Below are 72,089 nucleotides of genomic sequence, written 5' to 3'. Positions count from 1 at the left end.
CACTTTTAAAAATTCCATTCATTCTTTCACAGATATTTGAATAGTTTCCTTTTGGCTACTGTGAATCAAACTGCTATGAACATATGTGTACATGTATTTACTGAGTATCTCTTTTCAATTCTTTTGGATATGGACATGGGTGTGGAATTTCTGGGTCCTATGATAATGTTCTATTTAACTTTTTGAGCAACCACTATACTATTTTTTACAGTGGCTTTACCATTTTATATTCTCAGCAGTAACTTACAAGGTTATTTTTTTAAATTTAAAGCTGTGCTAGTAGGTGTGAAATGGTACCTCGTTATGTTGATTTGAATTTCCCTGAAAGCTAACGTTATTCAATGTTTCCTTTAGTTTAGTACTTCTTGGCTACTTGCACACCTTCTTTGGAGAAATGTCTCTTTTTGTTCTTTGTGCATTTTCTAAGTGGGTTGTTTGTCTTTTTGTTATTGAATTCTAAGAGCTCTCTATATATTCTAAAGTTGACCTTTATTACATATATGGTTTGGGAATATTTTCTCCCATTCTGTATACTCTCTTCCACTCTCTTGATAATGTCCTTTGACTCACCAATATTTTTAATTTAATTAAGCCTGTTTTTCTTCTTATGTTGCTGGTACCTTTGATATCACATCTGAGAATCCATTACCAAATTCAAGATCATGAAGACTCACCCTATGTTTTATTCTAAGGGCTATAAAGTTTCAGTCCTCACATTTAAGGTATTGGTTTCCTCTGGTTAATTTCTGTGTATGGTGTGAGGTAACAGTCCAATGTCAATCTCATCCAGTGGATATTCAGTTGTCTGGGGACCCTTTGTTGAAAAGGCTCTTCTTTTCATGACTATTCTTTGAATGAACTTGGCACTTTATTATTTATTTATTTATTTATATGCGATATCGGAATGCATTATAATTCTTATTACACATATAGAGCACATTTTTTTCATATCTCTGATTGTATACATAGTATATTCACATCAATTTGTGTCTTCATTCATGTACTTTGGATAATAATTATTATCACATTTCACCATCATTAATAACCCTGTGCCCCCTTCCTTCTCTTCTCACCCCTCTGCCCTATCTAGAGTTCGTCTATTCTTCCCATACTCCCTCTCCCTATCCCACTGTGAATAGCCTCCTTGTATCAAAGAAGATATTTGGCATTTGGTTTTTTGGGATTGGCTAACTTCACTTAGCATTATCTTCTCTAACTCTATCCATTTACCTGCAAATGCCATGATTTTATTCTCTTTTATTGCTGAGTAATATTCCATTGTGTATATATGCCATATTTTTTATCCATTCATCTATTTAAGGGAATCTATGCTGGTTCCACAGTTTAGCTATTGTGAATTGTGCTGCTATAAACTTTGATGTGGCTGTGTCCCTGTAGTATACTTTGGGTATAGACTGAGGAGAGAAACAGCTGGGTCAAATGGTGGTTCTATTTCCAATTTTCCAAGGAATCTCCATACTGCTTTCCATATTGGCTGCACCAATTTGCAGTCCCACCAGCAGTGTATGAGTGTACATTATTCCAACCCCTTTTTTATTTTGAGACAGGGTCTCGCTAAGTTGCGGAGGCTGGCCTGAAACTTGTGATCCTCTGGCCTCAGCCTCCTGAGTTGCTGGGCTTACCTGCGTGGGCCACTGTAGCTGGCCTAAAGCAGTGCTCTATGCCTTCCCTGTAGTGGTGTGCAATGAGTATGATCTTGTTTCCCTCAGTGCCATTGTTGTTTGTCAGTTAAGATTCTCAAAGTAGATTCTGGTTGGCATGATTTGCATCAGGTGCCCACCTCTCATCAAGTGGTCTACATCCAGAGTGGAGGCTGCACTGTTCCTGATTTCCTGTGTTTCTAGATCATAAAGGAGATCTTGAGTTCTGCATTTTTAATGAGCTCCCAAGGGATGCCACTGCTGCTGGTCCTTGGACTACACTTGGAGTAGCAAGGATGTGGCCATGGGGCTTTGAAGACGGAGCAGGGGAAGTGTTCTAAAAATGAGGGCCTAAGCAGTTATTCCAAGAGGCATCTACTACAGTTAGGAATGCCTATTGCGGTTTATATTAATATTATTTCTGTATTTTCTATGCTAAGATTACTGAAGTCCCCGTGAAAAGAGCTCTCTAATCATGATTGCAGCCCTGTTAAAACAACGATTCTCTTGTATGCTATGCAAAAAAAAAAAAGCAAAAATTTGGTAATATAATGTACTTGTGTCATGTTGCACATGATCTGAGCCATCAGTGTGCACAGTGTCTACTTGCTTCTGACCAGTTGAAAGCAAACAGGGCCAGACCTCAGCAATACAGCTGACTAAGATTTCCTCCATCTGGTCCAGCTTCTGCTTTTGGTCTATTTTGGTAACTGAAGGCCCCTCCCTGACCTCACAAGGCTTGGAAGCTCCTGGCTGCTCCTTTTTCAAACCAAGGCTGGATGTGTTGCCAATCGGTTGCTGTAGTTTTGATATTTACTTTCTTGCAGGATTTCCCAACCTGTGGCACACCCTGGCCAGTTTCAGGTGCACAGTTCCATGCTGGGCTTGTGATTCTGTGACCTAGTAAGTCAACAAAGGAATTATGGTGACAGTTGTGTGGCTGTCTTTTAAGAAGATCTGGACCCTTGATGACTCTACGGAGAGGGCAGATTAGTCTGCATGTGCTGAAGACCCTAGGCATGGAAAGAGGAGGGACACATGGGCCTTAGAGCCACCTCTGACCTGACACCTTCACCTCCTTTTTCTGGTCCCTCTCATTCCTGGCCAAACACTAATGAGTGCCATCTACCTTCACCCTGCCCTGGAATAATCTTTTCTTCCATTTCAGATGTAGCTCATGGTCCCCAAGAACTGCTTTTATATTACCTAGTATCTGAATAACATTTCTGTCACCTCCCTTATCTCAAATATATTCTTGGAAAAAGAATCCTATAACTAATTGCTCATATTTTTTTCTATCTTTTACAGAAAGATATAGACTAAAAATATTCAACTCCAGAATATGTCTGTCTCATGGAATTTAGTGTTCCTGGGATGACCCTCTGTCATGGGACAATGATCAGCAACCTTGAGATAGAAAATTAGAAAGTGGACAGGAATTTCACTGGAACCAGAACAGGAAGATCTGGGTCACCATTGCCTGGGTACATGAAAGTCGTGGCCTTAAAAAGTTCTGGGCTTGTGTGACCTTAAAGGAATTTTTGGAAAATGTCACATTACCTTTACTTTTTTTGAAGTTGGGACATGTAAAAACAATTATTCTACTTTCAGTAGTGGCAAAAGAATAATTTGTCTGTGTATTATAGATAGGCATATTTAAAAGTAAAGTTGTTACATTATCTTTTCAAAGTATTCAGTTAAATAGCAGAGTGAAGGCTACCGTCCATCATCCCCTTCAAAATATATGGACAAGCTTTTCTTAAAGGTCAGAAAATTTCATCCTAATGTCTATTTAGGCTTGCAAATCTCCTATTGATCATCTTATATTACTTTGCTGCAAAAATATGTATACAAATGAACTTTAAGCATGTCTAATTTTATATAATAATTTTAAACAAGAACCTTTAAATACAGTCTTTAAATAAGATTCTAAGTGTAAAAATTTAAGAGTTTTTTTATTTTCAGTATACTGTTGATCTAAAAATCTTAATTGTATTATTAAACTCCTAATCAAAATTTTATTATTAATGCAACTTTCAATTAAATGGGTGAGACATGAGTGCAGTTACTTACTGAACTATTATCACACATACCTATAAACTATTATTGCTAAACGGAGCTGGGTTTCAGTATCAATTTTATCCCAAAGTCTTATTTTTATAGATGTTAGTGCTAAGAAACCGTGTTCAAACAGATTAGTAGATAGGACTGGAAGTGGTAATCTCATATCAGTGTAACCTGATTTAAAATAGAACTCCTTCTGAGTTATATGCCAAAAATAATAAGATAACCTATCATCCAATATTATTTGATGAATGGACAACTGTCTAGTTCTTCCTTTCATTTTGTCGAAAACAAACTGGAAACCACTTGTTTGGTGAAAGAATTCATGACCTCGTCATTACAAGCGATACACTTCCTGAACCCATTTCCAAGGTTTTGAATTGTCCTTCTGTTTGTCACCCTGGGATGGTTTACACCTGAGGGCAATACACTGCCACCACGGGAGAAGAGTTTTGTGAAAGGAACCGACACCCGGGAGGGCTCCTTGACCCTATTCAACCCAGGGCAGGTCAGTTGTAAGAATGGACATGCCTTAGAGTTGAAAACTGGAAACCAGTGCCCACACATCAGTGGGTGCCCGACACACCCCATGGAATGTGCTCAGCACCTCCGCTGGTTTTCTCCCTCACCTGCAGAAAAGCGCAGCTTTGCCTCTCAGGTGATGCCCCAGACCCAGCTGAGAGTATTTCTCCTTCTCACAGCCTCCTGCCTCCTAACAACAAACCAAACAGACTCATGACGCCTCTCATCTTTGTGATCTTTTCTTGGTGACTCCACAGAAAGAGTGCAATCAGGAAATGACAATGATTGTTTTGAATAATATACTTTTAATTGACAAAGTAATTATATGTAGTAATGGGGTACATTGTATTATTTTTTTAATATTTATTTTTTAGGTAATATTGTGCTATTTTGATACATGTAGGCAATTCGTAATGATCAGACCAAGTTGATTGGCAACTTGACATCTACATTTCTTTGTGATGGGAACATTCAAAATTCTATTAGCTATTACTGTTTTGAAATATTCAGTTAATTGTTGCCCCCTATATTTATCCTGTTGCTGTTATTATTTTGTCTATCAAACTGTACCTCCATACCAATTCACTATCCTCTATCTCCACTCCCCTAAACCCTTCACAGGCTCTGGTAATTATTGTTCTGTCTACGTCTTTGAGATCAAAGTCATAATCTCAGAATGCGAGAACATATAGCATTAGTCTTTTTTGTGCCTGACTTAATTTACACTTACCAATGTCCTCCGATTTCATCTATGTTGTCACAAATGATAGAGTCCCATTCTTGTTAATGGTTAAATAACATTCCATTGTGTATATATGCTGCATTTTCTTCCACCATTCATTCACGGATGAGTAACTTGGTTGAATCTATACCTTGGGTATTGTGAAACCTGTTGAGAAACATCTGAGAGCAAATGTCTCTTAGACATACATATTTCATTTCCTTGGGTTTCGTACCCAGTAGTGGAAGTGCTGGATCACATGACAATTCTATTTGTAGTTATTGAGGAACCTCCATACTGATTTCTGCAATGATTGTACTAATATACATTACTGCCAACAGCATATGAGAGTTCTTCTTTTCTTACATCCTTTCCAACAGGAAAAAAAAATATTTAAACTTTCAGGGTATGTATGCCAGGAATCAAGTAATATGCTTTTATTTTTATCTCTAAAGCTGTGTGAATGGAAATGCATAGGCACCTTAGGAATACAAAACTGGAGAAAGAAAGATCAGCTACCTGAGTCATGATAGATCCTGATCTAAATTAGACCTTGGGCCAATCTGTCTTAAGCTGAGAGGAGAGAGAAAGGGACACACTTTAAAAAAAAATTGTCTAGCTATTTAAAAATAGTTTTCACCTTTCAAGAAGGCCTTGGTCATTTTCTGTAAGAACTGGTGATCTCATCCAATGTTGCGGCTACATGGCAGCCCTGTATAATTAAGCTCAGTCTTGCTGTGGTTCTGCTGCAAGTTAATACAGTGTTTCCCTTCCACCAGGAGAAGGTGGGAGGAGAAGACTGGGAGGAAATCGCTGCCATGTGTGGCTGAGAAGCTTCACAACCATTATCCCATTATTCCTCTCTTGTTCTGTGGGAATGGGAACATGCCCTACAGAGCAGAAGGGAGAAATGCATTGCATAGGCTCTTATTAAATTTGCATAACAACCCATGAAGTTTGCATTATTACCTTGATTTTATAGATAAGAAAACTGAGTCTTGGAGAGGTTAAAATGACTTGTCCAATGTCTCGTTCAAGTGCTGGCAAAACCAAGACTAGAAATCCAAGTGTGTCTCCTTACTGAGCCTGTGATCTTTCCAAAACGCAATGGGGGGCTGCTGTAGATAGAAAAATGTCTGCTGTCATTCTTTCCTTGGCTGGAGCATGAGGCTGCCTAGCTGTGGAGGGGACCCCAGATTGGGACCAAGGAAGCTGTTATAACAGGTGACTAGACTTAAGAAGTAGCTTAGTAAATGTGTATCTAGAGAAGCTCTTCTCAACCCTTTCCACACCACAGCACAAAAATAAAAGGAAGCATTGATTTGGCAGATGGGTTTATGCAAAAAAAGTTGTCCAAAGCCAGAAGCAAAGAACTCAACTGAAAAGCTGAGGAATCCATAAATTATTTACAACTCATTTAAGCATGGGTGCTGGGTGTTCTAACACATGGCAGTGCACATAGGCATTCAATGCTGTCTTACAGGAATGGTGACCATTTATATGGGCCTCTGCAGGCCTGGATTCCTACAGGGACTGAACGATAGTTTCATCCATTTTGAAATCTCAAAAATGACATGTTGACTGTCTTCAGAGCATTGGTGACTTCAAAGGGTGGGTGGAAGCAAGTAGAATAATGCTTCATTTATGGGCAGCTATGAGTAACATCTCTTGTCCCTTGGAGTAGAGAAATAGCATAGATCAGATTACCTATCAACCAAGATATTGCTCACTGTTTTCTCTTTCTTTTTGAACTGGATGAAAATCCAAAAGTTGCATTGGATGAAATAAAAAAAAATACAAAATGGAGTTCATGGTTCTCCCATTTAACTCAACTTGCTGGTAATTACAGAATATACAGGTATATATGAGTGTGTGTGTGTGTGTGTGTGTGTGTGTGTGTGTGTGTGTGTGTATAAAAGAAAACATATAGGTCTATTGTGTTAGTCAGCTTTTCATCACTGTGACAAAATACCTGCAATAATCAAATGAGAGGGAAGAAAGGTTTATTTTCCTTCATGGTTTCAGAGGTTCAGTTCATGGTCATTGGCCTTGCAGCTTTGGGTCTGTGGCAGCACAGTATGACTTATTGAAAGCATGTGGCAGAGAGGACTGTTTACCTTATGGCAGCCAGAAAGCACAGAAAGAGTTGGGGCCAGGGTTCCAATATACCCTTCAAGGGCCACTTCCAATGACCTAATTTTTCCCACTAGACCCCTCCTCCTAGAAGCTCTACCTTCTCCTACTGGTGCTAGAGGCCCGCAATTCAGCTTTTTACATATGGGCCCCTGGGAGTTCTTTTCAATCCATAGCATATATATTCTTAGAAAGTATGTGTAAGCAGGTCCAGGAGATTTAGGTAAATGAAATGACATTATGGTATTTTGAGGATGATAACAGTTACTTTTGGACAATTTTGGCTTTCTTGATTTTGCTTTCATATTTTGAAGGTTTTCCTTAGAGACGCTTCCAGGCAGTGATGGATGGATCCTTTATAGCTAGGGTCTGATTGAGCAGAGAGGAGATGGAGCTGCCTAAGTTGGGTGATTTCAGAGAGTGTAATGCCCACCTATGTCCATTTGGCTGGAACCCTTGTTTGCAGAACCATTCTAGAAATGAAGCTCCAGTGAGAACACTCAGGCCAGAACCCCTAGGTACAGGGAAGTCAAAAGGATGTTATGATAAGCTCGAGTTCAGGACCCCCAAAAGACCACCAGAGACCAGCAAAGAGGCGTTTATTGCGAGCTAGCTCGGTCCTCTGTGCACACAGCAACTGGTGACGCTGAGAGGCCCCAAGCCCAGGGTTTGCAGCACTTTTATACACTCTTTGGGGAATGCAGGGACTTTACATACATCATAGCGTCTCTTAGCAAATCATCACACACTGCGGGAAAATCAAACAACAACTCTTAACATTGATTAGCACATTCCCTGTGGGAACAAGTTGGGTAGGGGTGATTGGTTAGTACAAGAGGGGGATTCGTTTGAACTAATTGGTTTAATCCATGAGGGGTGTATGTGCTGAACTACATGGTTTCCCAACATGTTATCAACCACCATAAACTAGTGGGGGGTCATCTGGCATTCCAGGTATTTTCCCTGTCTCATGCTGATTGGTGGTTGCTAGGTGGGTATCTGCCTAGGAGTGCTCTGTGGGTTTTTCCAAGGACAAAGGTCATGCCCCCTTCCTTAGGACAGACTTTGTTCTGAGGTAGAGGCTGGTTTCTCAAAAATGGAGTTACATCAGTTTCTCAGTTACAGACAGTTGTTCCAAGTCCTGTGGATGACTTTGGGCAGATGATTAAACTTGTAGGCTTTACTTTCCTCATCTAATAAAGGGGGCTCTTAAGATCTTCTGGCTTTCACCTCCTGGGATTCTACTCAGTGCAGATCTGAAACCTCTTTCTAAAGACCGTGTGTGTTTCTTGGGGGTAGACAAGGGGTGAACAGGAGGGATTTCAATGTTTCTCCTGAACCCTCTAAAAGATTCCAACTTAAATTAGACCTATAAATAACTATGTGAAATACCTCCCTCATAAGTAAAATAATGGCAACTGCTTAGAATGTGGGTTATGGACATATGGAACTACCCACATGAGCGGAAATCAGTATACAGGTTAGTTGGTCCAGTCACTTTGCCTTTATAAATCAGCTTTTTCACTGCTGTGACTTAAAGACCCAACCAGCACAATTGTGTGGGGAGGAAAAGTTTGAGTAGGGACTCAGGATTTCATAGGTCTTAGTCCATAAGTGGCTTCCTGAATTCCCTGGGGTTCAAGGTAAGGCAGGACATCATGGTGGATGAGAATGGCAGAGAGAAGCAGCTCCCATGGTAATCAGATAGGGGAGAGAGAGAGAGAGAGAGAGAGAGAGAGAGAGAGAGAGAGAGAGAGAGAGAGAGAGATAGATAGATAGATATGGGGGAGGGGTCTACCCCCAATACAACATACATACCCATAGCCATGTCCCCAATGAGCCATTTCCTCCAGCCACCTGCTTCCAGTTACCACTCAGTTAATCCCATCAGGGATTGATTTACTGATTAGGTTAAGACTAGAATGTAATCATTTCTTTTCCAAACCTTCTTGCATTGACTCACACATTAGACTTTGGGGGGGGGCACCTCATATCCAAACTATAACAGTAAGGTTCATCAAAATAAAACATAAGCCTCAGTATCATTGCTGAAATCGAGTGAATTTTTCCTTTTCAATACAATTCACATGCATTCCCAGCTTCCCCACTGCCACCCCCATTTGGTTTACTGAATCAGATACTCCTGGGATGAGACACTGCAATCTGCATTTAAAAGGCTCTCTGGGCATTTCTGATGTGTCATATCCTGCACTTGGGAATGCTCTAAGAGGGCAGAAATGTCTGTATATTGTGACTCTGATGAGCTAATTATTGGCCTTAGAGAAGTATTTAGAATTTTTATAAACATTTTAGAGAAGGGTGGGCGTGTGCAACCTGGGAGGTAACAGTTGATCCTAGGCAAGCATGAATTGTATCTTTTTTTTTTTGCATTTTCTTGTTTCTGTGAATTGGTGGTTTTCCATTTTTAAGACAGAGAGTTGTAGCCTTAATACCTCTCTGCTTCACACCCTCTCTGGTCTGATACCTCAAAGAGTATTCAATCCATAAGAACAAAGATGCCTGCCCTGAGCTTTGGTCTCTGATTTGGTGCTAGTGAGCTGAGCTGGGTTGAGAGCTCCTCTTGAATGTAGATAGAGACCACTTTCTTGAGAAAAAGGTCATCCAAAGATTTAGAGCCAACTCTAAGCCAAAGGGCTTCATAGAACTGAAAAACCAGCCCCTACCTCAGAGCAAAGCCTGTCCAAGGAAGGGACATGACCTTTGTCCTTGGAAAGACTCACAGAGCACCCCTAGGCACATTCCCACCCTGCTAAGTGGTTTATTTACAAGTAACAGGAGAGATCTGCTGCGCCAGGTGTCCCTGACTCAGTCAGGCTAGGTGGGGACCCATAGCAGCCCCCTAGCAGCCACCAATCAGCATGAGACAGGGAAATGCCTGGGATGCCAGATGACCCCCCTCCCAGTAGTTTATGGTGTTGGGAAACCATGTAGTTCAGCATGAACACCCCTCTTGGCTTAAACCAATCAGTTCAAATGAATCCCCCTCTTGTAGTAACCAATCACCCCTACCCAACTTGTTCCCGCCAGTGAATGTGCTAATCATGTTTTAGAGTTGTTATTTGATTTTCCCGTGGTGTGTGATGATTTGCTAAGAGATGCTATGATGTATGTAGGGGTTCCTGCCTTCTCCAAAGAATGTATAAAACTGCTGCAAACCCTGAGCTCGGGCCTCTCAGCGTCACCAGTTGCTGTGTGTGTGCGCGGAGGACGGAGCTAGCTCGCAATAAACACCTCTTTGCTGCTTACATCAATCGATCTTGGTCTCTAGTGGTCTTTTGGGGGTCCCGAATTCTAGCATAACAGAACTATGATTCTATAGTTTCTTTAACACTTGGGTTCCAGCCTTTTCAATCTTGTCCTACTATCTCCTCTCCAATTTGTTAGCCTCATCTTGGCTGCTGTGAGGGGTTACGGAAGACAGAAAAGGATTAAACTGTTCTTTTCCCCCTATATTAAGCAGGAACACTAGTCTGATTTCTTTCAGCTTTTTCATGTCTCAAATTGCTTTCCTTCCATCCTCATTATCTAACCGATTGAATACGAATCTGCTACATGTTGTTCTACTTGAATCATTATGGCTTCCCTGATACTTACCATCATTCATTCCCTGAAGAATTTGACATTGAGTGGCCAGAAAATTGATTCCATCAATGAGGCAATTCCTAGCTTGTATTGTAGGCATTTTGAAAACCAGAGACATTTAATGGATATGAGTCATAAGGATTGCAGAAATAAAATACGTAGAATCAAGAAATCCAATGAAAACGAGGAGATGCTGGACTGGGAAGTCATTCAGGATGAAATAGGCCCCTCACATGGTTATCTCGTTACTCCCTGGCAGACCAATCTCAACTAGAGTTTCACAACACCAAATAGGATGACTTAATCACTCTCTGTGTGACTCAAGATCAGACGTCCCAAGAGAGAGAATCTGCCTGGTTTGGCTTTTGTGCTGTACCACCTCAGTCTTCTGGCCAGCCTCCAGATGGGCTCCTTTTGACCTGGGTGGACACAATCAGTTATGACTAAGGAGGTAGAGAACATGTCATATAAAACTTGGTCATTGTCTTAGGTTGTGTTCTCTATAAGCAGATTCTAAGGATTTGTGTGAAAATGATTTATCAAGAAATGTCCTCATAAAAACGGTAGAAAACTGGGGGAGTGGGATCCAGGGAGGAAGTCAGAGAAGGAGGAAGGTGACTTAGATTCAATCCCATAGGAGGATCTCTGGAGACAAGATAAGCCATATTTCTGAAGGGTGCCAATCAGAGGCAAAGGTACTGGGGTATTTATACTCTCAGACTCAGTAGTCTTTGGTTAAGGGTTGACCTAAAGTGCAAGTTCCCAGGAATGTCCAGTTTCTCTTGTACACACAGAGCAGATTCTGATGACCTGTGACAGTTCTTCTTTAAGGAGATATAGGAGTACATTGTTGGGAGTGAAAGTGCACTGGGAGGTTAAGCTCAAGAAAATAGGGCAAAGGGCTGGGCTAGGTGACACACACCTGTAAAAAGCCGAGGTAGGAGGATCACAAGTTTGAGGCCAGCCTGGGCAATTTAGTGAGACCCTGTCTCAAAATTTTAAAACAACAACTCAATAACAACAACCAAGAAACAGGGCTGGGGATGTAGCTCCTTGATGGAATGCTTGCCTAGCACACACAAGGTCCTGGGTTGCATCCCTGGTATTGCAAAGAAAAAAAAAATCCAAGGATTCAAGGGCACATGGGTTGGAGCACTGACAGCATCTGCTACAGCCACTTAAAGAATTAGCTAGAGAGATTTCCTTCACCAGAGGTCGTGGTCATCCTGACAGCATAAACCCAAGGGATTTCCCCATATAGCCTGCCTATGACAATAACAAAGTGGGTTCGGAGCCCAGGCTCAGGCTGTATAAGATGCAGTTTGTGGTTTACTATGGGCATCTGTACAACCAGGCAACCTTACAAATGGCCGACTGAAACAAATAAAGACCATCACAAATCTGACTCTAATTAACATGAGCCAGACTCCAGCTGATTCCAGTTTTTAAACAAAATATAAACCGTTTTCAACAATGTCAACCAAAATAAATAAATTTTCTTATTAAATCACTGAGAATTGTCATTACACATATTTTATAAAAATACAGCACATCTATTGCTATTCAACTCTACTTTTATTTCCACAAACTCTTGTCGGTTTAAAGTCCTTAGTTTCTCTATATAACCTATATTTTAACCTTTTAGGATTTCCTAGATGATGGGGCTTTTTCCTCTTCTGAACTCTCAAGAGACCTAAAATGTATGCATTTGTATGTACATAAATTTTAGATACATTTTAATAATATTGAAAGAAGTATAATATAATTTATAAATAAAAATAAAACACTGCATTATAAATTGTATATAAATTGTGTATAGCAGACTAATTTTCACAGAATGCTTTTATTTATTTCTGTTTGTGTCTCTAGCCAACCTGTGGTTGCCATTAAGGAACAAAAAGAATTCCAACATGAATGTTGGTTGGTATTTTCATTTATATTAACAAGAGACAAAAATGGAGATGTGTTTTGGAATGAGTGGATATATGTTGGAATGAAATGGATGAATGTTGGGATATCCATTGGAAAGACATGAGTAACTTCTTGGCTTAATCATTGTTTTCAAATACATGAGGAATATAGCTTTGTTTTTTTTTTTGTTGGTGCTTGTCATAATTTAATGGCTACAGATACTAGATGCTTTAAGTTTAATGTGTCTGATAGCATTGTCTCTATTACTTGGTTGATGGAGAAATTAACACAATCATCACCATCAACAAAACAATAAGACTTGAATTGTAGTTTTTGATGATCGCCATGGTGAAAATAGTCTCAGCATGATCAGTCTCAAGCTACGTATGGAATGTCGCTGAATTCAGAAATTGAAAGAGATGTTCAGTAGGACATTGTTATATAGATTTCCATCATGAAGACACAATGGATCACAATAAGTTCAAGGATAAAAGAAGTAAAATAATCAGAAAGTGAGGCTCCATCCATCGTTATATTTGATCAAACAGTAAGTTTACATAATTTAGTTTTTATTGATGTCTGGGCTTAAAAAAATCAACTTGCAAAAATTCCTAAAAATTTAAAAGCAGCCGCTTCTGAGCCAGTTTGAGTCATTTCTGACACCCCATTCCCAGTCACCTCTCATAATTCATTTTCTTATATGTTACTAAAAAACATTCAATGACTGAGTGAATGTGGGGTGGCTAGTTGGAGAGACTGACTCAGATTCTCTTTGACATGTTCTGCCTCCTTCTTGATAAAGCTCTGAGATAGTCCCAGAGGTACCTGAGTACAGAAGCTAATTTTTCTAAACTAATGAAGGTCTGATCGGCTTTTCTAGATGAAATTTAGTGTGTTTCTGATAAAAATCATCCTTCTCAGATCAGTTAGTGACCCTTTGTTTGTAGCTGCTATATTTCCTTAATAATATAGTGTCTACAGAATTTTAGGTACCATATTACAAAATGACCTTAGATCCTAAAATATTTTGTGTAGCCTTGATATAATTCCCTGTTTCTTTTTTAATCTATTGTACAAAATACAATCTGTAACCTCATACTATCCCAAATCAACATTTACCATTTTATGACTCTTAATGACATTAAACCAAATGGTTTCCCTTTGGTCTTCTAAATATCGTGTGTCTGTCTTTATCTCCTGTAGATTGTCAGGATCTCTGTACAGTGCTTTATATGAGTCATTTTTGAAGTTATCATCGATGATGATTAATTTATGACACAGGGTTATCGATGAGAATCAAGGCTTTCTATGTGGAACTTTTCATCAGTTGAATTGTAGTTTTTGATGATCACCATGGTGAAAATATTTTCAGCATGAGAACATATAATGGAGTAATCGGCAATTCCCCCAGCATCTGAGATGACTTAGGCGATCAATTGCTTGAAGACTTCTTTTAAAAGAAGTCATCTCAGATGCTGGGGGAATTGCCGATTACTCCACTATATACCTTACTTGATAATTCCAATCTTGATTTCTTTTCCCTTATACTTCTCCCAGAAAAAAAAGGAGAATTTGTCCCACTGCCAACCACTACAGAAGCTGATGCCATGCCCAATGCACCCTTCTAGAGCTATTCACACATAAGCATCTGAACGTCAACCAATTTTCTGGAAAGAATGTCATTAGAGCATCTGATTCATTCCATTTCTTCCAGGCAAATGAGACATAATGATTCCCACTTTATGGAGCATTCCAACTGACCTGGAGTGATTTGGGGATTTTTTCCAATATCATAGGACTAGCAAGTGCCAGGAGAGAAGCTACTCCTTCTTTCTAGAAGTTGATACCCATGTATCCATTCATTCAGTAAACGTGTGCAAGATGTACATGATAGGCCAAACTTGATGATAGGTGCTAATGACCAAAGAAGGACATGTAAAAAGGATGTAGAGTCCTTTGATATGGAGAAAAGATCACAGACTTCAAGGTCAGACAACCTTAGGCTGGATTCTGACTCTATTTACCTTCTGGATAATGTAATATTGGTGAAGTTACTTAACTTTTAAATCCCTCTAAATAAGGAGTGATATTGTCAGTCTTATGGGGTTACTATGAGAGGTATTGATGAGATGCTGTGTGTGAGGTTGACACAGAGCGGGTGCTTTAAACTGGTTCCTGTGACTAAGGCTGGAAAAAACACTGCCTTTGTCTCCATGGAACTCAATTTAAAAGGCAGGCAACATGTGGAAATATATGACAAAACAACAGTGGCTCTCGTGGAAACATAAAGAGAACACAATGAAAGCTCACCTGTATTCCATGTGGTCAGGAGATCACAAGCAAAAATGTGGACTGGGGTGTGCTATTTAATGTCTGAATCACAGCTCTCCCACGTGCTCAACAAGGGCTTAGATGATGATAGCTAACCTTGATAGAGTTTGCATACCTGGGTTCTCTGGACCAACTCCCAACAAGGTGTGCCCTGCAATTTCATGTTAGGAAAAAGTCTATCCAATAAAAAAAGCTGACTGCAATACACACCCTTTTAAACAGCCTGGTAACATAAACAAAACACAATAGTGACAACGGATATCGCCTTGCCATGGCTGTAAAAAAGATAAAAATTCTTAATGGCATGCATCATACATACAACTGAGTTTCCTAATCGATCCTCTACCAAGCTGTTTTCTACACAGTGTTATATTCTGAATGTTCAGTCCATTTGGATACCACACCCAGACTGATATTCAGAGATTGACATTTCTGTTTCCCAAGTACTGATTCCTCATGCAGAACACAAGGGATATAATAACCATGGATATTCGTGGTACAAATTTGATTAATGTGTCACAAATTTGTTTCTAAGCAATTTCTAAGAACAATGATAAAGAATACATTTCAATCAAGGGGAGGGAGGAAGGGGAAGAAGTACTGGGGATGAATCAGAGCAAATTATATTCTATGCTTTTAAAATTATTTCAAAATGAATCCTAATGTTATGTATAACTAGAAATAAAGAATAAAAAATGAAAAAGAATACATTTCAAGAACCTATATTACTGTAAAATGTATATGGTAAATATTTCTATTACCTCTCCCACAATGCAAATATTTACAATTTTCCTGTATAAATTGCTAGAAAAATGTAATTGTAGAATTAAGGAATAAGTATCTTAGAATTGTTTAGCTATAAATATAATATTTTCTATTTATTTTTTTCTAAACATTTTTCTAAACATTCCCTCCCTTCCAACACACTCATATCCACATATACTTCTTTTATTTCTCTTATTATTTTTCTCCTCCTTCCTTTATTTTTCCATGAGTCGCCCTTCAACATACACCCACTTTTAGACAAGATACTGAATAGGGGCACAGTCAAAAAACCACAATGAATCAGAAATTCTTTATTGAATACACAATCAATTATTCCCATATTACTTTGGAAAATATCTAGCAATTAGGGGACATGGGCATATATTTTCTCTTTTTTTAACTGAAGCATTTTTTTAGGACCCTTATCATATTTCACTACATAATTGTTTCTGTCATATAATATGTGTTCACAAATATACCACGCATCCTCATCTTGTACCAACGACATTTTGATGATTTTTAAGTAATACTGGCCCAATTTTAAAAAACAGTCATGTAATGGTCACACCTCACATATTTTGCAAAAAAAATTCTGGCATAAAAATCTACAATATTTATGTAGTGAAATATGGTAAGTTTGAACATTGGAACTGCTACATTATGCTGAAACAGGTTTCCCAAATTCAAGTTCCATGGAGTTATTAACAATTATTCTGAGTTTAAAAAATTCTTTATTTTTAGAATCCCAATGGGAAATACAAATTGACATGTTAAAGACTCAGGATTTCTGTCCTAGAGAAATCTAGTTAGCTCTCTTTGTGCGAGAAACTCATAACTTCATTTGATGCTAGAACGATTACTGATTGATCTAATGTTCCAGGGAACACATTTTGGGAGACATTGATCTAATGCAATAATAGTTCTCTTTTTCTTATTCTAAGGAGCTGAGGAAAGAAACTCGTTGACTCTATGTCTGCTTCCAAGGGCTGCCTCTCTCATGATAGGAACAGACTCCCTGCTTATGTTTCATCCTGAGGCATGTTTAACAAGCCCCCCCATTCACATTCTCCTGCTCTGTCTTCCAGGATGAGCAGAAGTTCATCCACCAACCGAGTATGACTTTGCAGATCTTTAAAGGGGTGCACAAAATAGCTGTGGGCTGACTTTAGCCATCCACGCCTGTTCTTGTGTAAGACTCATACCCTCACATTGCCTTGAAGAATTTTAAGCCCAGAACCCTGAGGCAGTTTTGTTTAAACTCTCTTGTACTAGTCATTGTACCCTGCAACGTTAGTCTGCTTTCCATTGCCATAACAAAACACCTGAGATAATCCAACTTAATAAGAGAAAACATTTATTTTGGTTTTACAGTTTGAGTTTTCAGTCCATTATCAGTCGACTCATTGCTTTGGGGGCTTATAACAAGGCATTAAATCATTGCAAGAGCACATGATGGTGGAGCAAAACTGCTACCAGGGTGCAAAGAGAGAGAAAAGCGAGAGAGAAGGAAGGAAGGAAGGAAGGAAGGAAGGAAGGAAGGAAGGAAGGAAGGAAGGAAGGAAGGAAGGAAGGAAGAAAGAAAGAGAGAGAGTCCCCAAATCCCTTTCAAAGGTATTCCCCAATGACCCAACTTCCTTCCATATGCTCCACATGTTAAAGGTTCTATCACCCCCCAGTAGTGCCACAGGCTGGGGACCACCACTGTAACACATGGGTCTTTGGGGAACATTCAGGGCTACACTATAGCACCTACTCTGTGTACTCTTCTCTCCCACCTAGAAAGCAAATTGTTTAGATTGCCTTATTAAAAGTGTTACTCCACATAAGAGTTGATCTTAAAACCTCTCCACAGGAGACCTTTGCCCCAATGTCAGCCTTATGTACTGTCATCAGACCCAGAGGGGTCAGCATGCTTGACCATGTGCTGGCACAGGAATTCCTTCCTCTCAGGCATGTAGAGGGAGTCAAAGAAGTTCATGGGCGAGAGGGAAGTGCTTCTAACCATTCTCCTTCGTGGCTGGAACTGTGTTCTCAATTTACCATTCATTTCCTGAGAAGGGCAGCCTTGGAGAAACGGCGGCGGGCTGATCCCTGTGCTCTTTCCAGAAGAGGATTCTTAAGACGATGGAGACACACTCCCCGCTGTCAGGGAATTTATGATAAAGAGCACAGGTACTAAAGCCAGACAGACCTAGATTCAAAGCAGGCTCTTCCTTTTGTCTAAATGACACTGGTTAAGACACCCAACCTCTAAACTTCCATTAGCTCATCTAGAAAATAGAAATAATAGTCTATCCTATAGTCCTATAGTAAATGAGATGCTCTCCGTCAAACCCTACCATCATGCATGATATATGGCACAGTGAGGATTCAATAAATATGAACTGCTATTTGCATTGTTGCAGTGCAATAAGGTGTGTGTGCGCGTGCACATGGGCACGTGTGCAATGTCAGGAGTGTTCAGACTGTGGAGACAGAGACATTAAATAAAGGTAAAGCCAATTGCATTGAGCTGCTGTAAACACTGATGTGGCTGTGTTACCATAGTGTGCCGATTTAACAGTAAGACTCATACCTGAGTGAACACCAGACCTTCACTCTCTTCCACACTCTTTGGTGGATATTCTCGTTCTGCCACTAGGTTCAGGGCTCCTGCTTTCATTTCTGGGATAGTGTTTGCCAAAGGAGCAGACCTTAGCAGAGCCATTAAATAAACATCCCTGGGTTTTATGGACCCTGGAGAAGTCATGCCAACGTCAAGGAACTTTCCTCTCACCATTCATGGAAGGATTCAGAACCAGAAAATGTGAGCTCAGTTGACCTTCAGAAGCTGACAGAGGCAGAGTGGCCGTCCTCCCCAGGGTCAGGCTCCAGGTGACCTGCTGAGGATTTAATGCCGAACCAAATCGATCTGGGTCCTACTCGACCTTCCCGTCCCGTCCATTCTGGAAGGGAATTCGGATGTTAATAAAAATAACAAAACAGATAAGTAACTGGAAATATGACAAATGTCATGAGGGAGCGGAGTATCACAGGGGGACCCCGTTGAGTTTGGGCAACAGGCATTAATCACTCTTCTTCTGAGGTAATTCCATTTTTAGGGGGAGAATGGTCCAGGCAGAGGGGAGAGCATGTGAAAATGCCCTGAGGTGGGAACAATTTGGAGCACTGAAAAATCTGGATAAAGACCAGTGAGTAAGGAAAGAGGCAGGGATGAAGTCAGGGGAATAGGAAGGACACGTCCATTCAAGACATGGTGAGCATTCTCTAAACTGTGGAAGCAGCAATAGATGAATGGATAAAGAAACTGTGGTATATACACAAAATGGAGTATTACTCAGCATTCAAACATAATAACATGATGGCATTTGCAGGTAAATGGATGGAGTTGGAGAATATCATGCTAAGTGAAATAAGCCAATTCCTCAAAACCAAAGGCCAGATGCTTTCTCTGAATGTGGATGCTGATCCATAATGGAGCGGGGAGCATGTGAAAAATGGAGGAACTTTGGGAAAAGGGGAGGGAGAGCATGGGGCATGGGGGCAGGAAAGATGGTGGAATGAGATAGACATCATTACCCTAGGTACATGTATGATTGCACATATGGTGTGACGCTACATCGTGTACAGCCAGAGTAATAAAAAGTTGTCCTGCAATTGTGTACAATGGTAAATATGTTAAGGAGGGTACGAGGGTGGATTATACAGACACACACACACACACACACACACATATTATATATATATATATATATATATATATATATATATATATATATATTTTTTTTTCATTTTTATTTTTTGGTGGCAATGCTGGGGATCAAACCTAAAACCTCATGCACACTAGGAAAGTGCTCTTCCACTGGGTTACATCTCTGGTCCTGTGACATAACCAATTTGCATTTTTGAAAGACTACTTCAGCTGCTGTTGTTGAGGAATACTAGAAGCCTGAACCTTGTCTGGAGGGTTATGCCCTCATCCAGATAGGAGTTGTGAGGGTTCCAACTATGATGGTGGCACTGGAGACAGAGAGAAATGGATGCATGAATACGTTTCAGCTAACCTTTCCAGAGGTGGTATCGTCAGGAATTGGTGCAGGAAAAAGTGTGGATAAAGGAAAAGGGCATTAATGAGGGCTCCAAAGTTCCTGTTGGAGAACCCAGGTTCTATTTCCTGAGAAGGGCAGCCCTAGAGGAAGGGCATGCTCATCATTGTGGTCTTCCCAGGACAGCAATCTTAAGAAGATGGAGACACATTCCCTAAAGTTAGGGCTGTCAGAGAATTTATCAGAGTTGAAGAGACAAAAAAATGCACCCAACCACCACAGACCTGTGAGGATATCTGGGGTAAGTCTGGTGAGGATGCAGAGAGAAGGGAGTCCTCGTACACTGGATTGGTGGGAATGTAAATTAGGAGAGGTATGATGGAAAACTGACGGGAGCTTCCTCAAAATTAAAATAGAACTTCCAGATGAATTTAAAATCCTGCTACTGTGTGTATCCTAAGGGACTGAAACCAGTATTTCAGAGACATCTGCACTTCCAGTTTATTGCTGCATTGTTCACAATAGACAAGTTTTGGGATCAATGTAAATGTCCACTGATGAATAAATGGATAAAGAAAATGTGATATATACATAATGGGATGCGATTCAGCCTTCAGAAACTAGGAAATGATGTAATTTGGCACCAGAAGGATGAACTTGAAGAACATTATGTTAAGTAAAATAAGCCAAGCACAGAGGAACTAGTACCACATGATCTCACTTACATCTGAAATCTGAAGAAGTTAAACTCATAGAAGTGGAGAGTAGAATGGTCATCAGCAGGGGTTAGAGAGGGATGGTGGGAAGATGTTGGCCATAGAATACAAAATTTCAATTAGGCAGGAGAAATAAGCCGAGAGAGCTATTGTGCATCATGGTGACTATAGTTAACAATAATGCACTGCATTATTGCAAATTGTCCAGAGAGTAGATTTTAAGTGTATTCCACAGCAAAAAGTAAGTATGTGAGGTAACACATCTGTTAATTAGCTCAAGTTAGCCATCACAATGTGTACACACTTCAAAACATCTTGTTGTACAACCCCCAAAATACAGATTATTTTGTCAATTAATAAAAACAAAGAAATTAAAAGCTAAACTTAGGGGTATTCAATATAATTAATGGTCAGATGAAAGAAAGATGGGAACTAAAATAGTCAAGAAGAGGTACTGGAAAAAAGAGGAAGGTCAGGCTTTGGAGGTAGAGAGGAGGAGAAAGAGCATGCCGGGTGTGGAGAATAACACAGACCACGTCTCAGAGAAGCATGAATGGGTAGCACCAGATATAGGAGCAGTAGAGAGGCTGGTCAGCCTTCTCAGCCACCTTCAATCTCTGAGCCTTTGCTTCTGTTGCTGTCATGAATATCCTTTCCCCACGATTTTTAAATTTTCCTGGCACAAATAAAGTTGACTTCATGGTGCACTCATTGTACTCTGACCTTAGTGCCATAGCACCAGAACAGTTAGGCTCACTCTGAGTTTACCCATTTGTCTACTTTTCCCAGCTTTGTAGCTCCTTTAGTGTAGGGAACATGTATTGTTTGTTGTCTTCTTCCCAATGCCTGACACTTAGTAGTTGGCACTTAACAAATGGTGGTTGAATGAATGAATGAATGAATGAGAAACCATAGTCTGTGGTTATGGACACAAGAGCTGGGCAGATGGACACAAGAGCTGTCGTGTTTTGCTTTGAACATTGATTCCCTACTACTTAGGAGAAGTTGTCCTAAACATGATGGGATTTAATTTGGATAGATGAGAGATGTTTGTCTAGCTCATGGAGCTTACAATTTAGGAAAATTTATTGGAGGGTGGCAGTAGAAATGTCACCTAGACCAGACGCTAGGCCAGAGACAGGGACATAGATGTGCCACTTGACTTCTTCAATCCAGGGGTAGTTAGGACACTATGTAATAATTCATGCTGAGGCTGTGAACATATTCCTCTTATTTAGAGATTTGACAGGGAAAGGAAGGGAATTGTAGGTGGATAACTTGAAGAAGCAGGAGAGCCTAGTGGTTTAATTCAATAACAAAAATTATTGGCTTATGCTTAACAATGGAAGGGAGATTTCCTAGGGAGAAAGAGAAATGGAAGTGGTTGTATGTGAAAGGGCTATTTAAAATATCTGGATGGTGGAATGCAATGCCATATGGTTCCGAGTGAATGTTCATGAGAAAAATCTTCCTTTCCTAAGGACAGGATCATGAGTAAGAGAAGAGACCTGGGGTTGGTAAAGTATGGAAGAGAAGAGGAGGACGTGGCAGTGATTTCATCTTCATGTAATCAGAGGCTAAGTTTCGCACTCACCACGAGTCTAGGTGGGAAAAGTGAGTTTTAGGAGAGATGGTTCTGTTGTACATTAGGAACATGCACAGAGCTGAATACACAGATTTCTGAAGGACAGCATTTAAGTGTAGACTGAACGTGAGTAGTAGTGATGTGTAGTGAGCAGCCATGTACTCAATTAGTAGCACAACTTCAGTCTGGGAGTGGGAATGGAGGAGGAAGGAGCTGTGGGCATGAGTCAGCCAGGAGGATGGAACCAGTGGGTGGAGTCTAGGAGTGAGGATAGACACACCCACCCTTGGTTTCTGGTGAGGAAATGGAGCTGTGAAGGAGCTGGTGCATTTGAATGAAGAGTAATGGCTGAGTGTCAGGAAGCCCCAGTGCCACTGCAGAGGAACTTTGGTGACTGCAGGGCAGAGGAAGGAAGTTATCAAGATGGCCTCAAGCTGTGTGTTCCTTAGGCCAAATTATAAAAATAAGCAAAATCTGCTTCATTGCCTTTACACTTCCATATCTTTGATATTCTTTGACTTCCATATACATCCCACATTCATGTTTTCATTCAATAAAAATTTATTGTGAACTTCCTTCAGGGCAGGTGGAAAGCCACATAGTGGGGGTGTAGTGAACAGAGACAGATACATTCTTAAACTTTGAGGGCTACCGAGGACGGTGAGTTTGAGTAGCTTAATGTAGGTTGGTTTGCTTTGTTCCTTTTATAAACAAGGCACATAAAAATTGCTGGAAATCTCCATTATAAAATAAGTTCGAAGGCTTATAATGACCCTCTTAATTCTGGTGAAGATTTGATAATAATGTAACAATCTTTAGATATCTAACCTTTTTTTTTAAAACCATTCAACTCTTTGAAAATCATTCGGTTCTTTCTGTGCAAACCCAAGTTGGCCAATTTAACTTGGAATTTTAATCAGGAGGTTTCTAAAATGCACTGACTCAATGTAACATTCAGTACACCAGATTCCTCTAGAATTCCACCTGTTGGTTTTAAATCAGTCATTGAATGAATTTGATATTCAGTTAGCAATCATACTGAGCGTTTTGTGTGCAAAACACAAGGACTGTGTATCATCAAGAAGTTTGCAGGAAATTAAGACTATTTTAGAATGTAAGGTTTGGATGTGATTTGTACCCCAAAACTCCAGTCTTAATGCAGGAGTGTGATTGAACTATAACCTTACTGCTCCATCCTAGTTTGAATGAATGGGTGGTAAGTGCAGGCAAGTGGGATGTAGCTAGAGAGGTGGGTCACTGGGGGTACCCTGGAAGGATATATCTTATCTGTAGCCCTACCCGCCTTTGCTTTCTTACTGCCATGAAGGAAAGAGCTTTTCTTCTTTGATCCCTCCCTCCATGACATAGTGCCTCACTTTGGGCCCTGGAATTGACCTTCTATGGGCCAAGACCTCTGAAACTATGAGCCACAATTAAAGTTTCCCTCCTCTAAGTCATTCTCATTGGGTGTTTTAGCCACCATGATGAAGGATCTGACTAAAACAGAATGGTTGCCATCCTCTGGCCCCTTAAAGAATCAAGGTGTTAGTATTTACTGTGTTGTCTCTCACCTGGTCCATCCTGAATCCAAGAGCTAACACAAAATGCAGTATATTATGGTTGAAAGAAAAAAGAATAATAAAGGTAGCTCAGTGTGAAAAAAATAATTAAGCCCAAAGTAGAAAGAGCTAATGACAAGGAACATAAGAAAGCCAAAGGACAGCCTTGGCAGTGTTCTGTTATGGTATATGGTAAACTTGGCTTGTTGAGTCTAATAAGGTGTTTCTCTTCCATCAGGTATTTCTCATAGTTTTCCTACTTGGGAAAATATTCTGGGCTTATCTCCATTGTTAGAGGGCCATGCTGTTTAAGTAAACTTTGGTGGTAGCATTCTAAATTTTCTATTTAAGATTCCTGTGAGTTTGGTTGGCATTAGCCTCTGATTAACCAGAGAAGTCCACAGCATCAAGTTTCTGAATGACTGAAGCTGAGGGCTACCCAAGCTGGAGTCTTCAGTAAGGTCCCTCTGGGGTTGCTTTATCCTGGCAAGTCTCCCAGCCTTGCACTTTGGTGCAGTGTCACACAAACAATACCAATAATGATTAACTGAGCACTTTATCTTCTCCGGTGTTAACAGTTACCCAAGTAACAGCACATTCTCCCCTTCGCTCATGCACAGTCTTGCATGGTACACTTGCTGCTTTGCAGAAAGCATTCTTGAACCTTGGCGGTCGGAGGTGAGCTTTAGTGTTAGTTCTGCTGCTGGGTGACTATGTTTAAGTCAATTAAAATCTCCTAGCTTTAGCTTCCACATTTGTAAAATATAGACTCCTATTAGAGGGTTGGAACAGGAGGAGTTTGTGGCCTAGTAACTGGATGAAACTTTGTTACTGAAAATTTTAGTAGAGAGGAAAAGTTCCCATTTTTTTCCCTTAAAGTCAGGAAGGAGGGGAAGATGATTAGATAACCCCATCTAGGGAGAGGTTCTGCTGGCAAGAAGACAAGCATAAAGGTGGGGGCTTGTCAACATTCCAGGACAGTGGCTTCCCTCCCTGTTGCTCTTCAGAATGGGCCACCAAGTTCTATGCATCTGGAAGAATTCAGAATGAGAAGGGGGTGGAGGAATCGCCGTGCCGGGTCAGGGTCCACTTGGGTTGCCCTCATCCCTTTCACTTGCGGGACCCAGCAGTTCTTCCCAGGGACCGCGGTTACTAAGCGCGAGAGCGTCCCTAGCAACCGCCTTCCGCGGGGTTTCCTTCCAGGCCTTGCAGCTCCTAGCTCCCGCCTCTCCCTTGACCGACCAATCGGCTCCCGGTGAGTCGCCCGGGGCAGCCGTTGAGTGGCCCGCGGGAGCTGAAGCCGCAGATGGGGAAAGGCGTGGCCAGAGGCCAGACCGCTCGGGGTCTGAGCCTCAGTGGGCGATGGTAGTGGGTCCTAGACCTTTGCTTTCAACGCCCCTTTCCCCGCCCCTCGCCGGCACACAATGACAGGTGAGTGGTCTCCGCGACCCGCTCCTGCGGCTGGGTGACCCCCGGCAGGGTCCCTCCTAGCCCGTCGGGGATCCAACGTCTGGCCCCCGAATCGCGGGAAGGTCGCGGAAACCCTGCATTCCTCCCCTGGGTTTCCACTTTTCTGTCTCAGCCTCACATAAAACCGGATAGACCCACCGACACCTCCTACCTGGTCTCCTGCGCTCGCGTGATTTATCTTTCTGATGCTTTTCAGGGATTGAGAAGTTATTTGTAAACCAGGAACCAAAAAAGGGCATCCGAGCCCCAGGGTCATGCAATTTCTTACACCTGTTAGCAGTTTAAGATAGCGGATAAAATATTCTTTTCCTTTTTTTTTTTTAAATGAAATACTCCACACAATAAATATAATAAACAAGCAACCATGTGCCTAATACTAATTTATTGTTTTCCACTGTGGTGCTTGCCACCCCAAACATGTCTCTCTTGTTCCTTCTGCTTCACTGGGCAGGGCTTTGCAGCCACTGGGGGGGTCTTACAATCACTTGGTGGTTCAAAGACAGAATTCCTTTTTTTTTTTTTTTTCTTATATTTATTTATTTATTTACATTTTTATTATTTATTTTTTAAATACATTACTATAGTGGAATGCATTACCCTCATATTACCCATATTCAGCACAATTTTTTGTAACTCTGTATATATATATATATATATATATATATATATATATGCCAAATTATGCCATTATACAGGTACTCTCTTTTTTGCATTACAATTCTTAATACACATATATACCACAGTTTTTCATATCTCTGTTTGTATATAAGATATGTTAACACCAAATTCAAATTCAAATTCTTCATACATGTATTTTTCAGACTAGTCAAGTGTTTTCTCTCTGTCCAAGGCCATTTCTGTTCATCTCTGTCTATGAAGCCCTCTCGTAGGTTTTGGCAGTTAAACCAAGCCCCTTAAGGTTTTCTTCTGGTTTGCTCATGGTGTTGTAAGAAACATTCTGGAATTGGGTAAAATTATTCACTTGGTCATTTTGAAAAAAGCAAGCAAAGAGTTATAATAATAAGTATTAGTGTTTTGCGGCATCTGATAAAATATTTTAGTCTTTTTTTTAAAAATGGAATACTTCACTCAATAAGCCCAGTAAGCAATTATCTATGTACCTAGCCCTAACATAGTTTTCCGCCCGTAATATAGTTTTTCCCCTCTAAACAGGTACAGCTGGGGCCTCTAGCTCATTCCCCTCTCTCCTTCCTTATTGTACTCACCTACCAAATTTAATGTTTACTTATATCCAATGTATTTTATATTATTACTACTTATTTATCCAAAGACCAATATATCGTGTTGTTTTAGTTTATGTAACAGTATTATACTGTATATGCTCTAGGTGATTCACTGGGTGATGTGTGCCAATTCTTACATGAAGTTACCAAAATTTACATATGTATCCTCCTGTTGATGGACTTTTGGGTTGCTCCCTTTAAAAAATATTAGAAAAATATTGTTGAACATTCTGATTTTATATATATTCGAGTTTCTCTAAGTATACATCAAAGAGCCAAAGGGAATATCCCCTTAAAGTTTTCTAGATACTGCACATGGCTGTCCAGTGTGTAGTACTTCATACATCATCAAAAACCAGAATTTCTTTCCATTTTGGGGGGAAGAGAGATCATTTAGCTTTTCCTTTATTATTCAGTCCTATGCATAAAGAAACATGACTTAAACATTGAAATCTGGTATCATTTCTTCTGATTCCGTTATAATGTATTTGTGGCAATATTTTATTCCTTCTCTAGTTTGAAACTCAGTAAGTAGATAGAACTAAAGGACCTAGGGAGTTGAATGGGAGAACCTTTGAAGGCTCTGCTTGCCACAGATCTTAGGCAGAGGTGGGAAATTTCAGTAAGCTTTTTATATTTGTGTCTTCTGCAGAAATGATGCATAGATTTTTATACCTTAAAATTTTTATGAGCTTAAAGTCTGGCCTAACTGTGCTAATAAAATATGTCATTTTATTTGAGGCCAGATTTTGTATTATCAATGAAACTTCTTAGTATTTCAAATGTCTCCAATTAGTTCTATATTTATCTCATGTCAATATTTACAGAAGACTATTATAGCTTTTTTCAATATGTAAATACCTATTGACCACACATTAAATGAACATAGCCAAACACTATGTTTGATTATGTTGCACATGTCTCAATTTCTTAAAATGCTATTTGGGTATGAATAAAACCATAATAAAAAAAAAAAACAATTGCCTGATCAAGGGGATGGACTTTTGCATAGCTATTTTCATTCACTTTTCCAAAGAATTTGTTTAATTTCCTTGAAAATATGAGATATTTATAGCATTAGTTAATAATCTTAATATGTGCTGCACATGCCCCCTTTGGAAATGACTGAATTAGGATGTAGAGAAGTTAAAACATTGTAAGGGACACAGATCAGCAAAAGAAACCATAGGCTTTTAAAAATGGAGGAACAATTTCTTCCTTAGAAGTTTGGTAGAATCTACCAGTCAATACTAGGTTTGAGGTTTTATTTGAGGGAAGACTGAATAGATTCAGTTTCTTTAGTTACTACAGGGGTACTTGGGCTACCTATCTATTCTTTGAGTTTGATTATTTATATCTTTTTAAATAATTTTATCGGTTCATGATTGGCATAAAGTTGCAGTAATATTGCTTTATAAACTTTTTAACATTTTCTGGGTATGTAGTAATATTCCTTCTTTTTTTTCTAATATTAGTAATTTTTCTCTCATGTTAATAAGTCTGGCAAGAGGTTTACCAGTTTATTGATAGAGTTTTATTAATTTTTCTCTACTTGCCCATTTTCTGTTCCATTGTTTTTTTTCTATTATTTTTTCCTTGTATTTTGTGTTTGCTTTGTTTCCCCCACCCCCACCCCTAGATTAAAGTACAGGTCACTGATTTTTGGCTCATTCTTATTTTCTAATAGAAGTAGTAAAGTTATAACCTTCCGTCCAATTACTATTTAGATGCATTTCACAAATTTTGGTGTTCTGTTTTTATTCTCATTCAATGAATGCAATTTTCTAACTTTCTGTGTGATTTCTAGACTGGTTCATGAGTTATTTAGAACTGTGTTGTTTAATTTTCTTCTGTTTGGGGATTTTCCAAATATCTACTATTTATTTCTAATTCTGGTATGTTCAGAGAACATATGTATCGTGTATGATTTCAATATTTTATGATTATTTGAGACTTGTTTTATGGTTTATAATATGGTCTATATTGGTGAATGTTTCTGTGCAGTTGGGAATAGAACAATCTGCTCTTAGGGGTAGATGTTTTCCTGATGTAAATTAGGTTCAGATAGTTGCAATGTCATTCAAAAAGTCTATTAGCCAATTTTCTGTTTACTTTTTCTATTAATTACTGAGCAAATAGAGTTGAAATATCCAAGTACAATTGTGTGAGTATTTCTCATTTTAGTTCTCAGTCTTTTGGTTATTCATTTGTTAATGATATTAGATAGACATTTAAAATGTATGTCTCTTTGATCCCTTTATCCTTATTTCTAACTTTATGTCTGATAATATTTCTTGTTCTGAGATCTATTTGGTAGCCACTTCAGTGTTCTTTTGGTTTGTGTTTACAAAGTATACATTTTTCTGCACTCTAAAATTTAACTTATTTGTGTTTTATATTTAAAATGGGAGTTTTCTAGTCAGCATACAGCTTAATATGGCTATTCAAAAAAAAAAATCTGTGACTTTTAATTGGATTGTTTAGACCATTTATTGTAATTATCGACATAGTTGAATTTATATCTATCATTTTGTAATTTGTTTTTGCTTTGTCTTGCTTTTTCCTCCCCCCCCCTTAAATTAATTATATGTCTTCCATTTTTTTCTTCACTTTTTGCTTATTAGCGAGAACTTTATTTTTTCCTTAGAAATTACTCCAGGTCAGCAATTAAAAAATATTTTGGTATCTCCGTCAGGACCCCTTTACAAAATATTGAATATCTCAAAGGGCTTTCATATATGTGGAAATATATATACATATATATGTATACTTATATATGTGTATATATTTATATGAAATTTAAAATTTAGAAACTAAAATATGAATTAATTTAAAAACCATAATAACACATTATATACTAACAAATTCCACATTTATTTATTTATTTTAATATTTATTTTTTAGAGGTAGATGGACATAACACAATGCCTTTATTTCTTTGTGGTGCTGAGGATCTAACCCAAGTCCCGCCCGTGATAGGCGAGTGCTCTACTGCTGAGCCACAATCCCAGCCCCCTACATATTTATTAAACATGAATTTCTACAACAAAAAATTACTGAGAAATATGGTATTATTTTACATTTTTTATAAAGTTCTTTAATTTCTAGTTTAGTAGCTGAATTTACATATACTTTTTGCTCATTCTGTTGTGATATCACATGTCATAACACCTCTGGAAAGCACTGTAAATTTGTGAGAAAATGGTACCAAAAAAAATAAGGTGAATAGCATTCAAGTATTTACTATTAAAATAATTTTAACTTTTTCACTCCTGAAAAGGTCTTAGACTATGCATGAGGAACTTAGATTACATATTTGAGAAAACTACTGCTCTAAAGTTTGCAACATGGGTTTTTAACTATCACGGGATACATTTAAATAGCATTCTGTTCAGTTATAAGACCTATGTTATATTTCCATCTAAACCCTCAATTATTTGTACTCATTACCATATAATTACTTGTATTTTATACACTCCACGAGAAACTTTTGTTTTTTTTTATTTTAACCAAATTTGAAAGGAAATTTGAAAAGAAATTTGAAAGTTAGGAAAGTTTTCTTTTTAGTATTAGCACAAATGCTTACCATTTCTGACATTCTTCATTTCTTTGTGTAGATCCAAGTTTCCATCTGGTATAATTTCCTTTTGCCTGAAGAATTTCCCTTAACAATTCTTTTATTACAGGTCTGCTGCTGATGAATTCTTTTGTTTTTTTTCTTTCAAAATATTTTATTTCATCTTACTGTTTCAAGAATATTTTCACTAGATAGGGAATTCTAGTCTTACACTTTGATCCCTAGCATTGGAAAAAAAAAAGAAAAAGAAAGAAAGAAAGAGAAAAATATAAATAAATAATAAAGTGGAGATCTTGCTTAATTATCTTCTGGCTTGCATAGTTTCTGACAATAATTCTAAACTAATTCTGATCTTTGTTCCTTCTTCTTCACTGGTTTTTAGCAATTTGACTTCAATGAGCCTTGGGTGGAAATTCTGGTAGTGGAGTGTATGCATATGTGTGTGTTTATTCTCTTGGAGTTTGTGGAGATTATAGTTTTCATCACATTTGGAAAATGATCATATGTCTTCACATGTTTTTACCCTCTCCTCTCTCCTAATGACATTTTAAATAGAAGATATTAAACCACTTACTCTTGTACTATATTGGCTACTGAGATGACTTTTTACTTTTGATTTTCAGTGTTAAAAAACCCCTCTGTGCTTCAGTTTGGTTAGGATTGAGCTCACCAATCTTTATTTATCTGATGCCTAATCTGTTATTAATCCCATCTAGTGAAATTGTGCAAGTATATATTGTATAGGTACATATTATATATTTCCTCTCTAAAGTTCCATTTGGCTCTTTTGTTGTTGTTGCAGTACTCGGGGTAGAACTAGACGTGCATTATCACTGAGCTGCATCCCTGCCTTGCTTTATGTTTTATTTTGAGACAGGGTCTCACTAAATTGCCCAGGCTGGCCTAGAAATTGTCATCCTCCTGCCTCAGGCTCCATAGTTGCTAGGATTGCAGGCATATGCTACCACACAAGGGGCTCCATTTGGTTTATTTATTTTTTTTAAATCTTACATCTCTCTCTTAATTATGAACTTGTCCTAAATGCTTTCTAGAATCATCACCTTTGTCATTTCTAGAGTTGCTTCCATTGACTGATTTTTCCTAATTAGGGATCACATTCTCCTATCTCTTGGGATGTCTGGTAGTTTTAGACTAGATGCTGGACATTGTGTTATTACATAGTGGATGGTCTTGATGTTGTCTGGCAGTTAGTTAAGTTACTTGTGGATCAGTTTCCTTTCTTTGAGGCCTGTTTTAAGGATTTGTTTGCTACAGTTAGTCTGTGGTATTTTCCCTCCAGGAACAGTTCTGCCTTACTTCAAATGTGTGTCCATTCTGAAGTCTCCATTGGATGGTTTGAGTATTCACCATTTATTCTCATATTGGTTAGTCTGAGTTCAAAACATATCTCCACCCTCAGTGAGCTCTAGAAATTGTTCAACTTCTAGCTCTGCCATCTCTCTTTGCTGACATTTATGGAAGATCCCATGATGTGTGTGCAGGCTCTGACTCAGTGAAGGCTTACATGGAGCCCTATGGAGATTTCTAGAGCTCTTTGTCTGTTGAGCTCATTTTATTCCAGAATTCTACTTCACAGTGTCTAGCTGCCTCAGTCTCCCCAAATTCTGATTACTTTCTTGGCTCACAAAGGCTGCCAGGATTATTTTATTTTTATCTGTTTTTTTTTCCACGGTGGTTTGGAAATTGTCTTCATGTGCAATGCCATTATAATCAGAGAATAATTGTTTCTCTTCTCTCAGGGGTCAGAGTCCTGTGCTGCTTGTTGTCCAAAGTACAAGAGCAATTTCATATATCTGGTGTAGGTTTTTGAAAGTAAGAGTCTAATGTGAATTTTATTCCTCGATCATGGTTGGAGATAGGAGTTAGTTTAAGTGTTTTAAGTCAATACAACTTCAGTTTTCTTGGCCAATAACAACAACAAAAAAATACATGATGGTGAAATACTTTGATGAGATATCATCATGCAATGTCTTTTATTCAGTCTTTCTGAATGGTTTCAAAAGACGTTGGCTGGAGCTTGCATTCCAAGTGTGGCTATAAAATACTGTCTCTTCATGTGATGCTTACATGACCAGCTCTACTTCTTGAGTTCTCAATAACTGAGTTTTATGATTTAGATTCCAGATTCAAAGTGACACCCCATCCCTAATTTAAAAACAAATCTGTAAGTGCTAATCTACACTAGATTTATTTTTCTCAGACCACGTATCTCCCTTGGCTTATGAACCAGCATCTCCTGGGAAGAGATAGCTCATGGTTCGACATTTGACAATTCTGGGTTGAGATGTCTCAAGATGTCAACACAGCAGGTATTGGAAAAACTCAAATGGCATTCTGCACTGGAAATTCCATGGTCAAAAGACCAAGTGAGCTGTTGGTTATTGGACCCATTATTGTCAAGAATTATCCAAAGTAAAGTAGGAGTGGTCTATTCCCATTGAAACTTCTTGCTAGAAGAAAACTAAATTATTCCTAGATTTGACATGGAGAAAGGGTGAGAACCAAGACAATCTTCGGGACCCTACAGCCTCAAGTTATTTTGAATTTGCTTTTTCAAAAAGCAACTTTATAGATGAGGCAAGTGAGGCACAGAGAGATTAGTAATTTGCTCTATGTCCTATACCTAGTAAATAGCAGGGCCAATATTTTAATCCCTATCTGTTAGATTGCATAGAAGCTCTTGATTTGAATTTGTTATGATGAAACAGTACTGCTCTCTTAATTAAAAAAAATTAAAATTAAAATGGCCAATTAAAAAAATGAAACCTTACTACATTCTAGAGACACAGAGAAGAAAATATATTTATTTTGTTCACCACTTGGAAGCATGAGGAATGATTTAGAACAAATATCTAATGAGTTAGGAAGCACTGTAACTGATACTAAGATTTGGCCTTTTTTTGGTATGTTTAATGAGATTAATTAATATGACCTTCTATTTCTTCTTGGGTCAAAACAGGACAGATTTACAGATCGTGTTTGGGCACCATGGAACCTTTAGGTTCTACTTTAACAGCAACGTATGCCCGCCCTCCACCAGCACCAACCAGCTTTCTACCAGCTATCAGTACCCTGGCATCAAGCTACAGGAACTCCTTTCCTCATCGCAATTTTACCCACAGCTTGAGCCTTCCTTGGAGACCCAGCACATACTACAAAGTTGCCTCCAACTTTCCGACCTTGGGCCCATACTGCACCAGATCTCAGAGGGTGTCAGAGAGCAGCATGCTTCCCTTTGTTTCCAACAGAACCACTCTCTTCACAAGATATACTCCTGATGATTGGTACAGGTCCAATCTAACCAACTTCCAAGAGTCTAATACATCCCGGCACAATTCGGAGAGACTCAGAGTAGACACATCTCGCCTCATTCAAGACAAGTACCAACAAATAAGAAAAACCCAGGCCGACACCACCCAAAATTTGGGAGAACGTGTCAATGACATAGGATTTTGGAAATCTGAAATCACTCATGAGTTGGATGAAATGATTGGGGAGACAAATGCACTTACTGATGTTAAGAAAAGATTGGAGAGGGCTTTGGCGGAGTCTGAAGCCCCCCTTCAGGTAACTATAGAGTTTACGATAAAAGGCATTGCATTTTGATTATTATAGCCCAACTGGTTGAATTTCTGAGGTTATTTATTTTTTGATCAGATTATGCTTCATTTCACTTGTAGACACAATCCCCTACCAATTAATCTGTAAGTGGTTTCAATTATGGTAAAACCATTGCCATTTCAACACACTATGCAAATCACCTTAAGTTCTTAATGCAAAGCAGGTAAGACTAATTAAGGAGACTTCATTAGAATGCACAATGTTTGGGGTGAAGATACCATCTTAATTCTTAAAAAGCCTTCTTGATCCCTGCTGTCCCTAGATAAAGATTAAAAATATTTAAGAAAAAGAATTTTATTCTCTTAACTTGTGTCATGAGCTGCCTCCTGTATACATGTTATGATTCTGTTTCAGGGGACAAATAGTCAAATGAGACCACTTTATGAAATAAATTGAGTTTTTAAAAATAGAGACATGGGACTAAGTTTAGGACAACTGCCATGGTCATAGAGCAGTTTCCAGTTAGTTACTGGTCTCCTAACTGGCTTTTGAGTGAGCTCAAATCATGTCCAACCCTTGCACCACATGATAGGTCCTCCAACCGCATGCTGCTCTCCACCATCGAAAGAGGACATTCCATATTTCAGTATGCGCAAATCATAGAAATTATTATGGAAGTTGTATACATTTTGATGAGCATAGCTAACGTCTTCATGTTTGCATGAGTTATTTCCTTGTGAAAAGCATTTGCAGTAGGTCTTCAATATGGTACCTGTAGGTAGGAGAGTTTGGAGAGCAAGGAGCTGGGATATCTAGTTGTTTAAGGAGTTTGTTGAGCATCCTACACACTGTCACTTCCTGTCAAACCCCCTCCCCACTAACCACAAGCGCACACAAACAAAACTCCCAGAATCCTGACGAAGGTTGGTAGGCACAAACATTAGTAGTACACTAATGGTGATTTTTAAAAATTAATTCAGTCTGAATTGAAGGCCTCCTATACTTCCTCTGAGTCCCAGCTCACATTGAAGATTATTATTTATTCTACAGCCCCCACCCTACCTTCATGGATCGAAAGTATCTTTAAAATGATAGTTGGTTGTCCTCTTAATTTTCAGATGAGATTTAGTGATGACTTTTAGTAAGATGATTCTAATTTCAGTTTTTGTCTGGATGTTCTTGTATGCTTGAACACTTACTGTCAAAACAGAATCAGAAGGTTCTTATTAAAATTAGAGTTAGTTGCAAAACCACAAATCTCAAAAGAAAATATAGATGATTAGCTATATAAGGAAAAATGCTAAATTTAATAAGACAACATTAAATCAATGAGGTGACCATCTTTGGCCTATCAGATTTGTGGTAGTAAGAAAAGAGGTACTTTATGGATTACTGGTGGGACCATGGGTTAGTAGAAATTTTTCTGGAAAACAATTTAGTAATATAACCTAAAATAATAAAGAGTTCTCCTGGACCATTAATTCTCCTTCTACTAAGTATAAATTATATTAAATAATGAGAGATACATGCAAAGATATTGTTCAATTATATCTGGATTATAGTGTACATACTTTCATATTTTATGCTTTTAAAAAATTGAACATTATACAGTAGTCTCATGTCATAAAATAGTTTTTCAAAAAAGCATTTTAACAGCTACATAATGTTCTTTCATACATTATTTATCAGTAGCAATCTAAGTTGTTTTTCCATTGGAGTCATTAACATACTCCATCTCAAAGCATACTTTGTTACAGGGGTCTACTATTTAATGTCAATTATAAAGCATTACATAAAATTGCAAGGACATATTGGTTTCCATTAAAAAAATAAAACAGAACAATGACAGAAATATGGTCAAGTCTTATTTTCTATATTTTTCTCCTTAATAAAAGTATATTAATTTTGTAATTAGGAAATAATAAACGACACTTTAAAAGCAATCCCTTGAAGTTTTGGCTACACATATATTTTATATCTTGAAAAATAATCATTCATTTCTTCCTTACTCTTCTCCTTAGAAAATATTTGGAAATAATATCTTTAAGTCTATGTTTCATGTTATAGAAATATTTCTCTTGAACAACTAAGGCCAGCTAACTTTCTCAGATGCTATTATGGAGATCGAATAGAGGCCATCTGCTTAATTTTGTTAACTTTACAAATTGGGATTTTTTTCAAGATATTATTATTATTATTACTAGTACCAGCGATTGAACTCAGGGGCACTCAGCCCCTGGGCCACATCCCCAGCCCTATTTTGTATTTTTAGAGACAGGGTCTCGCTGAGTTGCTTAGTGCCTTGCTTTTGCTGAGGCTGGCTTTGAATTTTTGATCCTCCTGCCTCAGCCTCCTGAGCCTCTGGGATTATAAGTGTGCATCTCTGCACCCGGCTTTTCAAGTTATTTTGAAGAGTTAATTCTTTATCTTTTAACTAGCACAAAGATTTTCTTAGTTTCACTGTCATTTTCATGCTAGAGTCTCACAAAATGGTTTCAAAAGTTGCTATTGGGAGTGTCTATTGACATTTATTAAACATTATTTTAGAACTGATAGACACTGGTTATGGTCAGCTTAAATTGACATATTCTATTATTTCTTGATCTCTAGGTTGCTCGAGAATGTCTCTTTCATCGAGAGAAGAGAATGGGAATTGATCTAGTTCATGACGAAGTTGAGAAACAACTGCTGACGGTAAATATGAGGGAAATGCTTCCATAATGAGAAGTTCAGTAATTAACTTGTGTTTTTAATGTAGAAATACAATGCTGTTACATAACGTCACTTATAAGAGCATACCAGATGTGTATAGCACTTAAAAAGGTAGATTTTTCATGTTTTAAAAGTAACACGTGTTAACTGGGGATTTGAAAATATAGAAAATAATAAAGATAAACATTGCTTGCAGCTTCACTGGACAGAAATTGGCATCAATTTTGGAGTGTTTCATTTTATTAAACATGCTTAGACACACCAACCAACTCACACAATGGCACACTGACATGGGTTAAAGATTAGGATCATGCTGTGTTTATGAATTTCAATAGTGTTTTATTTAGAGTTATATTGGGATAATTTTCTTTTATCATTACATTTTGTTTGAATATATTATTTTTAATGTTACAGCATTCCACAACGTAAAGGTGCTTACCGTTTTTTTTTTTTTAAATTGATTCTCTCTTAGAGTAGTTAGGTTGTTTCCTTCTGCCACTCTTTCTCAATTTTAGTTACATACTGCAGTATGTAAAATTATTACTATTGATAACTGTGTAACTGTACACACTTCTGTTACCTTTTTAGATTACATTTCAGGAAATGTAAAAGGGAATATGTATTTGGAAGAAAGAAAGCCTTTTTACATCTGCAAATTGCCACCCAGAAGCTGAGAGTTGTATCTGAACGATTCTGCTGAATTCTCTCTTCCATAGTCTCTCTTCCTCCTTCTACTCATCAATTTTGTTTTAATTCTGAGTTCTCTGATCTTGACTTTCTGGGCTAGTCACCATGAGATCTCTGCCTTTAAGATTTCAGCCATGATGCACTTGAGGCCCTTCTCAATCTCTTTCTCCTGCCCCGATATTTTCTTAAGCATGAGTTTTACATCCCTAGGTGTCTCAACATATATTTTTTTAAATGTTTTGTTTAACAGATATCAGTTGTACTTATTGATGGGTTTCAGTGTGATATTTCCACCCAGGCAAACAGCATACACTGATCTAACCCAATCTCCCTTCATCCTCCTCCTGGCTCTCTATACCCTTCTCAACCTGCTGTACCCTGTTGTCTACCCCTTTCTTTTGATGCTGCCAGTGTCCTCACATCGTCACGGTTTGAGGTGCAGCCACTGTCTCTTCAATCCCTTTAATAAGTGTTCAGTGCTTCTTTCCAGCTGGGTACTGGGAAATTCCCAGACCCTTTCCCTTTCCCAAATTCTACTAGACAATATATATTGTCACCAATTTCTTCCTTCAAATAAAAACTGTTCCTTGACACTCTAATTCCTATAGGAGAAAACCACCAAGGCCTACTGGTTGCTGGCTCCCATCTCACATCTCAGCTTTGTTTCCCTTTCTGAATCATGAAAGTTCTGCTGTGAGTCTGTCTTCTTCATCCCTGAACTAGGTTTGCAGGGTTCCACCTCTTTGCCTTTGTTCGACTGATCCTTGGTAAGAATGAGTCCTTGATGATGATCTAACAATGTGGTCATCCGAGTAATTACATCTTTCTATTTTATCAGTGCCCTAGTGTTTTTCATTAACTCATTACATTAAGAAGGATAAGCATGAACTGGGTTATAAATTGGTTGATAAAGCACTTGCCTAGGATGTGGAGGCCTGGGTTTGATCCTTAGCACCACCTACAAATAAATAAATAAATAAAGGTATTTTAAAAAATGATAAGCAAAAGTTTTTTTCTTTGCTCTTTCCTTTCTTTCAGTGTCTGATTCTCTGAGAGAAATATGAACTGAAAAAAATAAATTCAGGAAATCTTTGGCCACTACAGGAAGTCTATGCACGTTACTTGTAAAAATCATGGCCCCTCCTGTTGCATCGGAGTAATTATGAATAGGAAATCCTGAATGAAATGGCTTTGCATTAATGGGTCCCTGATCTGTTGTTTCTCTTTTCCCAGCTTCTGATGAATCTTGCGATTCTTAAAATAATCTGTCATGTACTTTGTCATCCTAAATGGGAAGGAATTTGCCAGACTCTGTTCTTTGGCCTTTTGTTCTCACTGATCCTGAGATGTCCAATGGGAAGAAAACTATAAGCTACTTTTAACAACTGCAGTTCAGCAGGTTGCTCATAAACAGATATATGGTGTTTTCAAGAGATGTTTTTTGAAACTTGGCTATCATTAGCATTTCTGTTATTCTGGGAGTGGCCCTCAAACATGCCTTTACATTAGAATCATGTGATGAAGTTTTTAAAAATATCAGTGACTGGGTCTTTTCCCCAGAGATTTTGGTTGAGATCTGGAATGGGAACTAAGCATGAATGGTTTTCAAATATTACCATGGAAATAGTTTTTAGCTTTTAACCTTAAATTTATTTTTAACTCATACATAAAAACAAGACCTATATATTAACAGGGTAATGTGATGTTTCAATATATGTATACATTATGCACGTATGTATTGAATCAGGTTCAAATAGATGTTTAAGTCAGATTAAACATTTCTATCTCCTCAAACTTTTACCATGCCTATATAGTAACATTTTCAACATCCTATTTTCTAGATTTTTGAAATGTACATTACATTGTTATCCATAATCACTTGTGCATATTAGATCTTTCAATCCTGTTTAAAGATTGAAATCTCAACACTATTGAGATGAGAAAACTTCAAATTCAATACTGGGGAAATTATGTAAATGCTACCCTAAGACCTAAGATACAGGGCTGTAAGTGGATCAGATGACTGGAAGCTATTGGGGTTATGACTGTAAGTTTATTTAAGTGGATACTTCTATTGTATATTATAAATTTTGTAAACAAAGTGTCAATTGAATATAGAATATTGACCTTTTACATCATCTTGATAATCATTTTCCCCATTTAAAAACTTTACAGCTTTGTACAGATAACACCAAGTGTAAAATTTTGAATAAAATATTTATTTTTCCAAAAATAAATCAGAGGGAGTTTGTAATGGATTTTCACATTTTCTGGTAATAGTTTATACTCCACTTAACCAGGAGATCCATTAACTAAATGATTTTGTTATCAATATCATATACCTATTCCAATGGTATTACTTTCATAAAGCTATTTTTATAATATCTCAATCTGACCCGGATAATAGTTGCCTTGGAAATCTTAATGAATAGTCAGAATTAAGAACAAGAGCTTCAAAACCACAAAATATTGCTGAAAGAAATGGAAGATGATCTAAATAAATGGACATAACATGTTCATGATTTAGAAGACTTATTGGTGTTAAGAGAACAATATTTCCCAAACTGATCCATAGAGTCAACACAAATTTCTATCAAAGTCCCAGCTGACTTCCTAGTGGAAATGGAGAAGTAAATCCTAAAATTCACATGGAAATCTAAGGGATGCCAAATAGTCTATAATATTGAAAAAGAGGAAAGTTGGAGGATTCTCATTTCCCAATTTCAAAACTTATTGCAGGGCTACAGTACTTAAGACAGTGCAGTATTTTGGGACAGAATTTAAATGTTGAGAAATAAACTTTCATAGTTGCCATCAATTAGCTTTTGACAAGGACGCCAAGACAACTCAGTGAGAAAGGAATGGTTTCCTCAGCAAATGGTGCTTTGGACAATTGGATATTTATGTATGAAAAAATGGAGTTGGATCCTTATATAACACCATATAAAAAATAAGTCAAATGGATCAAATATTTAAATGGAACAGCTAAATTGATGGAGCTCTTGGGAAAAAAATTTGCCCATAAATATGTGACATTGAAGAAGGTGTTGCCTCTTAGATATGACACTAAAGCACAAGCAATTAAATAAAAAAAGGGGGTAAACTGATCATCATCAAAATTAAAATTTTGGTACTTCACAACATGCTCAACAAAGTAAAAACAAAATCTTTGCAGATCATATATCTAGTAAGGGACATGCATCTAGAATATATAAATGACTATTATGATCTTTGGAGAGAAAAATAGCCCATTTAAAAAATGGACAAGGGATCTGAATACATAGTTCTCCAAGGAGAACATACAAAAGAAAATGTTCAACATCATTAATTATTGGGAAATGTAAATCAACATCACAATGAAATATAGCTTCATACCCACTAGTGTGGCTATAACAACAACAACAAAAATACAGAAAATAACACATGAAACTGTGAAGGAATTAGAACCATTACACAGGGCTGGAAGGAATGTAAAATGAGGCAGTTGGCTTGGAAAATGATGGAATGCAGTTACTTTATGATCCAGTAATTCTAATTTTAGGTATCTACCCAAAGAGAAAAGAAAATGTATACCCTCCCTCCAAAATACTTGTACCTGATTGTTTATTGCAATAATATTCATAACAACCCCAAAGTGAAAAGAAATCCAAATTTCTATCAGCTGATGAATGGATAAATAAAATATGGTATAGTCATACAAGCAATGTTATTGAGCCATGTGCTGACATACAGATGACGCTCGAAAGCAGAATGTTAAGTGAAAGAAGTTGGTCACAAAGAATCACATATCGTATAATTTCATTTATATGAAATTTCCACAAAAGGGAATTTTATAGAGTATGAAGTTAGATAAGTGGTTGCCAGCCTAGACTTGGGGGATAAAAAATTGGGGGTGACAATTAATGGGTGCCTGTTTCTTTTATGGGGAGGTAATGAAAATGTGCTGAATATGGTTATTATGGTGATGAGTTTAACAACTCTGCATATACTCAAAAACATTGAATTGTATACTTCAAATAGTTGAATTAGGGCATGTGAATTTTACCTCTTATAAAACTAACTAAAAAGAAAAAACTTTTAGATCTTTTTGTCTTTAAGGGTCAGTAGCAAAAGTTGCTTTATCTAAAAATTTGAATCTGCAATTAGAGTAATGGCTCATGAATTGAGGGGGTGCCCTGGTCACTGCCATTAATTGAAGTAGTGAATGTGTCCTGTCACTTATTCAAGATAGTAGCATTGGCATATATTTTATTATCATTATTATTATTATTATTATCATCATCATCATCATCATCATCATCATCATTTTATCAAATAGGTCTCAAGGTTTAGAATGAATAAATGAGCAAAGAAAAGAAAGGCCTACTTTTGAAAGACATGGACACAGTGAAAAATTTTTTCATGGATTCTGTTGACTATTACATTCAATTTGTGCAACAGGTTGAGAATTCTTAATCCAAAAATCTAAAATCTGAAATGTTCCAGAATTCAAAACATTTTGACACTTCAAGAGGAAAATTCCACACCTCATGTAATAGTCCAGTCAAAACACAGAAATATAATATGCAGTTGTATAAAATTACCTTCAAACCATGTGTATCTGAAATATAAATGGAGCTTGTGTTAGTTTGTGTTTAGACTTGGGTCTCGTCCTCAAGATATTTCATTATGCATATGCAAATTTTCCCAATTCTGAAAAAAAATCTGAAACCTCAAATAATATTCCCAATTCTGAAAAAAAATCTGAAATCTTAAACACTTCTAATCCAAAGCATTTCTGATAAGAGATGCTCAAATTGGATTTAACAAATTTTTATACAAGGGCTTCTTTTGGGGAATCTACCATGCTCCCATCTTTAGAGCACTCCCAGACCATGATAATACCCTTCAAGTCTGAAGATAAATGAACCCAGAGAATCATCTCCTATGCAACCCATCCTGGCCTTGCTTGCTCTGGGACACAGGCTAGGCTTGCTACTCACATCTCAGGCTGAGGCTCTGGGCTTGGCCCCACCTGGCTGGCCAATTTCCTTCCCACAAGTGACTTTCCCTCCTTACTGATGTAGGAGAAAGCACAAACACTCCAACTGCAGAGGCTTATTGAGAATGTGCAAGCAATGCATTCCAAAGATGGAGAGACATCCCAGCATTTCAGCCCAGCACAGCCCTGATCCCAGGATGGAAAGAAATTTGGGTGGGTTCTGACCACCAGTAATAAGAACTGCTCTCCTCACATATGTTTCCACCCAATGGTCCATATTTCTTAGCTGAGAGTAGAGCAGAGCTCGATTCTAAAGTGAAGCTTAAATTCTAACGTCATGCAAATTGTTCTTCTTGCAACATCAAAAGACCTAACACTTTTTGAGCACTTACCATCTGCCAGGCACATCATTATCTACCCAACAGCCTTGGAAAAGATATTATTACCCTTAGTTTATAACATGTCTTTGGTCACAGTTTAGCAAATGGAAAAGCCAGCATTTGAACTAGCACTGTCTGATGCCAGCATGTCTTTAGCCACTCTTCCACCCAAGACCTGGGAGTGTGAGGCAACAGAGGTGATGTTTAGCAAGACTTTGCAGTCTGTATTCTACCTCCCTCACCCTTGTCCAGAGAATACAGTTGCCATGGGTGAATTGTAATGAGAGATGCTTCACAGAAATTTCAACTGCTCAAATGGTAGGATAAATGGAAGGTTCTTCAAACAACTGGACACAATTCCTTATTGTACTTTCATCCAGAGCTCTACAAAATAGGTCACATTTTAGTCATTTTGGCCATTGAGATTCCGAGAATCTCAGAGAAGTAGCCAGGGGCATGTCATTCATGAATTCCATTATTCCTCACCAAGTCAGGATCCAGAAGTGTTGGAACCACTTTCCAGCCTCGTAAATATGCAGTTCTCAAATGCTGCGCCAGCACCTTCGCTTCCTGAGGTGGAGGCTGCAGACACAGGTCTACTGGAGCCAGACTTCTCCCACACTTTTGCCTTCTGTGTATACCCACTTTCTTCTGAAAGTTTTCTTCTTGTAAGCCGGTAAGGGAATGCTTTGCCCTCCATTTACTTCTGCTATGGTATTTCAAGGTCACCTCTATGTATGAACATAGACTGATAAGTTAACATGGGGAACAGCTCCAAGTGTCTTTGGGGATAGCCTTTTCCTATTCTCATGATCCCTCTGCCCCCACCATTCTGACATTCACTATATGACATTATTTAAATGCACATGAAAAATTATTATTAAATTTAAAAAAAATATATCAAGAGTCTCATGAAATGCATTTTCCCCCACTAAAAGTCCAAGGAGAATTTCCTCTATGTGCTGTGTTAAAACTGTGGGGTTTTAAATGGTGTTGTCCAAGGAGGACTTCATGCATCCTTTACCAGCATCTCATTCATCACTACACACACACACACACACACACACACACACACACACACACACACACACAGTCATTGAGACAGATGAAATAGAGCAACACAAAAATTCAAGTTTAATGTAACAACCGACAGCGACACTGTGTAAGAAAACTCGGCCACCTGTAAGAGCAGCGAGAACTTGGGTGCCAACGTGTGATGATGGGAATTTAATTCCTCATTTGCTCCATTAATTCAGAGTATTGAAGAATCAAACAGTAGGCTGGTTGGTCGCTGAAGGTGCCCCAATATTTTTTATGTTAGATAATAAAAAAAGACAACAACTACTGTTTAATAATTAGTGCTAGAGTAGAGTGAAGAAAGTCTTTATAATAAAAAATAACTATTTTGGGGCTGGAGATATAGCTCAGTTGGTAGAGTGCTTGCCTTATGTGCACAAGGCCTTGGATTCCATCCCCAGCACCACACACACACACAAAAAAAAAACAACAACAAAAAAAAAACTGTTTTAATCAGCTTTTCATCTCTGTGACAAAAAGACCTGATGAGGACAACTTAGAGAAGGAAAAGTTTATTTAGGGTCTCAGTTTCAGAGGCTCAGTCTGGCTGATTCTATGGCTTTGGGCTCTGAGATGAGGCAGCACATCATGGCAGAAGGGTGTGACAGAGAAAAACAGCTCAGGACACAATAATCAGGAAGCAGGGCAGGGGCTACAGGGAAGATTAACCCTTCCATGGCACACTCCCAGTGACCTATCTCCTCCAGCCATGCCCCACCTGCCTACAGTTACCAGCCAGTGAGTCCACGTACACCTGATTAGGTCCCAGCCCTCATACTTTGATCATTTTATCTCTGAATATTTCTGCACTAACAGAAGCTTTTGGGGGAAACCTCATGTTCAAACCATAACAACAGCAAAGGCAGAAACCAAGAAGGTTTTTTTTTTATATTTGATAGATATTTGCTAGATTTCAACATCTATATAAAAATACCATGCCCTCAAAATATAAAGGCAAGGGCCAAAATGGTCAAAAATATATTTATAATATACATGATGGGAAAGGACTAAATTTTAAATACCTTAAACATCCTTACAAATTAATTTTTAAAAACACACAACAGAAAAAATAGACAAGCCCATGAACAGATTACAAAAGAAAGTCAAATGAGAAACAACTACATACTATATTACCCTGCAAATTCAGATAAGTGGGCTGTTTATTTGAGTAAGCTCCCATCACATTAGCAAGGATTTACAGGATCAATAATGGCTACTTGGGAAGGGACAAAGACAAGTCAAGACATTCATCGTTGTAGACACATACATTCTCGGAAGGGCACTTTGGCTATACTTGTCAAAACCTTGGAGAAAATCATACCCTTTGGCAGCATTTAAACATTTATTAAGGTTGTTCACAACTGTATTGTCTAATGTCATGGGAAAATGCTCAAGTTTACAAGTGCCACAAACAGCATACGTACGATGGACACTTTTGATGAAAAAAGTGATAAGAATGATTATGTGATTATGTATATCTTTTAAAAATGTCTTCTTGGTGCTGTTCAGAGTTTATGAATTTTCTATGGTGAATATTAATTTCAGAGAGCAATCAATGTTTATCTTAAAAATCTCTGATATAGCACATGCTTGTGGAATAGAGCATACATCCTCTATGAAATAGAGCATACATCAAAATGCTACATGTCTGGTCAAGTGGAAAGGTATGGCTCACATGGTCTTTGCACAAACAGCATCACAATGTATTGACCTCCAGTTTGGACCAAAGAGTCGGGTCTGCTGAGGATTATATATACTGCCAAGGACAAGCTCCTGTTGATTTCCCCTTTTCTATCCTTGATTGACTTTGATTTTATAGACTAGCTGTTATAGAAGAAAACACACACTTAAATTCAAACTTGTTTATTACAAGGGTGTCTATTTTTTCTAATATTTTAGTTAAGGATAAAGATAAGAAAGGGAGAAACCCCCTAAATATTAATCATATCCCAACTTGATCCATAATATAATTTTCCTAAAGCCCTGTAAGGAATGAGTCTCAATCTCCTATTTAGAAGTCAATATCATGGGGACATATAGGTAAATAAGTAGATATAAAATTGCTTTCTTGCTTAACAATTTTCAGGAAATAAAAGTTTTTCTTATTGCTGACTTTGTTATGCTCAATAATGAAAACATTAATGTATTTTTGTTTTTCAATCGAGTAGGAAGTTGATGTTATTCTATGTTGTCAAGAAAGAATGAAGCTACATTTGGATAAGGCTATTGCCCAACTTGCGTAAGAGCTTTACCTCTTTATACGATTTAAAAGTTACCATTGATCTATTCTGTCATGCCTCCTATTCATATTTTTCTTAGCTTCTTATAAGAACACACACATGCACACACATATTTGTATTCAAAGGTTAAGACGAGAGCTTGGAATATTTGCTTTAAACTTTTTTAAAATCAATTCTGAGATTCTATGGAAAGGATTTCTGCTCTCACTGGGAATATGTCTTGAGATTTTTCAATTCAAAAACCTTAAATCTTGATAAGAGGTTGACTTGTGTGTGCTCAGCCCTACCAGTTGGTAAATTTGTGATGTGTGGCTTGCTTATATTTATTTTTCATCCCTCCTCAAAGACTCTTCTTCCCTGATTACATCCTCACAGCCTTCACTGCATCCCCATTGCAATTTAATTGGTTATTTATCTTTTTAATTTTTGTCTCACTGAGGTCTAATCTCAGGAGATTGTCTTGGATCTATCTTTGAAATACATGCAGAATACAGTCACTTCTTGCTTCCTTTATTGCTGTCTCCTAGTCTAAGACACCACCATCTCTCACCCAAGTCACTGGAGTGGTCTCCCAATGGGTCTCCTTGGGAGTTTATAGGCAGGCTGCCTATTCTTAGCCTAGCACCAGAATGATCCTTTTAAAATGCACGTTGGTAGTCTCCATTTTTATTCAGAGGGAAGCCTGATCCTTTCCAATGTGCAACACAGCACTGCATGATCTGATTCTCCCTTTTACAAGACTTAATGTCACATGGGGAGACATTCTTTTGGTTATCCTGTTTATGATCATAACTCACCCTCCTAGACCCCTTGATCCTAATTTGCTTTTTGCAGTTCTTCTAATGACATAAACTCCTTTCATTATGTGTACCGCTCTGTTTCCTCCTAGTAGAGCATAGCTCCTTAGAGGAGAGATGTCTCTTTCATCCATGGATACATCCCAGGCTCGCAGATGCATGGTGCCTGGCATGTAGTAGGCGCTGAATGATTATTTGCTGAGTAAACTTATTCCAAGAACAAAGATGTAACTCACCTATCAGTTATGTTCACCCCTCACCCTTGGCTTGTCTCTTCAGGAGTGAGCTGTGGGTCTGCCTCTATCTGGCAGGGAAAGCCAGATCAGAGCTCACCTGGGTCTCTTTCTAGAAGTGGGACTGCTGGAGTATAATGCTAGAGAGGGCACCAAATTCCTGATCTGTCTGTTAATTTGTTTTTATCTTTTTTTTTATGGTACTGGGGATTGAAACCAGGGCCTCACACATGCTAGGCAAGCATGTTACCTCTGAGCTACATCCCTAGCGCCTCCTAATCTCTTTTTAAAGAACTCTTTAGCTCCTTCCCTGGAGGTTAATTTTGACACATGGTTTATATCTCCTGGCTAACTTCTCAGCCATAGCATGGACACAAACTGAGGTCGTGGATGGACAGAGGGAGGCTTGGCTCTAAAGACCTCATAATTTCTTGGGCAATAGTCTATACTCAAAAATAGAGGAGATGATGGTCAGGATATAGCAGAGGAAGAAGGAGGAGGAAAAAGTAGGCACAGAGATGAACAGGTAACTTTAAACCAGTGAGCTGTCAGGAACAGTTGTGTGAAGAAGATGCCTGGCTCCTGTTTATCTACACCTCTCCCCAGCTCCACCCCACCCCAGGGCAGGATAGTGTTCCCATGACTCACGTGTAAGGCTACCTCCAAAGAATGCTTCTTTTGATTGGAAAGTGGAGTGTGTGTGAGGGAAAGATGGGGAGAGTGAGAATGAGAGCCTGGCCATAGGAAGCCTTCTCTTTTTCGTGACATGGATGCTAAGGTTCATTTACCCATTTCACGTTCCAGAGCTAATAGAGCCGCCCAGCACGAGCTGGAGAAGGACCTAAGCGATAAACAAGCAGCTCAACGGATTGATGACAAATGTCACCACCTGCGCAACACTTCAGAGGGCGTCAGCTTCTTCCGCGGGGTGGAGAAGGTGGATGCGACGTAAGTCAGGCACATGCTATTTCTGTGGCATTTTGTACTTTTTTTTTTAAAACGCAGGGCCACTGTACCATGGAGCTATCCCCACCCCCATCCCTTTTTATTTTATTTTATTTATATTGAGACAGGGTCTTGCTAAATCGCCCAGGCTAACCTTGAACTTGAGATCCTCCTGCTTCAGCCTCCTGAGTAGCTGGGATTATAGGTGTGCATGACAACTCCCAGCCACTTCTGAGATTTTTTTTTATGTCATTCATTCATTTATCTATTCCTTCCTTCCTTCTTTTTTTTTTTCAAAATAAGACAGTTTAGGGTTGTCTTAGTCAAATTTCCCTTGTTATAACAGAATAACCTGAGGTTGGATGATTTATTAAGAACAGAGGTTTATTTGGCTCACTGTTCTGGATACTGGGAAGTCTGAAGGCATGATGAAACTTCTGCCATGGGCTTTTGTACTGAAAATGAAAGGGCAAGCAAGCATACGTAACAGACAAAGCTTGAGGGGCAAGTTCACTAACCCCCACACCTGCTGCAGTGTCCTGGGGATGGAACCCAGGGACTCATGCAGGCTGGGAATTGCTCTGCCACTGAGATATACCCCTACCCTTTTTAATTTTATTTTGCGCAAGGTGTCCCTTAGTTGCCCAGGCTTACCTCCAATGTGTGATCCTTTGCCTCAGCTTCCTGAATGGCTGGGATTACAGGCATGTACCACTGCACTTGGCTCACTCATTTTTATAATAACCTTCTTGAAGGAAAATTAACCAACATCCATGAGAAGTGACCCATTTTCTCAAGAAAGACATTGATACTTCTTAATGACCTAATCACTCCTTAAAGGCTTCCCCTCCCGACCCTGGCATGATGGCAATCAGAGTTCTAACATGAGTTTTGGAGAGGACACACCATATTCAGACCGTAGCACAGGTTAAAATGGGAAGTGCATGGTCAGGTGTCTGGAGGTGAGGGACACACCCAGCTTTGGTTGAGTGAGCGTTCAACAAGCACATCCTGCAGTCAGGCCTTGACAATTACATCATCCTGTATCCTTTGGAAAAAGAATATTTGTTTTTTTTTTTATTATTGTTTGAGCTATGGAAACTACACCTACGTGCTACAGAACCTCAAGATACACAGATGAGCACAAAGAAAATCACATGTTGTTACTTCTTGGATATCCTGGACTCTGTGATAGCCTGAAAAAAAGCCAAATCCTTTCTTACTACTGCTCGTTAAACTTATCCTGTTAATGGTTTTTTTGTCAGGCTCCTGGATGCAATCTTGAGCAGAGTTCATGGATTTGGCCAGCCACTAACTTTAAAGATAATCCAATTGATTGAGGTGAAAATTTACATATAATAAAATTCATCTAGTCTAAATGTAGATTTCAATGGGTCTTGACAGATTTGAACACCTATGTAACAAAAACCACTCTGGAGCTATTATCTTTTTAATTTTTTTTTTTCTTTTTTGTCGTTGTAGATGGACAGCATGCTTTTATTTTATTTATTTTTATGTGGTGCTAAGGATCAAACCCAGTGCCTCACATGTGCTAGGCAAGCGCTCTATCAGTGAGCTACAGCCCCAGCCTCTCAAGATAGTATCTTTTTATCAGTCTCCTCAAGTTTTCCCATTTTTCTTCCCATACTTATGTCCCCGCCCACTTCTAAAGTGACCCCTAAGTGGATTCTCTCCTCTGGAACGCTTTACCCTCCATATCTTGCCCCCACCTCCGTTGGTTCACCTGTCCCAGCCACAGTGCCAGTTACCAACTTGAACTTTTAAATTCTTCAGGTATGAGTAAGAAGCAGACCTTCTTCATTAATTCTTTTTTCTGCCTCTGAATTGGCAGAAGAGTTAGTTTATGCTCTGGATTTATAGGGGTTAGGAATAAAATAAGGAGCAATTAAGAAAAGTTTAAATAAGCTTTGGGACGGGTGACTTGGGGGGTTTCTCTTTCACAGTCTAAGTGGTGGCCTGCAGATTCACTAGGCTGATTCATTATTGTCACCACTATCTGGATGTCCTTCCCTTTTTTTTTAGGGTCTCGGTGCCTGAGTCCTGGGCCAAATTTACAGACGACAATATTCTCCGCTCTCAGTGTGAACGGGCAGCTTCTGCCAAGCTAAGAAATGAGATCGAAAACCTTCTGGTTGTGACTGCCAACGAGATGTGGAATCAGTTCAACAGAGTGAACTTGGCTTTCACCAATCGAATTGCTGAGACTGCAGATGCTAAGAATAAGATCCAGGTTCATTTATCAAAGGTGAGTCAACCACATGTGGTACCCCTTACCTGACCTGGACAAGGCAGGGTGCTCTGGGACCACAAATCTCTCACCACTCCCCAGAAAGACACCGTAAGGCACATGCCTTCCTGGCCATGGAGAGTAGGAAAAATTAAAAACACTACAAAGCCTACCATTTATTTCAGCCAGGTAGCCAGGTGTCAAAATGAAATTGGAACCCACTGGTATTTGGAAAACAAAGAGTGCACTATGTAGGGAAAAGGTTTTTTTCCGTATTTAATGAAAACAAAAATATTATTATTAAAGTTTAATGACTCACTTTATATAACTAGAAAGTGAATTTATTACTATAACATATGGAGGAAGTGTTTTCTGTTCAATGATTTCAGACCCTTTTTCTGGACTATAGAACCAAATACAGGAAACTATTAGGTAGTTCAAAGTATTCCTGATGTTGTAAATGTTTAAGTACTCTCAATGTAAGGGTTTTGCAATGACAATAAAAGAAAGTCATATGGTTCGAGATGAACAAATAGCTCTTTCTTTATTTAGCATCATTCTTGTAACTCTTCAGCATTTCTGGGGACCATGCTGCATGTCCTTGGTCATTTCTTAAGAGCCTGAGTCTGTTATTTTGTTGCTCTGGGGTGGTAATGCCCAGCTGAAGGTGGTTTTCCAAGGCTACAGCAATTCACAGTTCCTTCTCATGCTGTCTTCTTTATGCAGCAAATACTAGTTGAGGCAGACAAGTTGCTCCATTGTGAAGGGCAGAGAAACTCAGAATGTCGTTTTTATTCCCAAGAAGCTTGTATTTGGGGAGAAGAGATGCGTGCATATGAAAAAAAAAATGAGCGATGCATAACAATAGGAAATTACAAATCGTGATCGCCAAATAACAAATGTGGAAAGTGTTTTCGGGGTGTGGAGGGAGAAATGAACATTCCAAGTAGGACAGCATCCTGAATAAAGTCTTGGAGCTAGCAAATCAGAGGTTAAGTTCAGGTCTACGAAAAAGCCATTGTGGCTGACCTGGACAGAGTGTGTTGTAGGAGAAAAACTTGGAAAAGTAGGTTGCAGTCAGATTATAGAAGACATTGTTGGGAAGGTGAATAGGGTCAGGATGCATTTTTAAAGGTCTTTTGGACAGCTGATGTGATAGAGTTCCTTTTTTAACCAAAGTGTTATTCACTACTATTTGAGTTTGTTAGGCAACTGTAACAAAGTATCACAGACTTGAGTGGCTTCAACAAAGGAAAAAATAATAATTTTTTCATAGTTCTGGAGGTTAGAAGTTTGGGCTTAAGGAGTCTAATGTTTGGTTTCTTATGAGGCTTCTCTCTTTGGCCTCTAGGGTGACATCTTCTCCCTGTGTCCTTGCATTATCTTCTTTGGGTATTTATCTGTATCCACATTTCATCTTCTCTGGGTATATATCTGTATCCAAATTTCCTCTGCGTAAAATGATACCACTCATACTGAATTAGAACCCACTCTAATACTTCTGCAGAGACTTAATGCCTCTGTAAAGACTCCACATATGACCACATTCTGAGATACTAACTAAGGGTTAGGACTTCAACATATGATTTTTTTTTTTAGGAAAAGATACACAATTCATCCCATAAATACATTCAAGGTAGTATAACAGGCACGTTGGGGATATATTCATCTGACTGTCACATTGATCTGCACTCCTATGTCTTAGAGTGGGATAAGACATGCACATAGAAATGGTTGGTCCACTGGGCAGAGTTCAGAAAGAACCACTTGTAACTACAGACAAAATATTGAGATTGTTTAATAAAAGGAGTGGTTATTTCCATTGGTGAGAAACAGGCATGTCCTTATGGAGTAGGTGACATCTGAAGATGGCTTTGGTGAAGAGAAGAGTGTAAAATGATTGTTAATGGGTTGCTGAAAGCTTGGGAGAGAAGGAGTCCAGGGTTATGTGTCAGACTTAGGAGCTCCTGAATTATACAGTGCTAAAAATGGGCATGACTGGGTAGTTCTCTATGGGGGGAGAAAGGATGTCGTGTTGGAATTGCCCAGACAAAACTTGCCCTTGGAGTAAATGAAGAGTAGGTAGAGAGCACAGCAGGTGGACAGAGAAAAGAGACAGGTTTCCAGGACAGGGAGATAGCCAAGGCCTCAACTTTGACTTGACAGGCAGTTTCATGAGAGCAAGGAGGAACACAGACAGAATACAGGGGCCACCAGGAGATTAGATGGGTAGGAAGTGGAGAGAGTGTTCACAGGCCATGACTGAATACGTTTGTCACTGAACATAAGCTGAGAGATGAGAGAGGAGCCTGTTGGGGTTGAGTGTGAGAGAGGCAAATACATGAGAATTTTTTTTTTTAAATTTGGTGACACTTGGGCATGTCTGTACCTAACAAGGAAGGAGCCAAGGGGAAGGAATAAGCCAAGATAATGGGGAAGCTGTGGGACTCTCAGAGTGCAAAGATCAAGGTGCTGAGAGAAGCATAGAGGAGGAGAAGGAACCAGGAGAGGATCTAACTTTTTGCAATTTGGGGAACCTCTGTAAGACACAAAGATTAAAATCAGGGGTAAAAAAACTGCTGGCACTCTTCCCTTGCAAGTGAGTTATTGGAAAGCTGAACCCCAATGAGCTTCAAGGCAAACTTTTGATAGCAGGAAAACAACTCTCTTAGGGAAGACAGAGAGACAAGGATATCTTGATATGAGGAGCAAGGTGAGGGCCTTTCACATCCCATGGGCCCACTTTCCTTTCTTTACATGCAGATGTGCACTGGTTAAGTAATTAATCAGGGGTGGGTGATCCAGAATGGGGTGCACAGTGAGAAGCCCTGATCTGTAGCAGCTGCCAGTTTCCTACCCTGGTCCCTTTCCATGTGAGGTCACTGAATCGAGACTTGGGAAGAGAAGCACATACCGAGCTCTCTAGAGCCCATCCAAGCAAGTTCTAGCACCTCACTGCAGATTCTCTGGGGGAAGGGATAGGAAGAAACATGGATCTCAGTGAATTAGCTTCCTTCTCCTCCCAGGAGTGAGGCAGGTGGCCAGGCAAGAGGCCAGAAGCAGGTTGCCAAGAGATTCATTCACACAGAGCTTCAGGCAATGGCTTCTCTTTATCACAGACACTGCAGGAGATTTTCCAGACGGAGAGGACCATAGAATCCATCAAGAAGGCCATCAAGGAGAAGTCTGCCTTCCTGAAGGTGGCCCAGACCAGACTGGACGAGCGGACGAGGAGACCCAACATAGAGCTCTGTCGAGACATCGCTCAAGTACGGTAAGGTGGAGGGTGCACACCTGGGGGGGAGGGGAAGGCACCAGGCTTACCCCAGTACCACCCGTCAGCTTTCTGTAGAGGCAGTTTCTGGCAACACACATCATGTAGGTGCCTCTTTAAAAGTGTTAACAGTGGCGAATTGTGGAATGGACGGGTAAGTTACCGTTTGGCATGATGAAGATGCTTTGGAGATGGATGGTGGTGATGATGGTTGCACAGCAGTGTGAATATACTTACATCACTCAACTGGACACTTGGCGATGGTTAAAGTGATAGATTTTATGTTATGTGTATTTCACCATGCTTTTTTTTTTCAAAAAAGGAAATAATATCAAAACTTCACACAAAACACAAAAAATGTGTTGATAAACATTTAACTCATTCAGGGAGTTCAAGGTGATGTGTGAGTTTCTGAGAACTACCCTGGAATCTTTGGAGTTTCCAGCTCACCTATCTTTACTTGTAGGAGTAAGAGGCTATTGGCTTTCTATGTATTTCTCAGTGTGGGGGATTCTTGTGAAAAAAGAGACTTTTGGTACCGATTCTTCTGACCCGTCCACACTCATTTGCTGTCTGTGGTCTCTTTTGGGCATTAATATCTGTTCTTGCCATTAAGATCATCCTTAGGATCCTCTGATTTTCCTGAAGTTTGCATTTGGGCTTCCTTTAGTATTTTCTGTTCTCAGTAGAAATAAAAACAGCTGGTCTTCATCAAGCTCAGCTCTGACATACACATGGCAGGAAGGGTCTGACTCCACAGTCTATCCTACTAGACACTGCATGAATCTTATTATTATTGAAACTGTAAAGACCCCCCCTTTTAGCATGTACTTCTAAGAAACTAGCCAAGATTCCCCTCATCTCAGCCTCATTCTGGCATCCTTTCCTATTTCTCAATACCTGTCAGCCTGCCTTTTCTCTCTGGAGTCCGTCATTACTGTCCTTAGGTCATGAAGCACTCCCTACAGATGTGAGTCAAATGGATAGTTCATGGAGGAACAAAAGGGCCGTGCTTGGACTCTAGAAGCCTTTCAGATGCCACTTGTCAGGTCTCCTACCTGGTCTCCTGGCAGAAGTCCCTTATCATCAAGAAGGATTTCTCCTAAGGATAAGCCTGTTATGGGCACTGCTGCAGAGAAGAGCCATGGTGGGAGGCAGTGAGCTCCTGGAGGGGGAGAGGATGGGACCTTTGTGAGTGAGGTTAACAGTGGTGACTTTGATGACCATCATAATAATTAAGATACTGATGATGACTATGAAAGCAATGATAATGATAGCTGCTCCTATATTTCATCTACTCTGTGTGGAGCTGGGTTGATCCTGGGTAGTATCTTCGTTTTGCAAATGAGAAAACGACAGCAGGAGAAAATTGAATGCCTTGGCCCAGGTCATATCTGGTGGTAGGCGAGAGCCAAGGTTTAAATCCGGGTCTGTCTTATGACAGACAATGATGTTTTAGTCATGGGGAGTTGGGAGGTAGTGAGATACCATCAAAGCAACTCTATTTAACTAATTGATTCACTTCTGCTTCCCCATCTTCTATAGTATATCATGCTGTATCCGTCCTCGGCCATGTATTTGATCTCATTTGACCTTCTTAATGCCCATAATAGATGATGTGACAAAGTAAGTGAAGCATTCTTATCTCCTTTTCTCACAGAGGGTCACAGAGGAGATCAGTATTGCTTAGCACTCTCCATGTGTAGCACCCTCATGTAAAGTTAACACGTGTTGTTATGAAACAAGCGTCAGAATATGCAGAAAGTTTGACTTAAGAGCTTTTTACTTAAAACGGCCTGAAAGGGTACCCATTCAGCCATTCCATTTTCTACTCCTGGTGCATCATTTAATTATTTACAGGAGACAGTCAAGACTCAATGATAAAATATACTCTGTGTGGGATGATTTTGCCCAACTCTAGGCTACCTCGAGTGCACTGAGCATCTTTAGGGTAGGCAAGGCTGGGCTGAGATAATCAGTAGGATGGGTGTATTAAATTCACTTTTCAACTTACCATATTTTCAGTTTTCCATGGATTTATCAAGACATAACCCCATCATAAGTCAAGGAGCCTCTGTACACAGACTTCATTCCCTAAATTAGCTTCACATAGGTGCTTACCCAGGCTGCATGGTTCTTAAAATGGGTTCCATAGAACCCCTCTTCCTACAGAGCACATTATTTGGGATAAAGTGCCCTTCACCCCCAGAGGCTAGAAGTGACTCAGCACAGCCAGCCTGGAATGTCTCCCTGCTTCAGAACATACCCACTTGGCCAGTTAAGCTTAGGTCACAAATCATGATTTTTGGCAAATATTAAGAGAAGCTGAGCTGATGTTTTATCCTCCAAAAATTTCTGCAGAATCATCAAGTAGGGTTAGGAATAAATTATTTAGCCAGCAATTGGACAAACTAAGAATTGCTTTTTCCTTTGACCTGCTAAAGATGGAACCCAGGGCCTCACACATGCTAAGCAAGCTCTCTACCACTGAGCTATATCCCCAGTCCATAAAAGGTTTTGAGCAGCAGTTTAAGATGACTTTGGATTGACAAACGTCCTAATGATTCCACAGATTCCTCTGAGAGGCAGAATGATTTTTACTCCCTTTTCCCCCTTTCCCAGCTAAATGGAATTTGCTTTTTCTTTTGCTTCATTAACTTCCTAGTCTATCTATTCCTTCTGTTCCTTTATTGATTTTAGGACAACACCTCTTTTTGCTTCTCTCAAAATTTCCCGGATGAATATCCTTGCCAAAAATATTTAGGATTACTATTAGGGGGAGAGGATCATTTTCCTTCTTAACCTGCTTATTCTGAAAGCAACCATTTAGCTCTCTAGATTAAGAAAAAGCAAAGATCAGTGGAGTGTCATTGGAGAAAAAAATTGCTGTTTTCATTTCAAGACTTGTATTTTCACTGAAAATATTACAAATGGCTCTTTCAAAAGTGATTCTAAACCTCCTTGGCATCTTTGGTGGTAAACTTTACTTAAATAATCTTGACATTAACCCCCCCCCCCCAAAAAAAAAGTAGTAGCTTTACTTGCATTTGAATGCAAAGTGATTTTCACATCTGTAATTACAAAAAATAATTAATTTAAAAAATTGAATGCCTTTAGTAGACTAGTTTTCTACAATCCACCAAGAATAGGAAAACTGGTAGTTAGTGAAATATAGCCTTGAAGATGGTGAAAAGATGTGTTTCCGATGGTTCAAGCTGACAGGGAGCATGTTGGTAGCCCCTAGCTGTGCTCACGACAGTGGGGAGACAAAGACTTTTACTGCCTGTGTTCTATGGATCTTAAATTCTTTTCTTCTCAACATGATATTTTAATGTATACATTTTCAAACAATCCCTCAGATACATTTTCCACTGGACTAGTATTTGGCCGTGAGGAGTAAAGAATCATTCATCACCCCGCTGTGTTTCCTACGTTTGGGTTCAGGGTTCCTTTTGAAGTCTTCGAGGGGTGGGAGACGAGAGGCAGGCCCCACGGTTTGATAAACAAACCTCCGTCATAAATCCCATTCCCAGCCATCCGCAGCAGCCTCTCCAAAGCTCTTTTTCTTTGCTAGAGATATTTTATACCTTGGGATCTTTGGTTTAAAAAAAAAAGGCTTTCATTTTAATTCGACTTGCTCTAAACAGCAACAACAAAAATATGCTTTCAGCTGAGTTCTCAGATCTTGTGGTCATCCCCAGACCCAATGAAACTTGGGCACTTAGTTTTAGTTTCTTGCCTTCTCCACTGGGATGGAGAAAACAGTACAGTGTGTCAGATGAAAGGAGATCATGGGGTGGATATTTCCACTGCCTGCTTTTCTTCTTCTTCTTCTTTTTTTTTTTTTTTTCTTATGGGAGCTGACATGGGGCCTTTTATAAGTGCCTTTACCCTCTGAGGCTAGAGGCAGTGACCTCAGTAATGGACACCTTCAGATTCTTCCTGCCTTTGCTTCTTCCATTTGGCCTTCTTTCCCATTGGCTGTTGTCTTCCCTTGTTCAATTTTATGCACTTGGAGCTTTGGGGAACTCCCTACCTTTTAAGCCTACCTCCTTCACCCAAGACATGGAAGTTGGCCTTCATTCAACTGTACTTTTTGCAAACCTATGAGCTCCAACTTAAATAACAACTATGATAGTTTGGTGTATCTCCTTGAAAACATTCACAATTTGTCCTTTAGGAAAAGAGAAGCATAGGGTTTTTTTTTTTTAGTACAAGAATTCTTGCTCTGATTAGCATCTTAATATTCTTTGAGACAAGCCCACTTTGTGCTAGATAACAAACTGTCCTTTGGGCAGAGTTGCCAGATTTTGCAAATTAAAACACAGGACAGCAAGTTAAATCTGAGTTTTGGATAATCAAAGAATATTTTTGCATAAAAGTACCCCAATTATTGCATGCAATATTTATATTAAAACCACTTAAGGCTAAGTGAAATTGCTTGTACTAAATTTTTTCAGCAATAAAAAGAGAAGTGACTGACACATGGTGCAAGTAGAATAAACCTTGAGGACATTCTGCTCGGTGTAGTAAACCAGTCACAAAGGGATAAATACTTTATACTTCCACTTATATGAGGTGCCATGTATAGTTAAATGCATGGAGACCAAAAGTAGAATGGTGGTTACCAGGGCCTTGGGGAAGAAGGAAGGGGAATTGAGTTTCATTTTTGCTAGGTTTTTGGTGGATAATGGTGATGGTAACACAAAAATATGAATGTATTTAGTGCATTGAACTGTGTACTCTTAAATGGTTTTAACGTGGTAAATTTTATGTTATGTATATTTTTCCGCAATTGAAAAATATACTTGCACCAAAAAAAAATTACTCATTTGTCTGAAATTCAAGTTCAATTGGGCATCGTGTGAGAATTACTAATGGAAAGGAATGATGAGAGGAGTCATCCTCCAAGGAGTCCAATGCCCACAGAGGACAACTTCCTGGTTCTCTGCTTCTTCTCTTTAATTGCAAGGAGCTGAGGCGGGGGGCAGAAAATGGTACCCAATCCTTAGTATAGCCACCGAGGCTCCACATTTCCTTCTCAGCTTCCTGAATAACCTGGCCTGGTTTATAAACACATGCGGGCTGTATATTTGAGGAGAGGGCAGTTCATCAATCCTCCAGGCTCAATTTCCTCATCTGTAAAACAAAGAAGCTGGGTTCGACAATCTCTGAACATTGCTATTGCAGTTGCAAATCTCTGTGAAGCCACACAGTTGCTTTGGTATAAAGATTTTCATGTGGTCTGGATGTTTTTCTGACATCACAAAATCTTTTTCTATTTCTAGGGACATCGTCATCCCTATTTGTTCATAGTCATTGTCCTCTTTGTATTTTTAACTTCATGTCAATCTGTTAATAAATGAGCTCCCAAAATAAAGACAATTATTGTAGGTTTGCATCACTGGTTAAAATGTGATGTCCAGCCATCTCTCCATATCCATGGGAGATGGATTCCAGAACTCCCCCTCAGTTACCAAAATCCACAGATGGTCAAGTCCCTTATATAAAATGGTGCCGTATTTGTTTATGACCTAAGCATATCTTCCTGTATATTGTCATTCATCTTTAGATTATTTATAAATACCTAGTATGGTGTAAATAGTTGTTATCCTGTATTGCTTAGAGAATAATGACAAGGGAAAAAAATCTGTTCGTGTTCAATATACATGCAATTTTTTCCTCTGAATATTTTTGATCTGGGGTTGGTTGAATTCACTGGATACAGAATGTGAAGCTATGAAGGACGGATTATACTTGGAGTATCATTTTTAACAGTTTAGATTCAGAGGAGTAGTAATTAAAAGAAGCTGATCGGGAGTTCCATACAAAACTAAAAGAGTTACCTAAATTCCTGGTACCTCAGATTTGTCATCTGTAAAATGGAGGAAAATCATAGTATCTAATTCTTAGTGTTTTTATAAATGTTAAATTTTCTGATTTTGTAGAGCACTTAGGATAAATATACATGTGGTGAAATAGTCAATAAATGAGCTATTATTTTCTTTTTATAACCTATCCCTGTTCTTTAAGGGGTCATATGATCACACCATTGGGATATTATTGGGGCATAAAGGGAGCCCTAGTTTAATTGCTCTTTGGGGAAGAGAAAGACTTTCTAAATATAAATACAACAGAAGAAATTCCAAAGGAAAAGAGGGAAATATTTGGCTTACTAAAAATTGAAATCTTACGCATAACAAAAAATATATGAAGTCAAAAGGCAAATTAGGGAAACATTTTCCACAAGCATAATAGTAAAAAAAAAAAACATCAATATGCCTAATATATTTACAGAGCATTATGCAAATAACTAAGGTAAATAGAAACATCCCAATTGAAAAATGAGCAGAAGACAGGGAGAAGCATTTAACAGAAGAAATGAAAAAATGGGTAATGGACATTTAGGTAAAATCTACTAATAATACAAAGAAATGAAAACTAAAACAATGTTGATTAAAATAATTTGAAGAGATACCAGATGTTCCATGAAATCATAGCATTTTTCCTTTCTATTTAATGAAAACTGCATGATGTTTTTCATCATTGGAACACAATTAGACCTGCAACTTGTTTCACAGTTTATGTAGCTGATTTCATACAGTATCATTTTCATGTTGTATTGAGTGTGTGTGTATGTGGTGGGGATTTAACCCAGGACTGCTTAACCATTGAGCCACATCCCCAACCCTGCCTTATTTTTTATTGTTTTTATTTTGAGACAGGTTCTCACTAAGTTACTGAGGACTTGGCTAAGTTTCTAAGGATGGCTTTGAACTTGCAATTCTCCTGCCTCAGCATCGAGTGCTACTGGGATTCCAAGCGTGTGCCACCGCACCCAGCTTGTATTAAGTTTTTGACCAGTATAAATGTGTTTACTCTGGACCTGGTGGCATTCCTTTGGGATGTTGCTGGGAGGATGGACATTCAAATTTGAGGAGTGCCCCATTAACTGCCCCCCGTATTGGGATATGTTAGCAAATTGGGTAGAATTCTAGCCACTAAAAACAGTTGGATGTCCCTCTGCTCTCAATTATAAAGATAACTTTCAATGCCAAAATAAATATTAAAAAAAATCTAGCTAAGTTTTCATTTTCTCCAGTTATACTATTTAAAAAAAATAACAAATGTTTAGAAGTTGCTCTCCTCTTGAAATATAATAGCTAGTATACTTTTATGTGGATATATAAAGTGTATATGTATGTGTGGGTGTATGTAGATTTTATTTCACCTTTTCGATTATAGGGCATAGTTAATAGGAACAACCCTTATATGGTACTAGAACCATGCACAAACATTGCTTTCTTTGCTATATACAGTTGTGCTGACATTGGAGTAGTCCACGAGCTGCGAGGGATTCCATGTGTCTTGCAGCACGGCAGACACATCTCTGATAGAAATTCAGTCACCACACATGCCCTTAATTTAGCTAAAATCAAGCCTTAGGAGTGTGTTACCTGCCAATCTAACCATCTTCTTCCCTCCTGCAGCCTTGTGAATGAGGTCTATGAGGTTGATGATACCATCCAGACCCTGCAGCAGCGTCTGAGGGAAGCGGAGGACACCTTGCAGTTCCTGGTCCACACCAAAGCCACCCTGGAGCATGACCTGGCTGTCAAAGCCAATACCCTGTACATCGACCAGGAAAAATGCATGGGCATGCGCAAGAGCTTCCCCACCACCCTCCGACTGGTGGGCTACTGTTAGGGACCCTGCCGACAGTGGTTTTGATACTCCTAAGCAAAAGGAGAACCAGGGCCCTGACTCAGCATTTAACTGAGTGCTAATATATATTCCCATATTAAAGCATTGTATTGATAGAAATATACCCATCTCTTGTCTCGGAAAGATTTTTGTACGTGTCTAAAAACCTTATTTTCCACCATCTTCTAGGCTTCTGGGTTATGAGGAATAAAGAAATGCAATCAATTAATGGAGAAGTCAGGCAAGAGGTTTTGTTGAATTCTTATTCTTTCAGTTAGCTTTTTTTTTGTGGCTGTGACACAAGACCTGAAAAAAAAAATCCACAATTTTAGAGCAGGGGAAAAGTTTATTTTGTGCTCACAGTTTCAGCAGTCTCAGGCCACAAATGACTGGCGCCATTGTACTGGGACCACTGTGAGGCAAAACCTCATGGTGGAAGAGTGTGGTGGAGGGAAGTAGCCCAGGACAAGACCCCAGGAAGCAGAGGTAGAGCTCCACTCACCAGGGACACAATGTAAACCCCAAAGGCACATACTCAGTGGCCTATGTCCTTAGCCATACCTTACTGCCTATAGTCACCACCACTTACTTAATCCATTCAAGTGGATTAATGCAGGAGATTAGGTTAAGGCTCTCAATCAGTTCAACCTCTGAAATGTCTTTAGTTGTCTTACACATGAGCTTTGGAGAGACATCTTATATCTAAACCATAAAACTTACTCTGTGTTTAACATAAATGGGCTGGAAAGCAGGACTGCATTTTCTGTGAGCCACGCAGGTCAGGAACCACAATGCTGTAGTTTGGAAGTTGAATGTACTTCAAAGGCCCTGTGTAAAGGCTGGGTCTCTCCTGTAGTTCTATTAGGGAGGCGTGGGATCTGGATGAGGTAAAGCCTGGTGGGAGGTCCATTGATTCATAGGGCTGTGCCCTGCCCTTGAAGGTGATTGTAGACCAACCTCTTGCTCTTTTTTCTTTTGTGGCCAAGAGGGTATGCAGGGTTTTGTTTTTGTTCCACTTCTCTTTACCATTGCCTCCTAGAACCCCAGAGACCCAAAGCAATCAATCAACAGATCTTGGCCTAGAACCTCCAAAACTGTGACCAAAATAAACCTTTTCTTTTTATAAGTAAATTATCTCGGGTACTTTGTTATAGCGGTCAAAAGCTGACTAGCACCCAAAAGCAGGTTTCATTTTGAGCTCTGCCTTAAAGGACACATAGAGAGAAGTGGAAAGGTATGATGCCTGGAAGAGAAGGGTCGGGGCGACTTTCAACTCCAGTTTAACAAACTGGGAGCTGACATTTCCCTACCTAGAGACCCCTATCAGCCCCCCAGTTTGTTAAACTGGAGTTGAAAGTCTCCCACTCCCTTCTCTTCTAGGCATCACAAAGCAGTGAAAGTTTGAAATGGAGAAATGGTAATGGACAAAGGAGACATACAAAACATAACAAGTAGACAGGACTTAGGACATCTTTACATATAGGGTGCTAAGGGACCCAGGACTACAAAAAGGAGTTGATCCTAGATGGGGTTAAAAAATGGAGAAACTGCTTACATTCCAGAAGACGCTACAGTATGTCAAAGATTATTTTTTTGAAAATAACTTTTGCTGTGGTTGGAGTATGTCCCTCAGGATTCATATACTGGAGACTCAATCCCCAAAGACATATGTTAATGGTATGTTCAAGTGAGGCCTTTGGGGGGACTGATTGGGTCTTGAGGGCTTGGTCTTCAGGAATAATCAATCCACTCATAGATGAATGATTTTTTTAATAAATTCTCCACGTTATGATATCCAGTTATAGCAACAACAACATTTTTGATCATTTAACCTTATTTTTTAACTTTTATAAAAACTTATTTTAAGGCTTTTTTTCCTACTTATTTTTTTTAAGAGTTGCCAAACTGTCAACATGACATTTTTGTTCTATATTCTTTGTCTCTTGCCTTTACATTGTGTGTGTGTGTGTGTGTTGTGTGTGTGTTTAAATACAGAAGCAAAAACATATAAATATATTCTGTATGATTTCTACCTTTGAGGTTATGCTCAGAAAGCACTTTCTCATTCCAAGAGTATGTACTTCTAATTGTTTTACAATTCCTTAAATTCCACTTATCTGTCTGGAATCCCTGGGGTGGTGTGGGCTGTATGCTAACTTTGAATCCTTTGGCTCTGAAAATTGTGAAATAGGAAGATGTGACTGTAGAAGGCAGAGGTTTTCTCTCTTTACTTCATATTTCTCACTACTCCTGTGGCCCTCACTGCTGCCCCCATCCTATTAGCATTTCTCTCTGTAGGCCTGCATTTTTCTTGCTCTGCCTTAACCATTAATTCCAAACTCCATTTTCTCCTTCTCTTCCCCCTCCTCTGCCTCTTGATGCATCTCTGCTTTCCTCCACCTGGCCCTCCTCCTCTTCTCCCTTCTCTCTTTTCCCCTCTCTCCTGCTCTCTGTTTCTTAAAAGTGCTTTAAGGCCTTGGTTAGTCAATTTCACAAGACACCTTAAAATGTCAGAAGAGCTGACATACAGATGATAAACGGGCACCGGGTCTATTTTTGTTGGCTGAGTATATCATTTTGGCAATTAAATTGTAGGTTTTGTGATTCTCCCTTTGCTTCTAATGGAAAGAAAGACATATGGATGCCACAGAAATGTTGACCAATTAGAGTAATCAAATGTTAGCAGTCACTATGGTATGGGTTCTCAAAAATATAAATCCCACATAACTCGTACCTCTTGTGCTTGGAGACAATCTTCCTGATCTTTTCTATGAATGGCATTATTTTAAAGTTTTTTTTATCAGTACATGCTCATGTGGTCTTTTTACTTAAGTCCATATTCCTGGCATTACAAGACTGTGATGGGAAGAAGTATGTAGTGCAGACATAGAAAAAAAAAAAAGTCTAGTTTTCTTGTTATTTTGGTAAACTGTGGGCAAGGCTAAATTCTGCAAATAAACATTTGGTTTCCAGCTTAAAACATTGCTGCTGCTTTGTGAGAGCATTTATTCCAGCACTGAAGTTTACAAGCAGCCAAGACTTAGAGAATGTTATCATATTTAAGAATCTCAGGACTACAAATATCTGCACATGATCTGGCTTAATCTACTTAGGCCCAAACTATCTTTAATATTATGTGGCCTCAGAAGGGGTTGCTGGAATGCCCAAGGCTTCCACTTACCCAAGCATCATTCAGATTTAGAAATGTGGGTAATTGCCCCTAAATAGCCAAGCCACCTATAATTTTAGTAATTTCCATTTATGTCTCTGGAGAGTGTTGTCATAAACACCTCTCACCTGGCCCTTTCGCCTCCTGAGTTCATGCTGTAAATAGCTGAACCGTGGAGTCTAGTTTTAGGTTATAATTTTTGTTTCACCCTTTGTGTACAGAGCACATGGTGGTGGGGGGGGTGGGGTAGAGCTGCTTCTTGTCTTTGTACCTCCTGTCTTTCCTTGCGGCTTCTTTCTGGCCTTGGCTCTTGCACCGTTCCCAGGAGGGCTGAATGCACCATTGGTTCCCATTGCCAAGACCAGCATTGCATGCATAGTGCTCCAATAGTATTTCCTGAACCCTATTATTTTAGCTTTCCAGTGACCTACTTCTTCCAGCCACACTCTACCTGCCTACAGTTACCAACCAGTTAATCTATATCAGTGGATGAACCCACTGATTAGATTAAACCTGTCATAATCCAATCATTTCTCTTCTGAATATTCTTGCATTGTCTCATAAATCACATATGAGCTTCTGAGGGGACACCTCCCTGGTCTCTGGTGGATGAGTAGCTCCATGTGATTGAGTGGAAGATATATGAGTCATTTAAGGCTTATGTATTTAATTGCCAATGTGAGACTCTCTAATATTTTACTTCTTTTTACATGACAAACCAGAAACTTTTGAGATATTTTTGAGTGAGCACAATCAGCAGAATTCACCTGATTGCACGCTGTGGCCATGTAACACAGGTAAGAAATATATCTGTATTTCTGAAGCCACTGATACTTTTGGCTTATTTGTTACTGCATCCTAATCTAGCCTATCCTAACTAATACATCAGCCAAAAGAAACTGATGAGGGCAAGAACTATCTGGTGGTTGGTCATTTTCCACTGTGAATTTCAGATTCTGTCCTTCTCAGAAGGCAAGCTGTAGTGTTGGCCAAGCAATTGAGCATGTGCCCAATGCATTGCTTAGAAATAGCAGGCTAAGACTAGATCTTTTGCACTTATTTAGAAAATAGGACTAGTGGAGGTGTTCCAAGCATAGAACAGGTGACCCAAAGCTTTAGATGTTTCCAAATCTGAGCGCCAAAACAACCCAAGGCACTTGAGTGTCAATTATCTGAAAGGCTATAGATCTGGGATGGCAAACTCAAATGCTGAGAGGTCCAACCAGAAGACTGATGTTCCCAGTATAACTCTACTATAATAAAACAACAATAATAGTACTATCATGAAGACAAGTGGCAGCTGATATTTAGCCACTAAACTGGGGAACATCAGAGAGTGTTGGGGGAGTGAAGAGGAGACCTAGAATAAACTGAAGGGCATGTGCTCAGATGAACGGTATCCACCATTCTTCTCTGGCCAATTATCACCAGGAATGTGTCTCTGTGGGATGGAATATCTGTATCCTGCTATTGAAGTTATTGAATCCCTACTAAGAGTCAGAAGGCTCTGGCTTGGGGAGATGACTAAGGGCAAGACCGAAATACTACAATGGTAACTTCATATACCTTTTTTTTTTTTTGAAAAACTTAATAAATAGAACAGCCGGGCCAAGGAGCCCAGGTTTAGTTTTGGAGCTTAGATTTATTATATTTGTACATCAATTGTGGCATTGATGGCTGCATTGGACCTGAGATAAACTGAGGCCTGAAATGCCTGAATGTATCAAATGGAAAAGATCACATGATGCAATCTTAATTAGCTGTACCCATATAACATTCCAGGAGAAAATGGGGAATTGTATCATTCAGGGGAAAATAAGATCTATAAAAATGACTTTAAAAGTATATGGTTGTTGGAAATCAAGAAATATGACCATTGTACAATATATATCCATGTCTACACAAGCAGTATTCTAGTATAGTTTAATTCTGTTGATAAAAAGCAAAAAAAAAAAAAAAAAGCTTGAAATCCCTTAATACAAACTTTGAGATGGAATAGGACAATAGGGAGAGGAAGAGTGAGATGAGGCATGGGCTATATGTGGCAATTGAAGGGCTTTGTACAAACCCCAGACTGGTGACACTGAAGGACAAGATGGCACAAATCTTGTGATTCTTTTGCTTTGGATGGTTTTACAGAAGACTGGCTTCATGGTTAGAGTGTAATTTGGAGACGAATAATTATCAAATAAAAATTTGAATACCAGACCCAGTGTTACTGAAACACTCCGGCTCCACAAAGAGACTGAAACAGCTAAAGAATGAAATCAGTCCACAAAATCAGTCAAATGATAAAATGCTCAGGAAATTATGTACTGTTATCATCAAGTCAGGTGTTTGTTTTAAAACACACACACACATATACACACACACACATACACACACATATTTGGTTTAGGACATACTAGTTTTTAAGGATTTAAGTTTTAACTTTTGGAGGGCCAAGATAATGGAGCAAAAGACTTACATTTTATATCTTAATGTTATTGAAAATTATTTGTTAACAGAAATACGTTATCCTTTAAAAATGATGAAACAGAAATTTACGTGATAGGATAAAATCTTATGTTACCATTATCTTTTTTTAAATATTTATTTTTTAGTTGTAGTTAATACTAATAAATACCTTTATTTTATTAATTAAAGTAATAAAATACTTTTATTTTATTTATTTATTTTTATGTGGTGCTGAGGATCGAACCCAGGGCCTCGCATGTGCGAGGTAAGGGCTCTTCCACTGATCCACAACCCCAGCTCCTATTACAATTATCTTTATGAATAATGTTTAAAGATAAAATATCTTCTATAATAGTCATGTGAAGATGATGCATAGTTTTTTATATATCGTCGGGAATACATAGTCAAAGGAAATAGGCTAGCAGGAACTAATCAGAATCTTAAAATGGTTGTTTTTGGATGGTGGCATGTTATTGTTTTCTCTTTGTGCTCTTTTTGATTTCTAATTTTCTAGAATAAGAAAGCTGTACAATTGTAAGAAAAGTGAAAACCTTTTTAAATTTTCCATTAATAGGAGCAAGAAAGTAAGAAATACAAATGGTGAAACATGACTATCCCCCTGTAGAGCCCCTCTCTTCTGAGAGTTGATTGCTTTTGACAGTTTGGTGAGACATGCTCATGCTTTTAGATCTAAAGACTGTTTTCATTTTTGTCCTTTTGGAAGCTATTGCTATGTTCTTCAAAGCAGAGGTTAAAAACCCATAGAACTTTGAGAAACATGCTCATCAATAAAGATTCCTAAACAATATATAAGCAAGAGAGAACACTGTTCACTGAGACCCCCACAGGGATGGCAGGATGATCAACAATAAGTATCCACACCTTGGGCCGACTGCCTGGCTGGTTGAGTCAGCTGTCTTAAGTGGAACTGAATGGAGAACTGGACTTGGCCTGGTCTCTTCCAGGGCAATCTTCTTCCCATTCCCACTACTCAGTTCTCTGAAGATATGTTATGTGGAACATGTCAATTCATCCATGTATTTATTCACTTGAGAAATACGTTGTTATTGGGTGAGTGCCTTCTTTATGCTAGTGCTATAGTAGGTGCTGGAGATAATATGATGAACAGATGAAAACGGTCTCTGCTCATGGAGCATACCATCGGTGGATCAGATCAACGTTAGTCAAATCATCACACAGAGAACTAAGTTAATTAGGAGAAAGTAGATTGGACCTTGGAAGGCTTCCTTGAAGTTGTGACATTTAAACAATTAGCTGAAAAATAAAAAAAAAATCCATATGCAATGTGGTGGCAATGAGAGAGCCACCAAAGGTATTCTAAGTAGAGAGAAAACATCTTAAAAGATGAAAAATTCGAGTACCTGTAATATTGGAGTTAGATACAGATGGATCCTGTATCATGAGACCTATTGTTATGGTTTGAATCAGAAATTGTTCCACTCAAAAGCTCATGCTCAATGCAACAAGGTTCAGGGTCCTGCCTTTCCATTGTACATTGGGTCCCTCAAATTATGTAGCCAGTCCTGGATATGGAAATTTCATCTTAATCCCAAATATAATTTGTAATCATTGGAGGGTTTCAAGGTAAGGAGTGACATAAATCTCAATTCCTAAAGGACCACACCAGTTGAGATGTGAAAAATGGAAAGATGGACAAAGTTATTGCCCTCCATGAAATTAGAGTGTATCTGTCAATGTCAAATCTGAAGAGCTTATTTTAAAAGTAACACATGATAGAAATATATGAAAGAAGATCCTGGGGAATTGATGGCGGAAACATTCATATAATAAAGTCTCCTGGTTGGGATAAACTAGAGTTTGTTACACATTTCCTCAATCTTTTCTCTGAGCTAAATACCACCCAGGGCTCCTTTGCCTTTTCAATGCAAGGTTCAATTTCTCAAGTTGATTAAGAAACTTAAAAATCTGCAAGCTTCTACTTCCCATTGGAAGCCATAAAATATCTTTTGGAATTGCCTCATATCTTTGATTTAATATTAGGGGGCCCCTGAGTAAGTGAGAGCTACTTTTCTATGGTAACATTTCCCTCTTTCTTCCTATCATTCAATGAACCAGATGATTAGGGTGAGATTTTTTCAGTTATTTGTCTGAATCTCCACTAATCTAATTTCATAGACAACTGGAGTACATCCCAGAGATGCTTGGCTGTCTCCTCCACTTAGTGCCGTCATATTTCTGTTGTCTGTGAAGCTTTTGTTCAAAGCATTTCCCATAAATACTATTTTATGTCATTGTTGGCAGCCACACCACCCTTCTTATGGTGTTTTGTTCTCTCGTACAACCCCACAGAATATTCTACAGTGATGGAAATGTTCTGTATCTTCTCTGTCCAAAAATGGTAGCTATCAATCATAAGTAGGTCTTGAAACTAACCAGAGGTCCACATGAAATTTTAGAACACTTAAACTCAGCAAAGGTGTGGAATTGTCAATGTCATGGAATCAGAATAGGGTGAAACCTATATCAACCCAGATCTGCTGGCTCTCAGTGATCTTTCTCCTTACTCTAAAAGGATGGTCTCATGAAACCACTTATTTTAAAAGTTTTATAGAAGGCCCATTAAATATAGTAAATCTTTGGGTGACTCTAAGAAATAAAATAGCTTCATTGGGTCAAAGATGGGAAAGCAATAAAAGAATCAATTTGTCAAACTCCAAGAGCCAAGGATAAGGGAAAGTCCCTGTGTTACACTTCCAGAACCCCAAGGAAAGTAGGGAGCATCCTCTGTTTTCACCTTCTGCAGTCCATAGGTGCCATTACTGATAGTGTTTCACATGAATCGTGCTCTGCCCCTGTGCTTGACAAGCAAGGCTCTTGATCACTGGAGAGCATCTAGCACTTGACATACCAAGGTTCCATGTGGTAAATACCACTTATGCCACCCCACGTGTTTGGTGAGAATGAAGCTAAGTAACTTACTCAATACCCACAGCTGCTTGGAAACCAAGTCCAGATTGGAATCCAGATCCTAGTGATTTGAGTATTAGTGTTTCCGTAGACCCAGATGATGCAAATAGAGTCTGTGCATTGACTCTGGTGGTCCTGTGTGCCAGGTTAAGACATTTAGACTTTATGCAGCTGGCAACAGGAAGCTAGAGAAGCTTTTAATTAAATTTCAGTGGAAACTACTTAGGAAGTAGGAATGAGGATGGCTATACTAGTGGTGGTGTTAGAGTAGAAAGGGGAGGATTTCAAAGGTGGTAAGGTTTTGCAGCCTAGGAGCTCCTATTTCTCAGATCTAGAAGGTGACTCAGAGGCGCTGGGGACAAATAGTGATATTGCAATGTCAAGGAGAGGAATTAATTTGGGAGTCCACAGGAAGGTGAGAAATTTGTCTTAGACTGGGGAGATGTTACCTGGCAGCAAAACCAGCTGTGAAAATCTTCAGCAGGTGCTTGATCCACACAGCATAACCCACTTCATGCTCTTAGAATAGGGGAAAGAGTGAAGTTAAATAGCATGTGCCAGGCCACCTAGTCACATTTGGAAGAAATCTGTGTGCAGAGAGCACACTCAGAAAGAGCCAGGAAGCAGGGAAGAGGCAGAGACTTTTCCACCAGAAAGGTCAGAGAAAGTCCAGGGCAGGTACTCGAGAGAGGAAAAGAGGTGAGTCCAGGCAGTGTGGGGACAGATGTCATGTTCTGTAAGGAGTCACAGGAGGTCAAAGATCAGAAATAGACCTGAAGGACGTGAAGGAGGTCACTGATAACTTTTAATAGTTCTCTTGGGGAGTGCAGTGTAGTCAGATAACAAAGGAATTTAAGAGAAAGAAGAATATGCTCCACGGGTAACAGGGGTTGATCAGCCATGAAAGGAAAGAGAGAAAAGCAACCAGAAGAAAAACACAATGAAGTCAATGCACAATTCTTCAACAAAGAGAAAACCTGTTCACATTTATAAGCATTGAGTGAGAAACTGAAATATATTAGAAAGATGGTCCTATTGGTATTATCTTTGAGTGATAGATGAGATATTTGATGATGATGTTGAAGTTATTTTAAAGGTAAGACTTACCTTTAAAAAGAGTTTTTCAGTCATTCTTATTTGATTATTCCAGAGGCAATATGATATTTTGCTTCTGGAATATGGTAGTAAAACCGGGGTAGGCAGACAGATCAATAAAATGAAAAGTCCAAAAATGGTCTCACATATGTATGTGAAACCAATAAAATCAACAGTTCATAACAGTTAGGTGAAAGCGATAATTCAAAATTTAGATCATAATGTCATGAGATATGCTAACATAAGTCCCAGAATTTGAAAATCTAAGAAAGTATTAAAAGAAATGTATTATTAAGATACATTTAATAATAGTCTCAACATATAAAAAAAACCCCACAAAATCACAGCCTACAAGTAAGTATAGGTCATTGAGACTAGAAGCAAATCCTAAGCAGCTCTGTCAGGAAACATGTGATGGAGAACTATATAGCTTGTGGGAAAAAAACCTTCACAGTTTCTGTATCCATTTAAACATTCAAAATTTTAATAAGAGTATATTAACGTTCCAAAGATAGAGGTGGCAGTGAATGGTTCATACCCATTTTGATCAAATTGGGCTTGGGAAATTCTTCAAATTCTGTGACACATTTGGTTACAGTTATAAAGTACTGTCTGCCAAATAAAATAGCATGTATCTCTTCCTCTAGTAATGAAAGAAAATCATCAAATGTTGGGAAAAGGTTGTAGTGAGTAGTTGGTACCCAGTATTTATTTCTTTAAGAATCTTCATCAACTGCCTGATATTTATCCGAGATATTCCACAGACTGCATGGGAAAAAAATCACTTGGTATTATTTACATGACCATAATTGATCTCATCAGTGCCATGCAATAATGCTGAAGAAACAAAGCAACAAATAAATGACTGATTTCAAATACTCATTTGAGTGTCTTTTACTCAATGCAGTGTTGTATGGAAAATACTTAAACACCTGGTCAATACCTCCCTTTGCATTGCCTGCTGAAAGACATACACCAAATGAGAACCACGTAATTTTAATTTCCAATATTCATGTATTTCCTTCACTATTGTATCACAATTAGTGTGCATTAGTGAGAAGGGTGACGTTGAGGAGTAAATTATTTTCATGGCATTGCCCTTCTTTAAAAATAATGTTTTGTTAGTGCATTATAGTAATGTGTAATAGCGTGGTTCATTTTGACATATTCATACATGCATGCAATATAATCTGATCCACTTCTTCTTTCCCTGCCCTTCTCCCTCTCCTTGCTCCTCTTCTTCTATACTGCTGGTCTTCCTTTAATTTATTATTGCTTTTGTTAATTGATGCTTTATAGATACACATAAAGATGGAATTCACCGTGAGATATTATACATAGGCATAGCATAATTTGGCCAATTTCATTTGGCAGTTCCTCTTTTTTTCTTTCCTCCTCTCTCCCCCTCAATCCTTTTTCTCTCCTCTACTGATCTCATTTCTATCTTCCTGGATCCCTTCTCTCTTTTGGATTTCTTATTTCCTCTAGTTTCCACCTATGAGAGAAACATTCACCCCTTGACTTTGTGAGTCTGGCTTATTTCACTTAGTATGATGTTCTCCACTTCCACCCATTTACCAGCAAATGACATAATTTAATTCCTTCTTATGGCTGAGTAAAATTCCATTGTGTATGTATACCACATTTTCTT

The 72,089-nt window shown here is 38.7% G+C and overlaps 1 protein-coding gene across 1 annotated transcript; it reads left to right on the top strand.

Moving 5' to 3' along the window:
• The first annotated feature begins 24,933 nt into the window (after positions 1-24,933).
• Positions 24,934-60,892, top strand: Tekt3 (tektin 3). Its single transcript, XM_040269564.2, has 8 exons — positions 24,934-25,048; positions 32,889-33,496; positions 36,101-36,184; positions 45,496-45,566; positions 47,402-47,545; positions 49,586-49,808; positions 52,910-53,064; positions 60,555-60,892. The coding sequence occupies exons 1-8, from the start codon at positions 25,042-25,044 to the stop codon at positions 60,769-60,771; spliced, it is 1,509 nt and encodes a 502-aa protein (XP_040125498.1). The 5' UTR covers positions 24,934-25,041; the 3' UTR covers positions 60,772-60,892.
• Positions 60,893-72,089: the final 11,197 nt, after the last annotated feature.

This window comes from Ictidomys tridecemlineatus, chromosome 3, assembly GCF_052094955.1.
Source record: "Ictidomys tridecemlineatus isolate mIctTri1 chromosome 3, mIctTri1.hap1, whole genome shotgun sequence".
NCBI classification, from domain to species: Eukaryota; Metazoa; Chordata; class Mammalia; order Rodentia; family Sciuridae; genus Ictidomys; species Ictidomys tridecemlineatus.
This window is presented reverse-complemented; position numbering and strand designations above follow the sequence as displayed.

Excerpts from the sequence above, each read along its gene's own strand:
- Tekt3 (XM_040269564.2), top strand. Across the intron at positions 47,546-49,585 it reads GTGGAGAAGGTGGATGCGAC|GGTCTCGGTGCCTGAGTCCT; the intron begins GTAAGTCAGGCA and ends CTTTTTTTTTAG. Across the intron at positions 49,809-52,909 it reads TCCAGGTTCATTTATCAAAG|ACACTGCAGGAGATTTTCCA; the intron begins GTGAGTCAACCA and ends TCTTTATCACAG.